General features: G+C 43.7%; 1 protein-coding gene across 2 annotated transcripts; it reads left to right on the top strand.

The window, feature by feature from the left end:
* The first annotated feature begins 25,979 nt into the window (after window positions 1–25,979).
* On the top strand, window positions 25,980–50,224 carry LRIG3 (leucine rich repeats and immunoglobulin like domains 3). Of its 2 annotated transcripts, XM_066633988.1 has the most exons (16): window positions 25,980–26,088; window positions 27,348–27,491; window positions 29,044–29,187; window positions 29,472–29,615; window positions 30,025–30,168; window positions 32,852–32,932; window positions 34,453–34,524; window positions 35,332–35,403; window positions 36,855–37,018; window positions 42,243–42,563; window positions 44,514–44,795; window positions 45,176–45,628; window positions 45,851–46,018; window positions 47,805–47,948; window positions 48,063–48,329; window positions 49,379–50,224. In XM_066633988.1, the coding sequence occupies exons 1-16, from the start codon at window positions 26,054–26,056 to the stop codon at window positions 49,609–49,611; spliced, it is 2,868 nt and encodes a 955-aa protein (XP_066490085.1). In that variant the 5' UTR covers window positions 25,980–26,053; the 3' UTR covers window positions 49,612–50,224. The 2 variants fall into 2 exon arrangements, with proteins under 2 accessions (XP_066490085.1, XP_066490086.1); XM_066633989.1 differs by lacking the exon at window positions 45,851–46,018.
* Window positions 50,225–72,089: the final 21,865 nt, after the last annotated feature.

Here is a 72,089-nt window from a genome sequence, read left to right as displayed (position 1 = left end):
TTTAGGTCAGCACACAGTATGGGTCCACTTTCAAGATGAGCAAAATGGGCAGTCAAGAGGCAGCTGAGTGGGTTAACCGAAGGCTGTTGGCTCTGGATTCTTCTACTATTCCCCAGGGATGTGCGGTGGGTGGGGAAGCAGTTGAGGTAAGTGAGGCAGAGCCTCCCCGCCGGAGTCCTTCGAGGAGTGCTGTGTGAGGTGCCCAAGCACCCACAGCCCATGCACTTTGCGCTTGGGGTGTGGGTGCTGGGCACCTCACAGGGCGGTTGCGCTTCTCGAAGGACTCCAGTGGGGAGGCCCTGCCTCACTTGCCTCACCTGCTTCCCCCACCCACCGCAGGTCCCTGCTACACCCTACCACAAAAGCGTCCAAATCAACCTTGTGGGCTGCCACAAGGAATGGATTTCTCCCTGAATTCATATTTGGTGAAAGTACTGAAAAGGATAGCTGAATCTGTCGATAACTGCCATTTTGATTTTTGTAGTAAATGCTTCTGTTTTGAGTCCAGTGAGTTGTCGCTGGGTTTAAGACTATTGTCTTTGGGAGAGGCCCATTATGATTCAATTTGGCAGGATTATGGCAATGCTTAGCCTTTTTGTAGAATGGCTTCACTTGAGGGCAGACCTTTAGGGTGCTTTCATGAAAAGCTTTCTGGCTATTCTTACCAGGAATTTTTTTTTTTTAACTCTCATAACGCATGCGCATGGGGGAAAAACTTCGCATGTGTATGGCTAATGGCATGACTATATAAGTAATTGGTGAGAGGAAAACGGAGACAAGGGCAAGAGTGCACAAAAGGGGAAAAAAGGCTGAAACTAGGCCTTTACCTAATATTTACAGGGCAATTTCACACAACAGTGGAGCCATGGGGGAAAGCAGTTAGAAGGAGAGGAGGATTTCCTTAGAAGGAGATGGGGCAGAGTGAAGAGGGCAATGGCATTCCCAGAGGGGGCCAAAACAGTAGGTTTTGCAGGTCCCTCAGTGCACTTTATCTTCCTTGCCCTACTCCTAGAAAAGCGAGAGAGAGCCGCGCTGCCACCACTGCTCATTCATCCTTCCTCCCAACCAGAGACTGCTGCATGAACTTGTTGAATTCTTACATAAATGGAAACTGCCTCAGACATTTTTATTGGAAAGGCAGTATGTAAATTATTCATTTATATTTCATATTTTTATACTGCCCTTCCTTCAAAGAGCTCATGGTGGTATACATGGTTCCATCCCTCCTTTTAGTCCTCACAACAACCTTGTGAGGTAGGTGAGGCAATGACTGACCCAAGGTCACCCAGGAAGCCTCATGGCTGAGCAAGGAATTGAACTGGATCTTCCAGGTTTCAGTCTGTCTTCCAAACTACTACCCCCGCTACTACTGCTAAGAATATTTATATACCACTTTTTAACAAAAAAAAAGTTCACAAAGCTGTTTACAGAGAAAATCAAATAACTAAATGGTTAAATGTCCCAAAAAGAGGTCACAATCTTAAAAAAAAAAAAGCTTATGATCTGGACCTTAGTTATGAATTTCGTCTGCCTTCAGACAGAGAAGCCTTTTCATTGACAAGCGTTTTAAAGTCATATACTGAAAAAAATCAACTGTTCCTCAAGCCAAGCGCACATGTGCTCAAGTGATCACCACATTCTCTTGCTTCTGTACTTTTAATAGAATGAATGAGGAAGCCCCCAAATTACAGATACTACACCCCTGCTAATTGGGTAAGAGGCACTTTTTCAAGTGGGTGCTCCTTTTTTTAGCAGGGGGCCCTCCTCACCCCAGCACTGTCTGTTCTAGTGGCTGTCTGCTAGTATTCATTTGCATCTTTTTAGATTGTGAGCCCTTTTGGGACTGGGAGCCATTTAGTTATTTGACTTTTCTCTGTAAACCGCTTTGTGAACTTTTAGTTGAAAAGCGGTATATAAATACTGTTAATAATAATAATAATAATACATGGTGCATGTATACATGGAATCTCTTCCAGGCCCGGCCGACGCAAACGCATCCAACAGATGGGAACATTTCAAGAATACCGTTTACAACACCGCCTTGTCCATATTCGGCAAGAAGACCAACAAGGCGGCAGACTGGTTTGAAGCCCACTCTGAGGAGTTGACACCAGTCATTGAGGAAAAGAGGAGAGCTCAAGCAGCATACAAGGCCTGTCCCAGTGAGCGCAACCTGCAGGTCCTCCGAACTGCTCGCAGCAAAGTCCAACAGACTGCCAGGAGATGTGCTAACGACTACTGGCTCCAGCTCTGTTCCGAGATACAGATAGCAGCTGACACGGGCAACATCAAGGGGATGTATGATGGTATCAAGCAGGCCCTAGGTCCAACACAGAAGAAAATTGCCCCTCTGAAGTCTGCCACAGGCGAGGTCATCCAGGATCGGGCGCAGCAGATGGAACGCTGGGTGCAGCACTACTCTGAGCTATATTCCAGAGAAAATGTAGTCACCGAAGAAGCACTGAACAACATTGAGTGCCTGCCTGTGCTGGAAGAGCTTGACAGTGAACCAACCCTAGAAGAACTTCACGTGGCCCTGGACTCCCTTGCCTTTGGCAAGGCACCTGGAAAAGACAGCATCCCTGCTGAAGTCCTAAAATGCTGCAAAGAGATCATCGTCACTGAGCTGCATGAAATCCTCTGTCTCTGCTGGAGAGAAGGTGGAGTACCTCAAGACATGAGGGATGCAAACATCATCACGCTGTACAAGAACAAAGGTGACAGGGGTGACTGCAACAACTACCGCGGCATCTCTCTACTTAGCGTTGTAGGAAAGCTGTTTGCCCGAGTTGTACTAAAGAGGCTCCAGGTACTTGCAGAGAGCGTCTATCCAGAATCGCAGTGTGGATTCCGAGCCAACAGGTCCACCACTGATATGGTATTCTCCCTTAGACAACTGCAGGAGAAATGCAGGGAACAACGACAGCCACTCTTTATAGCCTTCATAGATCTCACAAAGGCTTTTGACCTGGTCAGCAGAGACGGCCTCTTCAAGATTCTCCCCAAGATTGGATGTCCACCCAGGCTCCTCAGCATCATCAGATCTTTCCACAAGGACATGAAGGGCACTGTTGTCTTCGATGGCTCCACATCAGACCCTTTTGACATCCGAAGTGGAGTGAAGCAGGGCTGTGTTCTTGCACCAACCTTGTTTGGGATTTTCTTCGCTGTCCTGCTGAAGCAGGCCTTTGGAACTGCAACAGAAGGCATCTATCTCCGGACCAGATCAGACGGAAAGCTCTTCAACCTCTCCAGACTGAGAGCAAAATCCAAAGTCCAGCTGAAATGTCTGCGTGACTTCCTCTTTGCCGACGATGCAGCTGTCACTACCCACTCTGCCAAAGATCTCCAGCAGCTCATGGATCGTTTTAGCAAGGCCTGCCAAGATTTTGGACTGACAATCAGCCTGAAGAAAACACAGGTCATGGTTCAGGATGTGGACTCACCTCCCTGCATTACAATCTCTGAGCATGAACTGGAGGTTGTCCATGACTTTGTGTACCTTGGCTCAACGATCTCCGACACTCTTTCTCTCGATACCGAGCTAAACAAGCGCATCGGTAAAGCAGCTACCACGTTTTCCAGACTCACAAAGAGAGTCTGGACCAACAAGAAGCTGACGGAACATACCAAGATCCAGGTCTACAGAGCTTGCGTCCTGAGTACACTTCTGTACTGCAGCGAGTCATGGACTCTTCGCTCACAACAGGAGAGGAAACTGAGCGCTTTCCACATGCGCTGCCTCCGACGCATCCTCGGCATCACCTGGCAGGACAAAGTTCCAAACAACACAGTCCTGGAACGTGCTGGAATCCCTAGCATGTATTCACTGCTGAAACAGAGACGCCTGCGTTGGCTTGGTCATGTCGTGAGAATGGATGATGGCCGGATCCCAAAGGATCTCCTCTATGGAGAACTCGTGCAAGGAAAGCGCCCTACAGGTAGACCACAGCTGCGATACAAGGACATCTGCAAGAGGGATCTGAAGGCCTTAGGGATGGACCTCAACAAGTGGGAAACCCTGGCCTCTGAGCGGCCCGCTTGGAGGCAGGCTGTGCAGCATGGCCTTTCCCAGTTTGAAGAGACACTTTGCCAACAGTCTGAGGCTAAGAGGCAAAGAAGGAAGGCCCATAGCCAGGGAGACAGACCAGGGACAGACTGCACTTGCTCCCAGTGTGGAAGGGATTGTCACTCCCGGATTGGCCTTTTCAGCCACACTAGACGCTGTGCCAGAACCACCTTTCAGAGCGCGATACCATAGTCTTTCGAGACTGAAGGTTGCCAATACAAAATACATGGTGCAACAGAAACCACATGGCATCACTCCTCCTGGGATATAGAAAGAATCCTCACATCCCTACTAGGACAGCTGGTATAGGGTTGTGGCAAAGAGCCTGAGCTGAAAATCAGGATTACACACTGGTTCAAATCTCCCCTCTTCATGAACTAGTCAGGTAGCCTTAGGGAAGTTGCTCCTTCTTAGCCTCAGCTCCCCAGTAGGATACTACCTCCTCCCCTCAAAAGGTTTTTGTAGGATTACAGCAAGATAATACTAGTGAAGGGCTTTGCACACTCCCAAAAGTGCTATTCACATACTATCATAATTCCCAGAAAATGGCTAAAGAAGCAATACTCTCTGAATCAGCCACTTTCTGAGGAAGCAGCTCATCTCCAGCCCAATACACAAAGCTACAGAAGGGAGCATTCTGACACTAAGTTTAAACTTTTAAACTGAGGGGCTTCTTATTTCTACCCCCAGGACACACAGGATAAAAGAAAGTCGCCTTCTGCAGAAACCTGCATGTTCATTAGGATTTACTTCAGAGGCCTATCTTGAGGTGCCACCACCATCAGTGGTGGGTGGCAAACAGAGAAAGGGTCTTTTCAGTGGTGGCATCATGATTACAGAACTGTCTCCTAGAAGATCCTCCACTTGGTGCCTAGTCTCTTTAGGTCGAGGCAGCAGCCTAAGATTATTAATTTTTTTTCTATCCAGATCATTGACTGAGCCTTTTAAAATGCTGTCACCATAAGTTGTTTTACTCAACTTTATTGCAGAGGTCTTCAACAGGTGGACTGAGACCCAGAAGTAGGTCATAATCCAACCACAGATGTGTTGTGGTATTGCTGCTGACATCATTTTCTTCTGAGGATCAGGATTGCACAGTTTTAATGCTAGTCAAGGCTGAGAGGACTAGAGGACTCTCTGGCCCTCGAAAGGCCTTCTGAGACCACTGGAAGGACTTCTGGTTTTTCCAAAATACTGGAAGTACATTTATAAGGCCTTCCAGAGGCCTCAGAAGGCTTTCCAAAAGCTGGAGAAAGCCTTCTGAGAGCTGGAGAGGTCACATATGATCTCTCCAGCCCTCAGAACACAGCTGCACTGGGGGGAGGGGGTGCAGTCAGGTGAGGAAGAACCTCACCTGCCTCCAGTGATCATACATCCCTGTTTCCAATGGGCCTGGCAAGTAGCAACATGTGCTGATTGGCCACCACAGGACAGGTGAAGGAAGAGAACCATGCAGATGTGACGCCCCAGGCAGGGACAGTGTGACATCATGTAATGTCACTTCAGGAAGCAACAGGAGCAAGCACCCATGCTCACAGCTGTAGCTGGGGCAAAATCGCCCAAGCTGTGGCTGTGAGTACCCAGGCAGCAGGCACTCTCATTGCTTCTTGACTCAAAAAGCAACAGAAGTGAGTGCTTGCAGCCACAGCAAAATTGCCTGACCAGCTGCTCAGAGGATGTATATGTGCCAGTCGCTTCCTCATGCTCTCAGCAACCAGTCTAGCGATTTTTTCCCAGCCGCTGCTGCAAGGGAGTGTGCGCTCCAATCACTTCCAAACTGGAAAAGCAATTGGAGTGCACACGTTGGCGCCCTCCTCCAGTTGGCACCAAGGGCTCTTTGCCCTCTCTTGCCCCAGAGCAGACACGCCCCAGAGACCACGGCAGTGGTGCAATTCACATGCCCACATACCTTGCTTTCTGACTGGTTAGCCAACTGCTCAAACCAACAAGCCTGCCCATATATCACAGGCTGGTGCCGGTCGAGCTGCTTGGCAGCACCGTAAGTGAGCACAAGTTACCGCGTGTATTCTAGCATACTCTAAGAGTAGAGTATAACCTTTTAAAACTATAGCTGGAATTTGGAAAGACGAACTGCTTTAATAGGTACTGAACACTGTCCGTCACACGTAAAACTTCCAGACACAAGACAGTCTCTTAAAACATGATTTTAAAAAAGGGTCTGAAGGAGCTACTTTCTCAATTTTACAAGGAAAAACATGCCCAATACACACAGACAGATGGAAATTTGGCAGCCCTCACTCAGCCCCCCCAGCAAGAAAAGCAAAACATACCCACCCCCTTGTGCTACTTCCAGGAGACTGTGACGTATCCAATGCATATCCAATCTACAGGAACGACATGCAATAGGGATTTCTCCCTACTTCCATTCCTCGCTTGTCCTTTCCCAGCCATGCTTACTACAGAGCACTAGAAGCCTGGGAAACAGGAGTCCTGCTCGTGGACCACACAAGAATCTACCCTTGTCCCAGTCCCCAGATCTCTGGTTAAGCACAGAAGCCCAAACTTCCTATGGGGAGGCTCATTTTTCTGGTGCAGAGTAAGGTAAAAAAAAAAAAAAATACCCCTTGAGTTGGACATTATGCAATTGCTGTTCCTTAAGATGACCATGAGAAAGGAAAAGTTGGCCACAGGGATATTAGCCTGTAGTAGTGGTTGGCTGCTAAAAGAAGTTGACATGTTTTTCCACAGAAGTTTCAAAAAAAGACATCTCCTGTGAAGGATGCTTTTGATACAACAGTTCGTTATTCTAAAACTGGTTAAATACTATTAAGAGTATTTATATAGGATAGTACTTTTCACCAAAAAAAAAAAAAAATTCAAAAGTGCCATAGCATTAGTATTATATTACTTTTATTATTATGCAACTAATGTATGCTTTAAGAGAACTCTCTATTCACTGCCTGCAGTCTTTCAAACATTTAAGAAATGCAAATGAGAACTTTTTTTTAAAAACCCACATTTAGAGATACAGAACATAACTGTTGACAGCCAGCAAAAACATTTCAATCCAGAATTACCAGCGTTAGGAATAAAGTATTCACTCTGTTATAGCACATGGGTATTAGTTTTCAGCAAAATGGTTTTCAAAAAGGATGACCAAAAATAAAGCTTTAAATGCTCATGTGCCAATAGAAAAAGTATAAGAATGAATATGGCCCTGTCTCTGAAGGAAAAATCCATTATGGGTTACAAGCCATGATGTGTATGTGCAACCTCCTGATTTTAGAAATGGGCTATGCCAGATGCAAGGGAGGGCACCAGGATGAGGTCTCTTGTTATCTGGTGTGCTCCCTGGGGCATTTGGTGGGCTGCTGTGAGATACAGTAAACTGGACTAGATGGGCCTATGGCCTGATCCAGTGGGGCTGTTCTTATGTTCTTAAAAGTCTTTTTTGGGATTTTTTTTTTTGCTGAAAAAGGATATTGCAACATTTTGTTGGGGCCCCAATTCATTAGGTGGCATGATGAGCTCTATGCTTCGGTGTCACACAAACAAGAAGGTTTCCTTGTGAGTACGGGGAACTCAGTATAGAAGGGAACGGACACCTGAAGTGGGGATTGTTCTTGATGGACTGGAGCACATGCGTATAATCCGAGCCTACAGCAGAAAAGCCAAGTTCCAATTTTAGTCTTAGATCATGATCTTCTATAGCAGAACCAGAAACAACAGGCAAATCCCTTGTCACAAATTCCTTGTGTTCTTCATTTCTACCCTGCACATGCCTGATCTTGTCTGATCTTGGAAGCTAAGCAGGGTCAGGCCTGGTTAGTACCTGGATGGGAGACCGCCTGGGAATACTGGGTGCTGTAGGCTTATACCATAGTCTTTTGAGACGGAAGGTTGCCAACCATTATTTGTTATCACTCTTCCTGTCTTGCCATCCTTTTGGATCTTTAATCTGCTGGTACTACACCAAGTCACTCCCCCCCCCACTCCAGCCTCCATTTGAGAACAATTGAGCCTGCTGGCATCCAGGATTGGTATCACCTCATAACCTCCGTTCCTTTCCAGTCTTCTCAACCTCTGTTTCCTTGAGGGCTGCCAAAGCTGTTGAGCCAGTGCAGGCTGGTCAACTAACCTTGAGGACCACAACTCTTTTTTCTCAAGATCCCCATTCTTTCCCTTCCAAGAAAGGCAGCTTGGCTTCCCTGCCATGCTCCCCTTCAAGGCTACTGCCTCAAGTGCATGTGAGGGCCTGCTCCTTAGCGCTCACTGCAATCTCCATAACTTAAAGCTCTCAAGCCTAGCAAAAACAGGTTAGGTAACATTATACTGTGATGCAGCCTTGCCAAAAACCCACCAAACTGCCAGTATCTTCCTTGACCTTACATCATACTGACTGGACACTTCATCTCTCCCATGAACTTTCCCAGATTTTCCTTTCCCGGCACTCCAAAACCTTCTCCTTCCTTTTCCCAGGTTCCTCTGGGAAGCACAGCTAATTTCCCCACTTCCCTTCTCCCCCTATGTTTTCCTCCTCTTCCAGTGGCATTCCCAGAGGGGGGAACAAAATGCTAAGTTTTGCAGGGTGCTTCAACACGCCATGTAAGCAACCCCACTTCCTCACCTTCGAAGCCATTCTGGGTGGTGACAGCAATGTGGAAGAGACACCTCTATGTTACTGTTGTGACCCAGAACAGTTCCAAAGGCGAGGGGAAGGAATAATTTTGTTTGCTTGTTGATTTCTTTTTTCTTTCAACTTTTGAACATAGCTTTGTCAATCTTTCAGGCATGTATTTGCAACCATCAGGGCAAAAGATTGCACATTTTTAAGAAGAAAAATTGGCCTTGTCAAAACAGGATCCCATATTGGCAGTTCTAGAGAGAAAGTGATGAAGTGTGCTCTGCAAAGAACAGCCTTGGCAACATCAGTTGTGCACCTCCTAGCATCTTGTCCTGTCCTTGCTGCTTCAACTTGACTTAGAGGACATGAGCAAGAAAGTTTCAGGTCCATTCACCCTTCAGCTTTGACATGGCCAACCAATATCAAGAGTGATGGAAAATAACTGTTTTCCAATAGCCATTTGGGCTGTTGGTTTTCAAAAGTATTGGACTTTCAGATTGCATTGACTTTCCTTCTGAACGACGCTCTGTTTAAATGCATAATCTAGAAGTACATACAGTGGTGTAGCTAATGATCGTGTAGCCCAGTCCAAGCTCAAAATGTTGCCTGTCACAACCGAGTTTTTTTAAAAAGTGAAAATTGGGAGGAATCCACCTGCCCCCCCCAGCAGCTCACCACCCACTTGCCCAGCTGCCTCCCCCTTAGTCAGTGACATAGCTAAGACATCTATCTGCTATCTGTGGTCAAAGAAAATTTGTATCCCCTCCAACAAAATCAAATTTAATTAAGTAAATATATAAAAAGTGTGCCCCTGATTGGTTTGAGACACTGTACTAGGGTGAAGAGGACTGGTTATTCTCCCATTGCTAAATACCACTTTAAAAAGTGCCTTTTTACCCAGTTAGCAGGAGTAACTGTATTATGATATATGGAAATGAGTGCTGACTCATATTAACACCTTATTGGTTTCATGCTGTATCATGATTACATGCCAATAACATGTCAGTAACATAATAACATGTCATTGGCTCTCAGAATAATCAGTCTCATAGGTCAGTTTTGAGTTAAGAAAATCTTTTTGTTGTGTTTTCATGTTCTGGTTAATTGGTCATAACTTTTGATAGAATGCAGATATTCCAATGCTGTTTGCGTCACTGCAGTCAGCATTCAATTACCTTTGCAATGATATATAACATGATGGTATTATTCATACATATCAAGATTTTCACAATTTTGGTCACTAGTGTCTAGTTCAGCTTGTTGCCCCCCTAAAGCTTGATGCCAGGTGCGACTGCTACTCCTTGCACCCTCTTAGCTATGCCACTGAGTATATGATAGGGAATGACTTCCTTCTATCTGGCAGTTGTGTGTGTGGCCGAAGGCATTCAGTACTTATTAGAACAAATCCTACTTCCTACCTGATATCAGTTAGTGTTGAAAATGAGGCTGTTGGGCCATGTTTTCTGTTGATTGACCTTGGGCATGGTGATGGCACACACTGAGGAACTTCCGGTTGGTCTCCCCTATTCACAAGGAGGCAGACTCTGCATACACCACTGTTTGAGGGTATGGAGGGTCTCTGTTATTGAAATAAAAGTGCAAGCTCCTGCAGGTAGTTGAACTGCAGAGGTGCTGTACCTACAGGGGGCTGATAAATAAGGCTGACTTGGGGCGGGTTTGGTGGTGATACTTTTGCTTATTTTTAAGAAAATGCTGCTGAGTGGCAGACTGTAGAATCCCATGCAGGTTCACTTGGAAGCAGGTCCTACTGTGTTCAGTGGCGGTTTACTCCCCCATAAGTGTGCATCGCAGCAGGCTGTTTTTTAATTATATTTCTTTATCTGTTTTTCTGGAGAGTCATAAGGTCAGGGCTTTGATAGTATTGTCTACAGTAGATATCCTGTTTGACATCAAATTAAAACAAGCTTCTTTACAGAAAATGTTGTAAGGTTTTTCTTTGGATTTTTTTCAAAATCAGCAGTGTGTGCTGCGATATATAGTGATTTAGTTGAACATTGACCAGTTTTTACCAATTCCATTTTTTTGTTATTATCCAGAAAACAGCAAGATTGTCCCCAAACTTTGTTATATTAAATCAACAAGATAACTATAGATAGATGCAAAACAGGCAGAGCGTTCATTTTGCTATTTTTATGTTTGTATTTAGGGATGGATTCATTTATTTTGAGAAATTTATGTCCCACCTTTCCCATGCCAAAGCAAATGCCCAAGGTGGCTTATAAAGCTCCATAATAAAAGGAGGGCAGGAGGTCTGGTCTAGAGGGTAGAGCCTCCATTTGCCTGAAGATAACATCCACAAGGTCGCCAGTTCGAGGCCACCGGCACCGTGCGACCTTGAAGCAGCTGACAAGCTGAGCCGAGCTATTTCCATTTGCTCTGAGTATGGGAGAATGGAGGCCAGATCAGAGCGAAACATCTGAATTGTTGTGGCTCTTGAAAGATAGAGCCTTCTTTCAATTGTAAAAATCCCTACGGGGATTCAAATTAGCCTGCCTATGTAAACCGCCTTGAATAAAGACCAAGAAAGGTGGTATATAAATACCTGTGTTGTTGTTGTTGTTGGTGGTGGTGGTGGTGGTGGTGGTGGTGGTGGTAGTAGTACAAAATATCACAACAGGTTAAAAAAAAAGCAACAGCAAAGCATTATAAACATTAATTTTAACATTAGAAACATAAAACAAAGCAAAACCTAACACATTTCATTGAGCCATCAGGGGAGCAAAATTAATTCAGGGAAGCAGTCAATCCACAGTAGTGGTTCAGATGGCAAATATCCACTCAACAACCAAATGCCAGACGAAACAGGTATGTTTTGAGCCCTCGCTGAAAAGCCATGAGGGAGGGAGTAGTTCTCAGTTCCCCTGGAAGGGAATTCCATAGTTGTGGCACCACTACAGAGAAGGTTCGCCCCCGAGCTGCCACCCCTCTCACTTGGGACACCCCTCAGGTGACCTAAGAGAATGGCTGGAATGTATGGAATTTGGTGGTCTTTCAGATGGCCTGGACCCAGTTCATGGAAGTTCTTAAATGTTAGAACAAGCACCTTGAATTGGGAGCAGAAGCAACTGGGCTGTCGTATTGTGACTGAAGCAGTGGTCCAGCAGAGTCATATCATCTAGAACAGTGATTTTCAACCTTTTTCATCTCATGGCACACTGGCAAGGCACTAAAATGGTCAAGGCACACCATCAGTTTTTTGACAATTGACAAAAAATTTTAAGCAAAATTTTTTGCTTAAAATGGCTCCTGTATGAAGAATTTACAGATTGCCATGTTGAAGAGAGTGCTTGAAATCTATCACAACAGCTAGCTCTTCTTCTGTTTCAGTGTGTTTTTCTTATATGCTCTATATTCCTGTCCCTAGATGCTTTTGTAAATCCGGAACATAAATGTTCCATGTCAGGCTGTAAAGGTCCTTTAACGCACCTGCTTCCGCCTCCTTAGCCCCTTTGGTAGAGCGAGAAATGTGAGGTGAATGTATGTGGTGTTGTGCAGCTGGACATATTAAACTATATTCAGGCATGTACCCAAGTGACACTGCAGCAGCTCTGTGTTTAATAGAGTTTAAAATTACATTTCAGCCAACTTGTTTTTATGTCTAGTCATTGCAGGCCAGATGGAAATCTATGCAGTGAAGCGACACTCTTATCAGTGTCTTACAAAATTTACAAAGCACCTAATGGGGGAGAGAATAAAGCTTATGAGCAAAGCTTCCTCTGGAAAATGAGGGGTGACGTGTGAAGCCGAAACACCTATGAGACCAACTGTTGTGGGTTTACGTGTGCACATGTGTCTCTTCCTTTCCAAATCACCTCCTGCATACCTGGCAGTCGCATTGCTCCTGAGTGTACTTCACTGTCATCAATGTTACCTTGCAAAACCTGGTTTCTGTGGAGCTTACTTTTCCTAAGTACACCAACGGGAATAAACATACACTTTGGTAACGCCTAGAAAATGCCTGTAAACATGTGATTGTATTGCTGCTTACTGGGTGTCCTGGTATGTCGAGAAGGTGGAATGATGGCTACTTAAATTTACCATGTGGTGGTTCTGACTGTGCAGAGAGCCAGTTGCCTGAGCATCCTAGCCATGGGGAAAATTGATGTGCCATATTTATTTATTTATTTGATTTGTATTCCGCCTTTCTCCCCGAAGGGCGCACAAGGTGACATAGCCTTCCTACCCCACCACAGATTGCCTATGCAAAAACATCTGCTTAGATTTTCTGATCAATGTTGGCTCACTGTTACAGAAATACTGTACCTATGTAGTTAAATGTTACTGAGATGCAATATAGGCGTTCACTTAAAAAAGCTTCTGCTTAACAAGGGACCGCATTTAAGATGATAGTCAAAGCAAAACAAAGAGACTCTAATGAGGCAGTCAGGTCTCCCATAGCCTGCAGCAGAGTGTCTGTTTACACAACAAAGAGGCTCTTAATGCAGAGAAGAGGCAATCTGTCTTCAGTAGCAGGAAGTCTGGTCTAGAGGGTAGAGCCTCCATTTGCCTGAAGATAACAGCTGAAGGTCGCCAGTTCGAGGCCACCCGGCACCGTGAACCTTGAAGCAGACCTTGAAGCAGCTGACAAACCCAGGCGAGTTTTTCCATCTGCTCTTTGGCCACCCTTCAAGTGAGATATGAAGGATTATCAGCTTGCGTGGGAGGAAACTGGAGGCCAGAATGTGATACCAGATCATAAAAGGATCCATCTGAAATGTTGTAGTTCTTGAAAGACAGAACCTTCTTCAATTGTAAAAATCCTTATAGGGATTTAGTATAGCCTGCCTGTGTAAACTGCCTTGAAATAAACTCTGAGGAGAAATCTGAAGACCATGAAAGGCAGTATATAAATATCTGTATTATTATTATTATTATTATTATTATTATTATTAGCCTGTGCAGCCAGCTAGTGTCTGGCAGGGACTGTTTGTTTACACATCAAAGGCACTCAGTTGGGTTGAATGTTCACTTAATGACCTTATCGCATAACAACAGGGATAGGAGAGCGTATCCCAGTTGTTAAGTGACACATACCTGTATATCAAAAATGGTTGTGTTATTCAACACTAACTTTGCTTTCTTGGTGGGAAGAAATGCTTGATGGGACTGATTGACCATAGGTAGGTATCTGAGGACCCAATCCTTTCCAACTTTCCCATGCCGATTCAGCCATGCCAATGGGGTGTGCACTGCATCTTGTGTTTGGGGGGGGGAGGTAGTCACAGAGACCTCCTCAAGGTAAGGGAATATTTGTTCTCTTTACTTGGGGCTGCGTTGTGGCTGCATTGGCGCTGGAAAGTTGGATAGGATTGGGCTCTGATTAAATTCTTTTTCCACCCCGGCATGTTTTGGCCCTAGAAGAGTCTGTAGGAAATTGTGAAGAATCACTTACAATGTCAAAAGAGTCCCAGCTCTTTTGAACTATTGAATTGTCTGTTTCAGTTGACTGAGGAGTGACAGTCTCTGATTTTTTTCTTTCTTCACATTTTACATTTCAGTTGGGACCAAAAGAATTCAGGAAGCATTCCAATAGCTTGTTGTTTCTTCAGTCTGGGGTCTTAGGGATTTGCCACAACTGGAGATAGGATGTTGTCTGAGGTTGAGTTGTTACAGCGCCAACAAAAATGTGCTCTTGTAGCAGCTCGGTGGGTGCATTTTGCTTCATGGTGGAGATTTAACACATTTAGGACAGAAAATTGCGTATTTTCTCTCAGGTAAAACTGGACAAACAGTCCTGTGGGCTTACAAAATTATTATTTGTTTTGCCAGTGTAAACATTGGCTTACTTCAGAAATTTACACTGTTGGAATTATTCCTTGACTCATGTAGGCGCATCTCACATGGCACCTTGCTTGCATCTGCCTTCTGGTTTGTAAGAGATTAGGGGCATATTTCATATATGGGTATGGATTAAACAAGCTGGATGATTGTTTAGATGATTTTCATGGTCCTAAGCGCTGGCAGGATGGGAGTGCTCATTGTCACAAGAATGCCATAAGGCACATTTGTGGCATTGCGAAAGATTGTTGCACTGGTGGTAAGGCTAGTCTGCAGCCAGTTGAAGGACTGTGACCACCAGAACAGGTGTGTGCTGTGCTGTGCTGGCAGGTGGGGGAGGGCAAAATGCGGGTGGGGAGGCATTATGTAGCGGAGGAAGGGTGGATCAGGCTGAGGAACGGCAGCCGCTGCTACCACCATATTCTATCCCCTTTACCGGGTCTGGAAGCCCGACACAGGATAGCTCAGATTTATGCCAGCGATATCACTGGCACAAATACTGCAGCCGCTGGGACTTTACTTGGGGTAAGGGGGTCCTCCAGCAGCCACAATTCCCATGCTGGATGTAGCAGAGGCTTCACCGGCGCACTTCATCACAGCATGGTTCTTTTGTTAGGATTGGGTTGCCTGTTTCATAAAAAAGTCATTCAGTTCAGATTCATACATGTGCTCATGACCCTTGATTATATTCATCACTTGATGGTTCTGACCTAGATGTGTGATCTATCTTCATCAAAATGAGTTACTTGAAGTAATATTAGGCAGTGCAAAAGTTCTGTGATGGATATTCTACACATGCTAGTCTTGATGGCACAGTCTTCATGGGATGGACAGATGCATGTGAACTTGTCTTAGTTTTTTCCTCATGATCTGAGGTCTGATTCACATACATGTACTTGATTGCTTATCCATTTGTTATTTTATCTGTGATTCTCAACTATATGTTACTGATTGTATTGAAAAACCATTGCATTTGGGGAAGATCTATGATGACACCCCCATTTTGGCAGTCAGTAAGCAATCAGTGTACATGTGTGAATCAACCCTGAATGCTTTGGTTTTCTAATCTAATTGAAAAATAGGTGGTTTCTCAAATCCAGAGTAGATGGGAAAAGGCATTCTGTCTGAAACGAAAGAGAAACACTTTGATCAAATATTTAAATTACCTTCTACTAGTTACGGTTTATGGAAAGTTTTAAAAGATGTGAACCTTCTGCAAAGAAGACTTGTTGAAATCTGGAACTTGAGACAAAGGTGGGGGCATAGCATATTGAATTACAGGCAGAGTTTCATTCTTGGAATCCACTTGGAAGAAGGCCCAGAAATGAAAGCTGGTAAAATGTCACTTGGGGAGAGGCAGTGAACAAAAGGCTGGGATAAAGAGGCAGGAGCAGGTTCTGCAAGCTCTCAGACATGGTTCAAGATAAAGCTAGATCATTCATGCATATGTTAATGCTCTGGTTGGCTTCGGAGCAAGTTGAAGAAGTACTTGGAATAGAAAGCACAAGGTAACCTGGGATTACCTGGGACTTTAGTTTGATTGAAAAAGGTCAAGTATACAAAATGGGAGAAGAATACAGGGTTGCAAAGGAAATGAAAATAGAGACAATAGAAGAATGTTGCTACCCTAGAGCAGGGGTGTCCAAACTTTTTGGCAGGAGGGCCACATCATCTCTCTGACAGTGTGTCGGGGACCGGAGAAAAGAAGGAATTAATTTGCATTTCAAATTTGAATAAATTTACATAAATTTACACAAATGAATATATTAGAGATGGAACTTATATGAATGAATGAAGGTCTTCCAATAGCTCAAGGCCTGTAAAAGACCTTGCACAAAGCAAGACCGGCCTTTCCTTCACTGCCGCTACTGCATCACAGATACGAAACAGCAAGCAGTGGAGGAAGCCCTCGTCCCATAACTCATGCAAGAGGTCGAACAGTCGCCCTCATGCTGAGAGCAGTTGTGCCAGGCCAGCGTGGGCTCCAGCGAGTCTCTGGAGGTTCAGAGTCTCATTGGAGACTGAGGGCTCCCTGCGGACAGGATTGGGAGTCCTCGAAGACCGCAAGTGGCCCCCGGGCTGGGGTTTGGGCACCCCTGCCCTAGAGAATTAAGAAACCAAATAAAGTACAAGCGGTTTGAGGTTCCAGTTCTATTATTTAGTCACTATAAAACATGGCCCTCCAAAGCTGCAATCCTGGGCATGCTGTTTTGAGGGTATGCCATATTGAACATAGTGGAACTTACTTTCTAGTAAACATGTATAAAATTGCTCTACAAAACTGCAGTCCTATATTATTTACCAGGGAGTAAGTCTCATTGAACCTAGTAAGACTTATGGCCCAATCCTATCCCCTTCTGTGCTTGTGGAACGCATACTTCGCTCGTGTAACCAGTCGCAAATGTGCTGTAAGGCATGTTGAGACATTGCAGAAGTTAGTAGCGCCGGTGGGAAGGACAGTACCATCCTGCCAGCAACAGATTCTGATGGCGCACACACTGGAGGGCTGCTCTGAGCATCTCAAGGGCTGGGAAAGGTGGGGACGGGTGTAGCAAGATGGGGGAGGGTGGCAATGGGGTTGAGATTGGGTGGATCAGGCCTGGGAGGGGGATGGGATTGGCAGTAGCAGTGCACTCCATATCCTATCCCCCTTCCTGGGCCAGATATACCAACACAAGGTAACGTGGACTTGCACTGACGATTTAGGCTGCACAGGTCCAAGTTGCCCCTTTCCAGCAGCTTAGGCTTACACTGGTGTAAGGGAACACGTGTTCCCTTACCTCGAAGAGACCTCCAGTGATACAGCTTCCCTCGTAGGATGCAGCATAGCCTATACTGCAGATGCTGCATCAACATGGGGGAGGGTGGCTAGGAGCTATTCTTGAGTAGACTTGCACAGACTTGTGCTGCAAATGGACTGCTCAGATAGAGCTAAGATTGCTCCAACATCAAATCTGAATATCTGACTAGTGCAGTGGTTCTCACACGCTTAGCACTGGGACCCACTTTTTAGAATGAGAATCTGTCGGGACCCACCAGAAGTGATGTCATGACCGGAAGTTACATCATAAAGCAGGAAAATTTTTAACAAACCTAGCTGCAGTCCTACCTGGACTTACCCAGGAGTAAGTCCCATTTACTATCATTGTTAAAAGAATATACATAGTAGCTTGTTAAAAGTACAGGTCTGTAACATTTCCCCAAATGCAGTCACATACCATGGTAGCATCAAGTCATATATTAAAGAAAAAATATTGAAATGAATGGGGACCCACCTGAAATTGGCTCGCGACCCACTAGTGGGTCCCGACCCACAGTTTGAGAAACACTGGCCTAGCAAAACCATAAAAATCAGAGGAAGAAAAGGGACCATAAAGAAGGTTTATTTTGTCTTTTTTAATTAATATTTTTGCATTATATCAAAATTATATGCAAAATACAAATTGAAACATTTAAGCTAGGTATCAAAATTAAATAAAGGCAAGGCACCCCTTTCATTTGTGCATTTAAAGGGAAAATCTGAAGAAGAATGCAGCTTCTCTCACTGCTACTCAACAAAAATGAATTTTTTTGTATATTTATCTGTACATTGTCTTCTTCTCTTGTTTTTACATAAATCATTGTTGTAGGCATAATTTCATAAGCAACAACCTTTGTTTCCCAATCCTCTCTCTGTGACATAGCATAACAGATTCATGTCATAGTTACTCTATGGAATAATATTTCACTTGAATCCCGTGATACCTTTTTTTGAATACCTCAGTAGAAATAATAAAGGATAGAATTCTTCTGTGATACATAATGCTGCTTCTTGGTCTGTTTAATTTTCAGACAAAATTTCTATACCATGGTACATTCCTACCAAATATTTATCTATTATTTAGAGTGATAATTTTGCCTTTCTTAATAATTGATCGCAAAGTGGCTAACAAAAATGTACTAAACAATTCAGTAAAATAAACAGATCCAAATTAACAGCAGAGATAAAATAAATCATTGTATAATCACAGCAAGCAATAGCCAGTCTTCACTTAGAACGCAAATGCCAGGTGAAACAGACAAATTTTCAATAACCTCTTAATCTTAAAAATTAAGAGAGAGGGAGTGTACGTACCCCTCCCCCATGACAGGGGGTTCCACATTCAGGGGTGCCACAAAAGAGAAGGCCCTGCCCCACGTGTATATCTCCAGACTACTTCTCTGTTGGATTCATGTAGATATTAAGCAGCATAATGGACAAAATGGAACCCTGAAGAAACCCAGAGACTTTTGCCTTGGGACCGAGCAATAGTTCAACTTTCTGTACCTTCCTTTCAAGATATGACCTCATAAGGATATCATAATCCTTGAATTTATGGGATGCTACCGGGAGGTCCAGCAAGAACCAACAAGGATGCATTCCCCTTGCCTAGTTCCCTAACAAAAGTTGTGGAATTTGCCCCTCTCCCAGTCAAGTTCCACAGTTCTATCACTAGTTGACTGATCCAAAATTAATCTTTTGCAATTTTACAGGAGTCATATACCTCCCAACCGTTTGTGCACAGATTACTTGTACAGAAGAATGTACTGAAAGATTACTTGCTTAGGTCCACATAAGTTCCCTTACATCAGAAGATACATTATGACCAATACCTTAAACTCAGTTTATCATAACATTCAGTTTACGATAACATTCTTCTTCTGTTCCTTCTCACAATGAAAATTGAACAGTAGTTTTATATACCTTTCCTATCCTGTGATTTCTCTTCTTGTCTATATAACACTTTCAAATCTCTGCAGCTGCTATAAATCTCGAAATGTTATCGCATATGTAAGTACTCAAACCATGGCAGGGAGTCTGCATTCCCTCTCATTTTTGAGCACGTCATAGGTCTAGGAATGTTCTGTTACAATTACATCTCCATATATAATGTGCCTTAGAATTTCTCAGCTTTTATATGTTACCTTGCCTTGAAGCTCATGAGGAATGTATTAGTACCAAACCGAACACCTACACATTTAACCAGTAAGGCTTGAAATAAGCAAATGTGCTGCTTTGTCACTACGCTGTCAAATTTTAGTTTCATGTCTTACGATATGTGTGCATCCTTATTGGTTTTGGAGCCGTTGAATACAATGCTGTTGCAAATCTCTGTCTGTAGTCAGATTGATTTCCCACTTAGACTGATGGGGTATTAAAGATGAAGTTCATTGATTACAAGTCAAATAACTTAAGTGTTATGACTCATCATTTTACTCAGAACATTGACACCATTTTAAGCGCTGAATTGTTCTAGCACCTTTGATTATCCTCATGGTAGGAAGTACCAGGTAGAGATGAGTGAGCATATTAAGGATTGCCTTGGATATGCTCAGAAAGGAACTTAGGGTCCAATCCTATCCAACTTTCCAGCTGTGCTAACAGGGTGTGCACTGCATCTGTGTTGGGGGGGAGGCAGTCACAAAGCCCTTCTCACAGTAAAGGAACATTTGTTCCCTTACCTTGGGTCTAAATTGTGGCTACATCAGTGCTGGAAAGTCGGATGGGATTGGGCTCTAAGTTATTTCCCAGAACACTGGTAACAACTTGGATCTCATCTAAGGCGCTAAAACATCATTTTTCAACCACAGTACTATAGCACATTGGTGTGCCACAAATGGTCTGCAGGTGTGCCAGAGGGATTTGGAGGCGGGTCATATATTAGTAGGGCCATTGGGGGATGTGAACCCCTGGCCGGCAGTGCAGTTTGTCTTGTCAATTGTCAAAAAACCAATGATGTGCCTTGATAATTTTAGCGCCTTCTCAGTGTGCCATGAGATGGAAACGGTAGAGAATTGCTGATCTAAAACAAGTGCCCTGTCAAAGCAAAGGAGAAATGTCTTAACAAAGAGGCTTTGCAACTAGACTTTATTGAAGGACTGCCCCCAGAGGAGGGGAGAGTACTGGGAATTACAACTTTCTTGTGCTATCTTCTGATGCAAAGTGTCTCCTCTGGGGGGAATTCTTACCCCCTTCCATTGCCGGGGTCACCCTTTTAAAAAGAGTCTACCAGCCAAACAGTGGTGAATTTCTCCAGCTTTTGACTGGGAGCTTATTTTTAAAGTGGCGCCTCCTGAAAATCAAGTGAAAGGGTGGACAACTCCCTTTGGAGGGCCATCTTGTTAAATGTGTTCTCTGCAGGGAATTGATTTATCCACTCTTTGTCTGGGTAGCGCTTTTGAGGAAAATACTGGGAGCAGTGTTGGTCACCCTTCTCAAAAATGGTATTGCAGATTTGGCAAGATAGCAGAAAAAGGGTTCAAAAATGATCAGGGGTGCTAAAGTAGTTCTTTCAAGTCTAGAAGTAAGGCAAGTAAGAAGGGGCTATCATCCAAGTTTATAAAATTTTGCACAGTATTATGAGAGGGAGGAAAACATTTTATATTTTTTCCTGGTCATACTGGAATTTGAGATCACCCAATACAATTCATTGGCAAGAAATTCAGAACAGATAAAATTACCAGAATGTTATTCATTATCAGAATATATCTTGTTTCCCATTATGGGAAACTGAATACTCAGCTTGGCAGACCATTCATCTATTCCATTCTTATAAAGAAATACGCTAAATTCTAACTCACCATCTCTTAAACTTGAATCCATGACCCATTAACAAAGTGCATACAGTTTGAAACTTCTTTTCCTTATAAAAGAACAAGCCAGGGCAAAAATATAACACAGTAGCTCCTGTGCTACCAATACGCACTGAATATTTAGATCAAGCAGCCTGAACATTTTATCTTTAATGCTATACAGTAGTGGTTCCCAAACTGGTGGGTTGTGATCCATCAGCCTGGGAAGCACATGACTCTGGACCCTTAAGGAGTGGACCCTGGGATGGCAGTGACACAATCCCCAGGATTGCACTACTGCCGGGGACAGAGGGGAGGTTTCACTTACCTCTGCCTGCGCACCTCAAAAAAATGGACATAATTGCCATAGTAACTGGTTAACATGCACATTTCTTCAGGAAATACTTTATATGAACTGGGAAGTTGGACACTTGATTTGAAATCAGTTATTTAGATCAGGGGTGTCCAAAGTTTTTGGCGGGAGGGCCACATCATCTCTCTGACACTGTCGGGGGCCGGGGGGGGGGAAGAATTCATTTACATTTAAAATTTGAATAAATTTACATAAGTTTACATAAATGAATATATTAAAGATTAACTTATATGAATGAATGAAGGTCTTGCAATAGCTCAAGGCCTATAAAAGGCCTTGCACAAAGCAAGACTGGCCTTTGCTGCTGCTACTGCATCACAGACGTGAAACAGCAAGCAGTGGAGGGAGCCCTCATCCCACAGCTAACATGAGAGATCAAACAGTTGCCGTCACACTGAAAGTAGTTGCGTCGGGCCAGTGTGGGCCCCAGCAAGTCTCCAGAGGGCCAGAGGCTCATTGGAGGCTGGGAGCTCTCTGAGGGCTGCATTGGGAGTCCTCGAGGGCCGCAAGTGACCCCAGGGCCGGGGTTTGGGCACCCCTGATTTAGATCAACCTTTTTATGTGGTGATTGTTCCTGATTTAAATCAGTGCACCTTTCTGGCAACAGAAGAAACCCTTTCCATTTTTTTTCTCTAGTGTTTTCAACAGTGGTAATATCGAGTATCGTTTATGTAGTTTTCATATTAACATTTTTATGTTGATAACGTGCCAATTGTGATATTCGTGATCTGCATCAGTGGAAGTGCATCAGATTCCTTAGACAAACACAGATATGACATGCAACAAAGCCATTTCTTTAACCCCTTCCCCCAAACCCAAGAAAACTTTAGGTCAACATGCTGCAAATGTTCACAGTTGTTCATAAGCATTCTGAACTTGGACTCAGATAGAGTCCTGATTGCCAGATTCTTGTGTTTCAGAGATTGCACAAAGAATGCAAATAAAACAGCAAGTATCTGAGGGCTGGTGTCTACCATATAGGTTTGCCCAGACTTCTCCCCCTGTTCATTTCACATCTTGTTTCCCAGCAAGACCAGCACCCATCTAGAGATTCTTGAATCTGAAAAATCTGAGGACGAAATGTGGTGTTGGTAGTTTCTTCTTAATGGGATATATTGGGTTCTGATTTCATTCAGGTTCACTTACGTGTGAACTTGAATTTTGAGTCTGCTGTAACCAAAAACACAGCCATGATTGCAGACCTTCCTTGAAAGTTGAGAAAATGTGCGTTGAAAGGGCCAAAGACTGAGTCGCTGGAAGATTCTTGCAGACAAGACAAAATTGTATGTCGCTAGCACTTTTTTACATTGAGGAAAAAAACAGTCTTCCCTCTGCCAGACGAGATGTGCTGGCATTTGTTTGCCACCTACAGTCTTAATTATCTCTCCTGAGCCACAAGTGAAGAAAAGTAAACTAGTGCTAAATACTTGTCATGTAGGGAAAAATTTTAAATGGCCACACTTGAAATACTGTCACCAACCATTCTGTTACCACAACTTAAAAGTGATACAGTAGCACTGGAAAAGGTATAGAAGAAGGCAACCAAAATGATTGGGAGCATCGTTTATAAGAGGAAAGGTAGCAAAGTTTGGGGAGAAAAGGTAATTAACTGCCCAATCATATTCAGGCTGCCTGTGCCACAATATGGCGGCACTGAAACAACCACCGCTGTATCCCAGAGAGGCAGCCTCCTCAAGGTAAGGGAACAGTTCTTCCCTTAATCGTGGTTGAGCCTGGGCAACTTCCATGGGTCTACCAGCTCAGTTGCTGGCATAGAACTGAGCTGCCCTATGTAGGGCTTTCAGGTCTGAGGGGGGCGTTGGTATGTGGCAGAGGTATCCTTAGCTGTCCCCATTCCTGTCCAGGACCGGAACTGCCTTCTGCTGAACCCCAAACACCCACTCCCTGCCCCTGCTACTCCCTTCTTCTGCATCCATGCCATCCAGTGTTGCTTTGCCCAGTTTGGTGGGCGCTGCTCTGCCACTGGTGCAGGCACCGGCAGGTGCAGGCCTCTCTACCAGCAGCGCTAGCCTCAATGCTGTCGCAATGTGCTTTATGGTACATTTGTGACCATGCGTCACAAATTCCGGTGGCTGGAGCTGGTTTGGGATTGGGCTGCCCTGGGGGATATGAATGAGATTTTAAAATGATGCATGGTGTGAGGAGAGTGGATAGAGAGAAGATTTTCTTTCTCTCTCACAATGCTAGAATCAGAGACCATCCAATGAAACCGATTGGCTGATTCATGGAGGTTAGGTCTGCTTATGGTTGCTAGTCTGGCTACATGGGGCAGGAGGTCTGGTCTAGAGGGTTGAGCCTCCGTTTGCCTGAAGATAACATCTGAAGGTCGCCAGTTCAAGGCCACCGGCACCGTGAATGGCGAAACCTTGAAGCAGCTGACAAGCCCAGCTGAGTTATTCTACCTGTCAGCCTGCGTGGGAGGAATCTGGAGACCAGAAAGTGATAACAGACCATAAAAGATCCATCTGAAATGTTGTGGTTCTTGAAAGATAGAAACTTCCTTCAGTTGTAAAAATCCCTGTGGGGATTTAGAACGGCCTGCCCATGTAAACCGCCTTGAATTAAAGTCTGAGGAGAAATCTGACGACCAAGAAAGGCGGTATATAAATGCCTGTATTATTATTATTATTATTATTATTATTATTATTATTATTATTAGTCATGATGTTTATGTGCTGCCTCCAGGCTCAGTGGCAAAGTGCTTCTGAATGGCAGAGAAGCAATGGCAGGAGAGAAGCACGCCTTTCTCTCCTGCTTGTGGACTTTCCAGAGACAGCTGTTGGACAAATGTGGGGCAACAGAATGCTGGAGTAGATGAGCCTTTGGTCTGATCCAGCTAGACTTTTCTTATAGTCTTATAAGCAGTGGCATAGCTAGAGGGGGTACAAAGCACTAAGTTTTGCAGGGAGCCTCACCACAGCGTGCAAGCGGACCCTCTCCCTCCCCTTCGGACCTGTTTGCTGGGAGCAAAACGGAGGTGCATGCCTAGAATGACTCCGAAGGGGAGGGAGAGGGGCCGCTTGCACGCTGCGGTGAGGCTCCCTGCAAAACTTAGTGCTTTGTACCCCCGCTGGCTATGCCACTGCCTATAAGTGTACTTTCTTTCCCTCAGCCCCATAATAAAACAAAAAACCTCCATCTACTGTTATCTGTAAAGCAGGCTACCTCAAGTAATTTGCCAGTTACTTAATGCCTAATCTGAGGGTGGTATTATTTGGGTCCATTAGGAACAGCTAACATTCATGATACAAGGGCTGTTATCCTGCTAGTTGTGAGAAATGGTTGTTTTATGAAGCACTGGTGACACAAAGACCGCAGTGTGTGAGCTTGTTCTCTCTCTCTCTCTCTCTCTCTCTAACCCAACACTTTCACATTGCAGTTTAGGAGGCGTGCCGCTCAGGAAATTGCTGGCTTACGCTGAAGCTCAGTTTTACTACAAGGAAAATTTTATTTGTCACTCAAGTAATTGGCAGTTTTAGTACCTTGTCAGTAATTACCTTATGAACAAGCTGATGTCTAAACGAAAGGCTTTTAAACTTGTTATCTGTGTTTGCCAGTAAATCAGACATGTGGTTTATCTGTTGCTGTTGGGTAAAGTTAAATTTCATTGAAATAAGACTTCCAGCTAAGAGTTAAAATTGGAGGGCCTGCCCCAGACAGGTGGAGGGCTGAAATTTAATACTGAATGAGTACAACATCTGAGGTGTCACAACATATTGTTTCTTTTCTACACATCTGGTGTGAGGGCCAGCTAATCCACAACTGCTGGCTGCTTTTTTTTTTTTTTTTAGCCAATTTTGGAAGGTTTTAATGAGTGGAAATGAATCTCAGCCTTCCAACTTCCCATAAGTGCTTGCACGGGCTCTAGAGTTTCCAGATGTCCTGTTTTAAATAGAAGCAACCTATTTTGAAAGGAGAGTAGAAATATCGTTTCCCTCCTTATGTGCTCATTTATAACACTGTAGTCATTTTCGCTTAAACCTCCTCAGTTTCCCCAGTGTTCTGTCGTTGTCAGTCACCTGCTCTGACTTCTCTCCCTGTGCTTGGAACTCTCTGCTTTCTCAATATTCATTTTTCCTTTTCTTTTTCTCTTTGAAAAGTGTTTAAAAACCTGCTTATTCTGCATTACATCATCTTTTATCAACCTTTACGCTCTTATGCCTTTTCATTCAGAACTCATTTTTCCAGATTTCTTTAGACATGCTCCTTTGTTCTCTTTTTGAACAGAGTCCCTTTCCCTCCCCATTGTACAGGTTGATTTTAAATTGCAAACCTGCAGGCAGGGAATCATCTCTCTCTCTCTCTCTCTCTCTCTCTCTCTCTCTCTCTGTCCTTTTAAGGTATTGTTTTTAGGTGCTTTGTCAATAAAATGTGCTGATGATAATATGCACATCTTGTTTTCATACATCTCTCTGCTTCATGGCAGGCTCTTGCCTGTCTTTAATGAAGTTCTTAGGAAATGCAGTTATTTTGACTGGAGATGACTTTATATTTGACTACCAATTTCCATTTTAGGACAAGTAACAAGATTACTGTCATCCTGCCTGAACACGTGAAACCGTTTCAGTCTCTCGAAACCTTAGATCTGAGCAACAACAATATTTCTGTGCTCAAAATGGAATCATTTCCTCCTCTGCCTCTCAAGTACTTGTAAGTTAAAGTCTATTTAGGATAAGAACCATTTTATTAATCGATTAACTAAAGTAGTATATTTTAAAAATAGTAAGAAATAATCTACTTGGACATTGCACATAGAAAACAGTGGGGGATTGTAGTAGCACTGGGCAACCATGTGAACCCCTGCCACACACACAAGCACATGATTAATGTCCACATATTAATGTCCAGAACTAAGACATATGCAATGGGTGCTTTGTATTGTAGTATATAGATTGCACAGTTTAGATTTATGTGGATGAACCCTTATGCATATATGATGTCTAGCACTTGGACATCAGGGCTCTAGTGTGGGCAGGCAAATCAGTTACCCACTGTGCAAAGGGGGGAAAATGTTCTGTACATGGCAGCAGACATGTCAGTTTAATCAAGGAATGTAGGTAGCTGTTGACTGGGAAAAAGTCATTTTAAAATGCAATAACATCAAATGTTTTGTAGTGGTGCCAATTAATTGATAAGTGTTCTCAGTTCTAATTCCCAGTGTTTTCTGCTAGCTGGCACTGTGCCTTGAAATTCTGTTGTGAAAGATTAACATCTCACCTTTCCAGTTTAGCCTCTTGTGTGTTTCTATACGTCACAGTGAATGTTGCAGTATGTTTTTAGGTTGCTACAGATAACCCATCCAATGTTTAAAATACAAAATGATAAATTCTGGGAACTGCTATAGAGAATTTTTTTCACTGTAGGGTTTTGAAGTTAATACTTGATCTATTAGGCCAGTGATTCTCAAACTTACCCTGGTCACGGCGCCCTTCTTTCACAGTGCCCGGTCACAGCTGGGCTGCAGGAGGATGAGGTGACTGGCAGCACTGCCCTAAGATAGTGCGAGATCTCAGCCTGGCCAAGATGGCGGTACCCAGGAGAGCCTGGAAAAGAGGCCACTGGGGACATCCCACAATGCTTCTGTGAGTTCTTCACAGTCCTCCGGTGCGCCATGGTGCATTGTTTGAGAACCACTGTATTAGGCTACCCTTTAATACTTGAAATATTATTTGCGAGTTTATTTAAGCTGTACTAAGCTGACATTGTTGGTTTCCTGTCTTCTGATTCCATTTGATGGAATGGAACCAAACTGCCTTCAAAGTTCCACTTAATCACTGATGGGCTGTTAAAGTGATGATTAAATTGTTAAGTTGATGTTTGTCGTAACCAGATAGTGGGTAACGAGGTCTTGATTTTAAATGCCTGTAAAAGTTTCCAGAGATGCTAATGCTGTGTTGCTGTTTTCAAAGGTATATTAACAACAATAGGATAAGCTCCCTGGAACCTGGCACTTTTGACAACTTGTCTAACACACTTCAGATATTGAAGTTAAACCGGAACCGAATTTCAGCCATCCCGCAAAAGATGTTTAAACTCCCCCATCTCCATTATCTGTAAGTGCAGTCTACAGCTACTTAATTTGTTTTAGATTAGTCTTGCAGGGCTCTGACAGTGCTTGGGCAGCCACCCCTCCAGCAACTATATAAAGACAGGAACGCTCTAGACAGAGTAAACCTGTATCAATGTTTGTCTAAGTTTTCTTATATCAATTTTCTACTCCTGGAGTCTCTTCCGTTGAGTGCCATTTAATCACTCAGTGTTGTCTGGGTGCACAGAAAGATGTGCGTGTGGGTTTTGGTTTTTTTGCGGTGGCAGTAGTGTAACCAGAGAGGAGGCGGTAAGTACAAGAGGCACCACAATACGCCATGTAAGCCGTCGGAATCATTCAGGGCAGCGTCTGCAACAAGCAGCTGTGCCTCTGTGTTCTAGTCACTGCCCCAATGGCTCTGATGGTGAGTGGGAGGGGCCACTTGCATAGTACATTGTGTCTCCTCCATGCCACGCCCCTCTGGTTACTGGTGGTCTAATTTAGTAATGAGCACTTTGATAGTCCATGTCAGGGAGGTCCAGTTGCATTGAGGACAGAAGCCATTCTCCTTTCCCTTGTGTGACCTGGCCTAGCCCTTTGCAGTTGACTTGATTCTTGGACTGGCTTTCTTTTTGCTAAGTGAACTTTGGTGGAACTAAATAAGGGAACCTGCCAACAGTGTGCTGACCCATGGGGGTAAAAGAGACTCAGGGCTCTATCCTAACCAACTTTCCAGCACTGACCTAGCTGCAATGGAACCCTAAGCTATGGCAACAAACATGCCCTTACTTTGAGGCAGCCCCATTGACTGCCTCCCCACTGCAGGATGCAGTGCACACCACATTGGCATAGCTGTGTCAGTGCTGGAAAGTTGGTTAGGATTGCACTCTCAATAGTAGAGCAGCAGGTAAGCCGAGGCTTGTAGAGATGGGGAAACTGTTGAGAGATCATCCTGACTTTGCTCGGAAGTTTTCTGACTTCTTCCCCCTCCTCTACCAAAATTGGAAAGAACTTGGATAACTCAACAATCCAATCCCAGATGGTGCAGATAAATTCTCTACCATCCTCTCTGCCAGCCATCCATTCTCTTCTTACCTGTTTCATCAGCAGTAGGGAGTAGAAAATCTGCAGCAGCAGAGTCCTTGTGGAAATGAGAGAGGATTTCTTAGTTCCCTCTTTCTCTCTCCTATTGCTGCCTTGGCATCTCTTTATCCTTCCTTCCTTCCCCTCATGGCTTCATTGTTTTGCTGAGATTAAAGTTACCGTTGTCCTTGGGATGTGAAGTCCTCTCTCAGGGCTGTTGCTAAGATATTACTTTGGTACTGGTTTTACAGTATGGGAGAGAGCAAAAAGCTCTATGAAAACACACAAACCAGCCAGGAGTTTCTAGAAGATTCTAGAATTATGGAAATTGGTATCCATAGAGTTGACTGTTGTCTTAGAGGTCAGTACACAGACAAAAATGATGAGACTTAGTGGTGTTGGATACAGAAGGACTGGATGACAATTAGGAGTTTCGATGTCCAAAATATTTATGCCTCATGGTTTGTGCTTAATTGTTGCTGTTTTTCCTACAGAGAAATGAGCCGCAACAAAATTAAAAAAATAGATGGGCTAACTTTCCAAGGACTTCCTTCTTTGAAATCTTTAAGAATACAGAGAAATGGACTAACAAGGCTCATGGATGGAGCTTTCTGGGGTTTAAGTAACATGGAAATTCTGTAAGTGTATGCTTCTGTACTCTTTAAGAAAAATTGTCAAAAAAATGCGATAGTCAATCGCTTGTTTTTCAACCTGTGAAAATCAGGTGATGTTAACCATGTCTAAAATTTTAAACCCTTGCAGTATAAAATTGTTTTGGCTTCTAGTTTCAGTAGAAAAAACCCTGGTGTCTGTATTATGCGAAAGATCAGTGTCTTTTATTTGAAAAAAATGGATAAAGCTTGCATATAAAATCTGAATTTTTATTTTTGTTGTTGTTGTTGGTGTGTATGTGTATATGTAGGCAGCTGGATCATAACAACCTCACGGAGATTACCAAAGGCTGGCTTTATGGCTTGCTGATGTTACAGCAGCTACATCTTAGCCAAAATGCGATCAGCAGAATCAGCCCCGATGCCTGGGAATTTTGCCAAAAACTCAGTGAGCTGTGAGTAGGGTTTTCTTTTTTTAATTCGATTCCCATTTTAAGAACAGAGTACCAGCCAAAGCATGAACTGCTTACCAGTGATCTGTGAATTTTTCATAACAGAGTTTCCAGGGGGACAGGAGTGTGTGTACGTGTTGAATACAGTGATATTTTATTGTGAAAAATTGGAGCCAACTTGTGTTTGCTTCTGTACCAGTTATGCTTGGCCTTTTGTCATTACACTTTTGAATGAATGCAGCCCATTCTGCAATAATATTATGAGTAGCTGGAAATTATGCACAACTTTCTATTAAAAATAATTACACTGAAAATATTTGTAGGTTGAGTTTCTATTTGTTTGTATTTTATTTTGAATGCTTTGTTAATATAGATTTAAACAAACATTTCGTTTCCTTTCTCACACGTGCAGAGACTTAACTCATAATCACTTGGCCCGGTTAGAGGATTCAAGCTTTGTTGGTTTAAGCCTGTTGGTGAGATTGGACATTGGTAACAACAAAGTGAGCTACATAGCTGATTGTGCTTTCCGGGGACTATCTAGTTTGCAGACGTTGTAAGTTTCATTGTGGTTTCTTTTTAAAGGTCAAAAAATCAATGCTGCCTTATTATAATACCTCTCATTTAGAATAGCAAAAAGAAAATTTGGATGAGAATTGCATCTTGCTCAGTTTGAATTCTTTTTAGATTGCTGCTCAGAACTGCCTTCTCTGTGAATTCCAGTCCTGTCCAGCAGTCTCCTATTTTCAAGGGTATACACTTGATGGTGAGAGACAATGGGCGCAATCCAAACCCACGCTGGAGCAGGCAAGCCAGGAGACTTGCGCTGCATCCAACAATAGACCTGCATCCAACATGGGTTTCTGGCCAGCAGCGGCTCAGCCAGAGGCAAGGAGAAGCTCTTCCCCTTACCCCTGGGTAAGGGCTACTGGCCCCAATGGATCTCCTCGGACCTGCACCACCTCTAGAGTTGGCGCAAGTCCGAGGAGAGCGGAGAGACTTGAAGCGGCTCTGTTCTCCCCGGGCCGGGGATTGGGATCGGGCATAACTGCCGGGTCCCAGCCCCACCCCCTGCTCCCTGCTTGCCTGCCCCTGGGGCTGCCCATCACCCATCGTCCTTCCGCCTAGAAACGCCCCCCTCCAGCCTCCTTCCCGCCCCCATGCCTACCTTCGCCACTTGTGTCAGCGCGGGTGCGCTGGCACATGTGGTGGGGAGGAAGCTGCCACAGAGGCTTCTGCTGGCCTCTGTGCATCGGTGCATCTAGATGCACCAACACAGCTTCCTCTCACGGAGGCGCAAAAGTGCTTTACGGCACGTTTGCGACCCTCCCAACGCTCCTATGCCGGCATAAATGCCAGTTAGGATTGCACCCTATGACAAATTAGGGGTTCTTTTTTATGTACTGCCCAGTCTAGTGGTCTCCCTGTCTGAACTGATGGAGGTGGTCTCACGGGTGGAGTTGACTTTCCCCAGATTGATTGCCGTGAGGGATTTCAACTTTCATATGAACATAAGAAGAGCCCCGCTGGATTGGGCCAAAGTCCTAAATTGGTGGCGCAAATTTGAGCAGCCCAGGACTGCCCCGGGCCACCCAGGAACATGGCTTCCGGTTGCCTGCCCCCAGGAATATTCACCACCCACCCTCCCCCTGCCCCAAACTGCCTCCCTCCTGCCTCCTCCCCTCCTCCTGACACCTGTGCCAGCCGAGTTCAGCCAATACAAACTCATCCCCTCCTGGGGCCCGTGTCAACATAGGGAGGCCAGTGCACAAATGCTCCGGCCTTGCTCCACTTATGTACTCCACTTGTGTCAATGTTGGGCCAGCGCATGGGACTTGTGTCAGCCCAAGGGTGCCTTTGGATTGCACCCTATGTATGTAAATCTCAGGTCTATTGTTTAGCTGTGGTTTATAAACCACAGTTAAATCAGGAAGTGAAACTAGAGTTTAATCTTAGATTCACATATTGTTTTAACTATGCTTTGTAAACCACATCTAGAAAATAACTCTAGATTAAAATGAAGCAGCGATGATGTTTGAAAGAACCAGGATGTTGACATTTTGTATCAGAGTTGAGAGTGACCACGCCATCATGACCCAACTATCCATGATTTATTGGGCCATGTGAATGAGGCCTTTGGTATTCTTGGTGACCAGGAGACATATGGCACCTAAACTTTTGTATTTGAACTAGCTACCTTTTTCCTAGGAAACTCACATCACAAAAGCAGGCTTAGATTGTGCATGAGTGACCAGGTACATTGGCTCACTTAACAAATTATCTGGTAGCTTTCTTTTTTCCAAAATAGCGTTCAACCACTCCCCTCCACCCTCACCTATCTCCAGTTCTATCCTGTAATTTTTTATACATCACAAAAGTCCTTTCAGAGCTTCTGTGCTGAACTTGTATTGTAAAATGTAAATTTCAGGCAAGTGTCCTCCTTCCTTGAACCCTGCTCTTTCTGTACCTGGAACCCTGTTTTGATAGATAGATAGATAGATAGATAGATAGATAGATAGATAGATAGATAGATAGATAGATAGATAGATAGATAGATAGATAGAGCGAGCGAGCGAGCGAGCGAGCGAGCGAGCGAGCGAGCGAGCGAGCGAGCGAGCTCCTCTTTCAGCTTTTGTATACAAGTTGTATACAGCTGTATACATTCCATTCCCAGCAGGGGTTCCATTCCCAGATGCCCCACAGATACTGAAAATCACAGATAATCAAATCACATCCAGAGCCTCAGAATGCCACCCAGAGTCTTTTTAACATGACTTCCAGTTTTCAGCAAAAACCAGAAGTCACATGAAAATGGCTCCAGGCAGCATTCTGAACCTTGGTTCTGGTCGCGTTTGGGATGTCTGCAGTGGGGACGGGGGGGGGGGTACAATCCCAGGGAGTTCAGCATCCACAGTAAGGCAAATTTGTGAATGCCGAAGCTGCAGATAAACGAGGCCCACCTACATTAGGTGTCAGTCACCATCGATGTGCCATAACGCAACTATGAAGCCATTTTTACAGTTCTCATATTTCGTTATGACAGGCACCTTTTGAAAGTTGTGTTTGAGAGAATGTTTCTGAGCATTGCCAGCTGGGAAGAGGAAATGATCTATTGGGTGAAACATTGAAATGAGGCATTCACATGCTGTTAGGCTCTGATGCTTTCTTGAAATCAGCTGTCTCTTATGATTTTTAAAATATATGCACCATTCTCAATCTTTTCTCCTTTTCATAAACAGGGATCTTAAAAATAATGAAATCTCTTGGACGATTGAAGATATGAATGGTGCTTTTTCTGGACTTGACAAACTGAGATGGCTGTAAGTATGGCTTGTTGCTGCTGCTTCAAATGAACCTTCTGGAATGTTTGTTAGAGGCGAAGTTAGAGAAGTTAGAGGCGAATGTTTGTTAGAGGCGAAGTCAACCATGAGTGAAGTGATTAGGATGTCTCCTCTAGTTCTTTCACTTCTTCCCACAAAAGAACACAGATTTGGAGGGAGGGATGAAAGAGAGAGGCAGACAGGTCACTGGCATTGCTGGCCCCTTTGGCACCTGGGGCCATGATGTTCGAAGTCACATCTCCTCAGTCACTACTTGAACTGTGGGACTTAAATTATTTTTGCAAAGATGAATTTTTTTCGCTGTTATTCACTGCAGTCACTGTTTTTCACTGCAGTTCTTATTAGCAGATATTTGTGGTTTCCTATCAGAATGTGGAGTGACATTTTAGGACTTAACTTCATACACTTACATAATGTATACAAAGAGAAAGATCAGTGGTTTGTGGTGGCAGATGTTTATGCTATGATGTTCAAAGTCACATCCCCCCCAGAAGTGGTTGACCAGGAAGTAACTGTGATGATGTAATGATGTCACTGCTAGTTACTTCCAGGTCAGAGCAACTTGGAGCAACTGCTCACCATTCTAAGCAGCTGACCACTTTTTAATGGGAAAAAAGTGAAAAATTTGGTTGGCCGCTCAGAGCAGCTCGCAACTGTTCTGAATGCCCGCAGGAGTGGGGGGTGGGGTTCAGGAGAAGGTACCTTGATACCCCTCAGGGCATTGTACATGAGGCCCTGTGCTTCTCAGTCCCTCTTAGCTATGCCACTGACACAGGTCAAAATAAAGATGAGCCAGGCAGGTCAAGTTCAGGAGGATTGGTGACTTTTCTTGTTGATGGGCCAATTGGCAGCCATTAGTAATGCAGATTTGACTTATAGGCTAACTGGCCACGACCTGTTCTGTGTTAATTTTTAACACTCTTTTCCTTGTGATCACTGTGAATCATAATAGTGCAAGGTCAGTTGAAGCTCTCAAATGCATTTGCTTTTTTAGAATTTACTGTGGATGGAGAGGATGATTGGAAAAATGAATGCAAGCTGAGGTAGAAGCCATAGCAGATGCACAGTTTCATACACTTCAGCCCTTAGAAGCCTTTGATATAGGACCAAACCTTCGTATTGGGAGTTGTGTTATTGAAAAGTATAACCTCAGTCCCCAAGGGCAGTCGGTGTTTGATGAGGCAATCCAGTGGAAACGGCTCAGTTAGAATGCAAAGATGTGGAAATAAGAGATGGCTTCAATTTATTCCTAAAATAATGTCTTTCCCAGATTATACACATTTAACAACATGCCTTCATCTATCTAGTTGTTGAAGCAGAATGAATGCATTCATTTATTGGATGAAATAACTTGTGCCAGTGAAAGACTTAAAAAGGCAAACAAGTTGTGGGCTAGTAAAATGTGCCTAAAGCAATTGCCAAGGGAGTCCCTTCGAGGTTCCAGAAATACAGCCCCTGTTTTATTGCATCTGCTACACATTATGCATTTGTGTTTCCAGGTTACTTCAAGGAAACAGGATTAGGTCAATTACCAAGAAGGCATTTTCTGGTCTGGATGCACTCGAACACCTGTAAGTAGTTGAAAATAATATTTAACGAAACAATTCCTAAATTGAACTACACCTTTTGATTCAATATGAGCTGCAGCGCTTGGTCTGTAGATGGAAATTCCCTGGCAAATACTTTCTATCTTGGAAATATGTCCTAACTGCTATGTTTTAAGTGAGCATCAATGTGCTGGTGCTTATTAAACATGACCTGCTTTTTTTCCCTCCTTGCCTTGTTTGGAAGCAAGTTTAAACTACAGGAGGAGTCTTGGCATCTGTGAAGGTTCCGTTCCCAGAACCCCCACAGATGTAAAAAATTGTGTTAAATGAAAACCGTTTAAAAAAAATGTCCCTTTGCTCAGCTGTTTAAAAATAGCTTCACTTACCATTGTAATGTTGGAGAACAGCAGAAGGCAGGCAATCAATCAATCAATCTCCAGGCGCTTAGAAAGTCTTCACTGCCAGGCAGTGACTGCTCCCTTCACCAGGAGCTGAGGGAAAGAATGCAAAGAGAATGCAAAGTGGAGGTGATAATCACTTCCACCTTGCATTCTTTCACATGCACCAGGGGAAGGGAGGGGTCACTTGCCTTGGAGACAACTGAAAAGCTGTTCTAAGCACCTGGAGAGAGAGTGACTGATTGCCTGCCTGTCACTCTCCCTCATTACAATGGTAAGTGAAGCTATTGTTAAAGGACGTTTTATTTAAAGGGAACTTCTCATCATGTTGAGATAAAGCCATGGGTGAAAAATCCGTGGATAATTAGGTTACACCTGTAACTTTATTTGCATTAATAAATCTGACTGTGGTTTTATTCTTGTTTTTCCCCAGAGACCTAAGTAACAATGCAATCATGTCAGTACAAGGAAACACATTTTCACAAATGAAGAAGCTTAAAGAACTGTGAGTATCTCTCTCTTGGCTCCGCATGGCTTTGTATGTTTAAAATCCCAAATAACAGTATTGATAGATGTCAGTAGTGTAGCTCTACATTTATTCTGAAGCTGTTCTGCAAAGCTGTGTCTGTAACAGTTCTCTCTGTATAGTTTAAAAACACAGAGACAGTTAATGGTGTTCATTTACTCTTTAAAATGCCCAATGCATCAGAGAAAAGAAACTGTTATAAGGGTGTAATAAAAGCAATGACGGCCTTTAAGAACTTAATTATCAACAAACAAAAATACACTATCTTCTTCCTTTAACAAACACTTTCTGGTTCTCATGAAACCTCTTCACATGTGCCTAAAGCAAGTACATGCTGTAGGTCAGGGGAACTGTGCTCTCACCCCCTTGCCTAATTTGCCAGTCCAAGAAGGACAGAACAAAGAAGTGCCACATAGACTGTAACATGTTACAGTCCATGTAACATGTTACAGTCCAACATGGGTACTTCTGGTGGCCTGTGATTCTCCATTATTCCAGGTAAGAATTGCAAGGCATTGGGCCCATATGTGCAAACATGTGTGCCACTTACATCCGATGCAGAGATCTGTGTCAGACATAAAAGCAAGGGTAATATCACTGAACCCGTTGTGTTTTGAGTGTATGTACATGAGTAGGATTGACAGGAAGCCAAATTCAATGCAGATCCCAACGCAGTAATGCAGTAGTGGGGGCTATACTGCATCCTGTGTGGGAATTGCAGCTGCTGGAGGTCTCCACAAAGTAAGGGGACATTTGTCCCCTTGCCCAAGGGTAAGCCCCAGTAGCCGCAATGGAGCAACTCGGACTTGCACGAGCTACATAGGTGGAGCACATCTATGTTGCCCATGTCAGTGGGTTGGGCTTGGGAATGGGGGGATGGGATACAGTGCGTACCAGTGCCGCCGATCCTGCCCCCCTCCTGGGCCCAGTCTGCTCTCTCCCGATCCCATTCCGCCTCCACACTGCTCCGTGCGGAACCTACCTTCTATGGCGCATGCTGCTTTTTTGTGCCGGGGCACATGGTCCGGCACAAGCACTCACACCAAGTGCTTTACAGCACTTCTGTGCTCCCTGGGGCATTTGGTGGGCCGCTGTGAGATACAGGAAGCTGGATTAGATGGGCCTATGGCCTGATCCAGTGGGGCTGTTCTTATGTTTATGTAAGCACTGGTGCAGCAAGCACTGGCAAGAAGATGGAGAAGCACTGATGGAAATAGAAGGGTAGTCAGTTGAGGGGGCTGGTAGGTTCAAAAAGGATCTCTCCCAACAGCAGAGACCCTCGTTGTCCATGGTGCTCATTCCCACCTTGATACTTCTTAAGCTGTGGCGTCCATTTTTGTGCTTGATTAAAGATCAGAAAGTTTCCATTAAAGATCAGAAAGGTCAATTTCTTGTGAAATTGTTTCACTTTGATTTTGTTTGTGTTCTAGGTACCTAAACACATCATGTCTTTTGTGTGATTGTCAGCTGAAATGGCTACCAGAGTGGCTGGTGGACAATAACTTCCAAACTTTTGTAAATGCTACTTGTGCTCATCCTCAAATACTAAAAGGGAGAAATATTTTTGCTGTCAGCCTAGAAGGTTTTGTGTGTGGTAAGTTCTTTCTTTTTTAAAAAAAGATCTTTTTGTCATTTTTAAACTGTTAACGTTGAAGATTATTCTAGAAAAGGTTTTACAAGCGTAATCTTTACTACTTGAACTGAGGGGCTTAAATTGTTTTTGTAAAGATGAGCTTTTTCTTTTAAGTCCTTATCTGCAGATATTTAGAATTTGTGGTTTCGTGTCAGATGAGGAGTGACATTTTATGACTTAACTTCATGGACTGCACGCTTACACAGTGTATACAAAGGGAAAAATCAGTGGTTTGTGGTGGCAAATGTTTATGCTTAGGCTTTAAATGTGGATACCACACTCTTCTAAACATGTCATAGTTTGATATGTTTAGACTGATGCATTCTTTGTGCTCTTCATAAAATGCAGAAGTTCTTCATATATAAACTATATTAATTATGGAAAGATCAGAAAGTTTTGTAGCAAATGCAGATCAAAAATGAGATGGCCATCTTTAAAACAGTGTTACTTCTTTGTGGTCTTGGTTCTGTCTTACATCTCCGGAATGCTGAGAGTTCTATACAAGAAGTAGCTATGCCTGCCTGCTTTTTGGCATCTGTGCATGCCACACTGAACAGAGCAAGCACCTTTCCATTTACAATGAGCCCCCATATCCATGGATCCTGTATCCACAGATTGGGTCCTTCCCCCCATGCATGCACACCTCCATGTGCATCTCCTTCAGAGGCAAGAAGACTTCCACCCCCAACCTCTGCTGGGCTCAGACTGAGCTCTACGATACAAAAAAAAAATGCAACTTCCAATTTCACGGAGGAACCAGAAGTGACATTTTTAATGCCTTATAATTCCTCGGGCTTTTGAACTCACTCTCCTCTTTAGGAGAGGGGACTGAGCTCCCCTCACCTTCCCGGGGGGGGGACAGCCCCCCCTGAATGCGGGAATGGACGTTCGCCTATTTTCATGGTTTCAGGTATCTACAGGGGGTTCCAGAATGGAACCCCCGCAGATAAGGGAGCACTCCTATATTCCTCTTTTGACTGCCATAGTATCAGCAGCTCATGAAGCATGAAGAATTATCTCCTTGGCTCTCTTTTTGAAAAAAAAAAGTTTACTGTGCTTTTTATCTAGTTTGGGAGCCTCTTCTATCTTTGTTTCATCTTCAGTTAGCTGAGCATGGCCTTACATTTTTAGTTCATCCATGTTAGCTTTAGTTCTCCCACACATATAGTGTAACAGATGTCATTTAAACGTTGATATAGCTGCGGGTACAGACACAATCATTTGTTTAAGCTAATCCTTAATCAGTGTTAAGTGGATTCTTGTTCACATCCTCAGACATTTACTAAGCAGGCCAGATGTAACTACAAGACTCAACGCTTCATTTTGTGGTTGCTAACACTGGGCTGTCACAGACCATAAGTATCACTAACCCCACCATCAGTGACATCTGTTTTGGTTTTGATACCTTCCATAGTTCTGACCTCCCCCATCCACCCTAGCTGCCAAACAGGCTTCCAAGACTACTCCTGTGTTTCCTGAGGATCAGCGAGGACACTGCACTTAAACCACCACAAAATGGTGATTGGCTATGGGCTGTGCATAGAACTCTACTGCCCTTTCTTTCTCTGTTCCAAGGCACAGAGAAAAAGGCAAAATGGGCACAGATACACAGGCAAAATGGCAGAATTTCACATCATCAGATAAGATGGAACAGTTTTCAAAACTGTTGCCCAGTTTTGTGAGTTTGAGTTTGTAGATTTGGTGCCTCCACAGTATCTTCATATGGCCATACACTTATCAGGCCCCCAAACCGTAATAGCAGATTCCCTGAATAGGGTGGGTGAGGTGGCCAGTGAATTAACTCCTGCAAGTTCTCCTGCATTTTCAGCTTCCGGGGCTATCCTGAAATAGGTTATGCCATAATATCTATAAATACCAAGTGCACCATTTTCCATACAAGCTGGCTATAATGGTGTCTGGACATCTCAGAAAGATACTTTTCAGCGGACTGCACTCCTCCTGTGTTAGTTTCCTCCACTGACTCCCATGGTAGTCCATAAACTTTTCCCAGAACTACACAACCAAAAGACTGTTCACTAGACCTACAGATGGCAAACTACAAATTATTTTGTTTCCCTGAAAAACCAGACCAGTCATCACACCCAAGGGCCTTGGCCACAGTGTTCACAAGCTACACCTAATGGCCACAGACTGGGGTCTCTGACTCGTTCCAGCAGATGCTTCTCTAGGTTAGGGAGCCTTTTAATGGGTATCCTGTACTAGTAAATGGACTTCCTTTGTCCCCACAGTGGGAACATATAATGTTAGGTAACTGGGAGGTTCAAATCTAGAATGTTAGTTATAATTGTGTCCCTGTTCATGAATTTCTTTCTTGCTGAATCACTGTCAATACTACACTTTTGTGGTCACAGTTCATGACTATGGTTGGCAGCCATGAGCAAAGGAGGGCTGCAGTTTTGTACACGGTTACATTCACACATTCAAACAAATTAGTTTATATAGCCAAAACAAGGAGCAGAAATGAAGTTTTTGTTTGAAGTATGCTTTGCCTTGGAAAGCTCTAAAATCCAGCTAATGGTAGCAGTAGGTCAAAAAGCATAATTGATCTTATTTTTAGGTACATGAAACTGAGCCACAAAAGAAAGTCATGCCTTCAGTTGAATGGAAGTCAGAGACATTCATCTGTTGAGACCCCATTTGCAGTCTGTCACTGCTTCCATAATATGATATCCACTATAGCATCTGCACAGTCTGGCGTCTTGGTAATTTTAAAAATAAATTCTTAACGTCTAATTGAGAGAGCTCTTCTTAGAATTAATCTTATTGCACAGCATCTCCAGGACTAAGACAAAATTCAGCTTGCTTTAGTGAGCTGAACAAATTTACTGAATCGAGTAAACACTTTTTGATCTTCATATCCTAGTTATCATTTTAATGTTTCAGTGGGAAGTGTCGCTTGAAGATATATTTGCAGTCTAGAAATAGTTTGCTACTTAATTCTCAGGACATTGCATCTGAATGACCATAATTCAAATACCCATCCTTGCATTCATTATAATGCTCAGCAAGAGAAAAAAAAAACCACATGCCTTTATAAATTTAATGAAAACAACTCTCTCTCTCTCTCTCTCTCTCTCTCTCTCTCTCTCTCTCTCTCTCTCTGTGTGTGTGTGGTTTTGAGAAGCTAATTCAACATGCCAGGTTAAGGTTCTGGAAAGGAAAGAAGCTCAGAAAAGAGTATTTTAACAAAGATAAAAGTGTGCGCTTACACGTTTCCTTGTCTTTATAATTCAAAATTGATGTAATTTGTACTTCTCAAAGCTATCAAAAGATGATGAATTTATGTCCCAGAGGCAATTTTTCAAAAATATTACAAACGCGAAATCAGTGTTGGATGTGCCATATCATCTAAATAGAAAATATTCTCATTGATCTGCAAATGAACTTTCCTATCATGGACTGCCACATTATGTACAGACACATCAAAGGACCATAATCCCCTGGACCATAGTCTCCACTCCTCTCTCTTGCTACCCCAGAGGTGAAAAAACAATATCAGCATAGCAAGGCGGGGGCACAACGGTATGTATTGAAGGCACCACAGTGCACTGTGCAAGCAGCCCCTCTTACTCACCGTCAAAGCCTTTCTGGGCAGCTGTCCAGAACGGCTCCAATGGCGAGTGGGAGGGGCCGCTTAGTGACATGATGTGTTGCAGCGCCTGTAATACTTACCACACCGCCCTCTTGTAGCTATGCTACTGAAAAGCAATATGGACATAGCAGTGCTTGTCACCGTGAAACTTGCCAGTGGGCCTGTTTGGGAAGGATAGTCGTGGCCTTTGGCACACAACCTGTCGGATTGGCCCTCTAGCAAAGCTGGTTAATAAAAAGTAGTAAACAACATGACTAGAGAGCAATTCTTTTGCTGCCACTTTGAGAAATGCTCGAGTTATTTGAGCAAATGGCAGCCTAACTGCTGACAGTGTTTCCTCAATCTGTCTAGTGGGATTGCGACTGGAGTGGCAGGGTTCACCTGGAGGACTCCAGATGTAGGCCAGTCAACTCCAGCAAGCTACTTGCCTGAAGCAGGAAGAAAAAGCTGGTCCCTTCTGACTTGGGACCCCCAGTGCTTCTAGGTGGGGTCTCCTAAAGGGAAGGAAGGGTAGAGGGGGTTCTGTCCCTACCGCCTCAACCATTATGCCAACCCCAGTGCCCCACATCTAGCACTGGAACATGTTAGTTACGAACAAACAGTGAAACATGACACAGAAAACCAGGATTCAGTGCTTTGAGGTGTTAAAAAATCATGTTCCCTTGGGTAAGGTGTCCCCAGACTGCAGCCTGTTTTGGATGGCCACATTTGGCCCACTGTGAACACATTTGGCCTGTTGTGAACGTTCCTAGAGTTCTGCACAAATTTATTTATTAGTTTCTATAATTGACCTACTTGGATTCATCATAAGAGCAAGGCTTTCTGAAATTTCTTCCTAGTTCCATTATATATATTAGTTTCTATAATTGACCTACTTGGATCCATCATAAGAGCAAGGCTTGCTGAAATTTCTTCCTAGTTCCATTAACCAGCAGCTGATACAGTCCATAACAAGGAAGTCAATAACAAATCAACAGGATCAAAGGGAGAGAGGGTGATTAGGCCACAAGCGTGGTGGCCAAGCACTTAGAGGCCTGGCCTCTTAACAATGGAAAAATGTCCAGCCCCTTGGCCATTCTGATTGACCAGGAATGCCCCAGGTCTCACAGCCTGCCTGAACACGCAATCTCAGCCCCCCCTCCCGCCGCCACCGTGATCAATGCAAGCACAATCTGGTGACTCCATGTTGCGTAGGGGGAGGGGCTGTTGATGTAAATGCTTTAATTTTTTTTAAAAAGTAGCAAGTCAGGAAGAAATATAGGTGAGACCCTTCTCTATGATGTTTTCTGTATGCAGTGTTTTGTTCCTGTTTTCCCAAGGCTGAACATGCCACTTTACAGTCACCTGCTCTGAATGGAGCAATGGTGAACTGTTTTTTAGAGAGTGAAATTACTCTGCTTGTGGTTATTTTGCCTTCTTCCTTTTTAGAAATTTGATTTTTACTCTTTCAAAGATATAATAAAAGGCTAACAATTCTGGTCTCTCACTGTCCTCTCCTTCCCCCCCCCCCGAAAAGAAATCACGTGACCTTTATTCTTGCAATTCACTTTTTATTCTTTCTCATATTTACAGATGATTTTCCAAAACCACAGATAACTGTCCAGCCTGAAACCCAGTCGGCAATCAAAGGTTCCAATTTAAGTTTTATCTGTTCAGCTGCCAGCAGCAGCGATTCCCCAATGACTTTTGCATGGAAGAAGGACAATGAATTACTCCATGATGCCGAAATGGAGAATTATGCACATCTCAGGGCACAGGGTGGTGAAGTGATGGAATACACCACCATTCTTAGGCTGCGCAATGTTGAATTCAGCAATGAAGGGAAATACCAGTGTGTTATTTCAAATCACTTTGGATCATCCTACTCCATCAAAGCTAAACTTACAGTGAACAGTAAGCATTCTAGATTTACCTATAGGCGACACAAAAATACGCAGTACAAAATTTCATCCGAAAGGCGTCACTAGAATATCTCCATAATGTACACATGCTGTTGGGTAACTGTTGGCTCCTGGAGGATGCCTCTGATTTAACATGCCCAACTATATGCAAGGGAATATAAAAGATTTATGCAGGCCTGACTTTCGTTACGAAGTTTCAGCCTTAAAACTGCAAAGCTTAAAATGTAGAGGGCTGTGGGCTGGCATAGAAAAATATTAATTGTGCTTATGGAGATGGGATGTTTGAGTGCAAAAAAAAAATTCATTAAGAGAGGAATTGGAGATCACAGAGTAAAACCCAGCATCAACAACAAGAACACGTGTGAACATATGCAGCCCTTTTCTAAGATAACGCTGTTTTGTACGTGTGTTTTCCCCAGGTCAGTACATCAGAATATTTTGTATTCAATTTGTCTTTATGTGGTTTGGTTCCTCAGAATTCTTATGTCCAAGTGACTACTCTTGAACTACTGCAGTTCAAGATATATCCAGATAGCAAATAGAGAAAAAGCAATAAATAATCAAATAAAATTGCATTACAGGGTGGTATATTGCTGACAAATGTCAAGACACTGCAATGTAGTCATGATGTTATCACTTGGGGCAAGGTGAGTTAGAAGAGAGTATCCCTGTTGCAGTGGAGTGTCCCGAGTCTAACTTCTCTTAGAATCAGACCCTTCTTCAAAAGCTACTTGCACATGCTTATGGTTGCATTTGGCGTAGTCTAGACCAGGAGTCTCCAAACTATGGCCTGGGACCCACATGCAGCCTGCCACAAGATTTTATCCTGCCCATAGCAACTTAAAATATATTTTTTTCCCCAACCACATGGTGAGATACTTAATGTGTAGTTCTGTCTGCCGCACGTCTTTCTGTATGGCCAGAGCGGTGTCAGCTTTGCTAGCCCTCATTTCAGTCACCTGGACCATATGCTTTGTGACCCTCAAACCATAATTATTCAATGTTAACTGATAAAACAAATCAGGTCTCTACATGTTGACTTTACGGCAACGCCGTAAAACAGTTGCAGTGAGGAAATAGCATCATTTTTGCACGTGCATAAACAAATCGTAACAAACAGAGTTTCCTCAATGGGTCAGGCAGAGACTGTGTGCCATACATTGCTTGCCACTGCCCTATATAAGTGGCTCATGTCGAGCCCTGCTTCTGATATCATCTCTGTGAGTAACTATTGTCTTTGCACAAATCCTAATCATTAGAATCTTCAAAGATCTTTTCATTGTTCTGATACACCCTTCATTTAAATTTCATTCATTTATAAAACAGATTTTTTTTTTTTTCCGGCTTGCGAAAATGTGTAAAATATTCAATGTGGCCCTTGTACGGAAATGTTTGGAGACCCGTCTCTAGACTGAAATGAGTTGACAACCCTGGGAAAATAATGGACAACTATCCATGAATTGTTTATGTTGTAGACCAGGGGTCTCTAAGCTTTTAGGTCAAACGGCCACATCAAATTTCTGCCACAGTGTCAAAGGCCGGGGAAAAACATTAATATCAAATTTAAATAAATACATATGAGATGGAACTTGAATGAATGAATGAATGAATGGGCTCAAATGTCCATGATTTCTCCAAGCACCAACACAGCCCAAGAAATAAAGCACACACTTTAATCGACCCCCACCCCCACCCCCCAAGTACAACTCTCGTTGTGTTTGGTCAACTGGGCCAGATCTCAGGGGATCAGAGGCTGGCCGTGGGCTGGATAGAGGCTCTCTGCAGGCCGCATCTGGCCCCCGGGCCAGGGTTTGGAGACCCCTATTGTAGACCCTGCTTGCAGTGTGTAAGCATTATGCAAACAACTGCCCCTATACTGACTAAGCTGATGGTGGTTTATGGAATCAGTTGCATTTTTGTGCATTTCTCATGTTCTCTCTAGTGCTTCCTTCATTCACCAAAATGCCCATGGACCTGACTATTCGCGCAGGAGCAATGGCACGACTAGAATGTGCTGCAGTTGGCCACCCAGTGCCGCAGATTGCTTGGCAGAAGGATGGTGGCACTGACTTCCCGGCGGCACGCAAGAGGCGCATGCATGTGATGCCCGAGGACGATGTGTTCTTTATCGTGGATGTCAAAATCGAGGACACCGGTGTTTACAGCTGCACGGCTCAGAATACCGCAGGGAGCATTTCAGCTAATGCAACATTAACGGTATTAGGTGAGTTAAAATGTGACTGACCTGTGAAAACTGGTGGGTCGGTGTTTTGTTATTCAGTGATCAATGAATATTGGCTGATTCAGAGTATTCAGGTGGGGCAGTGGCGTTGCTAGAGGGGGTGGAAAGCACTAAGTTTTGCGGGAGTCTCACTGCGGTGTGCAAGCATACCCCCTCCTCTTTGGAGTCATTCTGGGCAGGGGAGCAAAACGGAGGCGTACGCCTGCCCAGAATGACTCCAAAGGGGAGAGGGTCTGCTTGCACACCACAGTGAGGCTCCCTCAAAACTTAGTGCTTTCCACCCCCTCTAGCGACGCCACTGAGGTGGGGCATCTCTTTCTCATTTCATGTTGCTAGCAATAATAGTTTTGCTTCCTTTTCAGAAACGCCCTCATTTCTGCGACCGTTGCTGGACCGGACGGTGACTAAAGGCGAAACAGCAGTTTTGCAGTGCATTGCTGGCGGGAGCCCTCCACCTCGACTTAACTGGACCAAAGATGACAGCACTTTAGTAGTGACAGAGAGGCATTTCTTTGCCGCTGGGAACCAGTTGCTTATCATTGTGGACGCAGACTTTGAAGATGCCGGGAAGTACACCTGCGAAATGTCCAATACTCTTGGAACGGAGAGAGGCAACATCCGCCTGAACGTCATTCCCACTCCGACCTGTGATTCTCCCCCCAATGCTGCCCCGTCTTTGGATGACGACGGATGGGCCACAGTGGGCGTTGTGATCATAGCTGTGGTCTGCTGTGTGGTGGGCACTTCCCTTGTGTGGGTGGTCATCATATACCACACAAGGAGAAGAAATGAAGATTGTAGCATCACAAACACAGGTGTGTAAACTGAAGCTTGGCACCGGCAAAGCATATGCAAGCATGTTTGTGGTTACCCTACAGAATGTTTTTCCTCCAGAAATATTTGTGTCTCTTGACTCGGTTTCAAAAGAGCAAACGGCTTTTCAAAACTGGCCCTGTGGAAGTCACTAGCTTAAAAATATTGCATAACACCTTGATGCACAGCATGACCTGTGTGTGCGTGTGTTTGCTTCATCACAGATGAGACCAACCTGCCTGCTGATATTCCAAGCTATCTGTCATCCCAAGGCACTCTTGCTGAAAGGCAGGAGGGATATGGGTCATCAGAGAATGGAAGTCAGCATCATTTTGTGTCATCCTCATCCTCATCCATGGGAGGATATTTCTTACCACAAAGAGATAGCAATGGTGAGCATTTAAATTTAAGCGTACTGTACTTGACATCTGGGATGCAACCATTGTTGTCTATTATTCATAGAGAGAGGTAGCACAGAGGCAGGTTTGTTGCTGCTTGAGTTTTGGGAGATGGGGGAAATATCACGTTTTTGGTACATTCTGGTACATTTGTCGTGAATGTTTTTTTTGTATGTTTTTCATTTTATTTTCAAGCCAGAGCCATGTTTTTTAGCCACTGGTCAGTGAAAGTAATAATGTGCATGTCACTGCCAAGTGTCTTGGGCAAGAGAGCAAAATTAGGGCCCAATCTGAGCCAGTGCGCACTGGCTCACTGCTGGCACGTACTGTTGGGGCATTTGGTGGGCCGCTGTGAGATACAGGAAGCTGGACTAGATGGGCCTATGGCCTGATCCAATGGGGCTGTTCTTATGTTCTTATGTTGCAAACATGCCGTAAGGCAGAGGTTAGCACCAGCTCAGCACCGGAGCTGGCCCAGCGCAAGCCGGTCAGAGGCTGGCAATCTGCTGTCAGGCGCTCCAGGCGAAGTGCCTGGCGACAGAGAGGGATAAGGGGACAGAGAGGGCAACATAAGGGGATGAATGTCCCCTTCCCCTGAGGAGCCACTGGTGGCTGCCCAGTTGCACTCAGGATGTTGGCTCCGCAGTAGCCCCACGTGTCGGGCAGCTCAAAATTGGGCTCCTGGGCCCCTTGCTATGGACAGAGAAGTTCTGTTCTTCCCTTTTTCAAACCATTTCCAAAGGTTTCTCTTCCAAGTTAACATCCTCTCAAGTTTCACATTTTAAAAAAATTAAGCATGTCTTCACTGTTCTCCGTGACTGGTGCTGTGAGACACATGCCCCTTTCCTACAGCGGAAAGATTGTTTTTGGCAGGTGGGTCTTCTAAAAGCAAATAACAGATTGTGTTTTGCCTAATCCTACTCTAGGACAGCGGTCTCAAAGCTGGAGATTGCTGTGCAATGGAAACTCCCTCCCCATCCTAAGCAGCACTTAACGGTTCCACTGCTCTGCCACTTCATTCTTCACCCATGTGGGCACAGGGATGTTCTGGACCGTCACGTCTATGACCTGGGCATCCTGGCCATAAGCCATGCCCACCCTTCTAAGAAGTGGACCATAGATGTGACTGCCCAGGATTTCCCTATGCCAATGGTTCCCAAGCCATGAGCTGTGGCTCCCCAGAGAGCCATGGAAACCAGCCAGAGGAGCCATGGAATCTTTACAAAAAAATCTGCTGCCCTATATAAAGTATAGAGGTATTGCCCTAATGGGGAGTTGTGGCCAATGGCTCAGTAGATCAAGGGAGCCACCAGTCAAAAAATTTGGGGAACCACTGCCCTATGCCCACACAGAGCAGTGGAACAGTAAGTGCTGCTGAAAGAGGGGAGGAATTTGGGCAAGCATTTTTTCTTCCTTAAAAGCTCCTGCACGCTTTTAACAACCTGTTTTTGAAACTTGGGGAGTTTTTTCCAGAAGGGTAAGAAGTTCCACTGCCTATTCAATTCTACAAACACACCTAAGGAGACTCTCTGGCCAATCTCTGTAACTGGACGGACGGTCTCCACAATTAAAAGGTTGGGAAGCTCTAAGATTGGAAATTCTCACAGCCAGGATTCCTTGAACCCATAAGTATAATTGGTAATATTGATTTCCTCAGAATAGGTATTGCTTTCAATGAGCTGAATTTGTCTTTGTATGAACACATAGCACATATTTTTTAAAAACATACAACTACAATAAAAGGATATATTAAATTACATCTTTCATCTCCATTTTAAAGGAATTTGTCACATAGATAATTGCAGTGAAAATGACCTTGAAGCAGTGACGGATCCATTTTTATGTCATTATCTGGGAACATCAGGAAGTCTGTATTTGAAAGGGAATATATGTGGCCCAGATGTGTTTGAGGTATACCACTCAGGTAATCTATGTATACATCTACCTATATCTGTTTTTATTCATTTTTTTAAGCTTATGAGAGCATTGCTCCTTGAGGCTAATCTAATTGTGTTGTGTTGCATTTCGTGTGTTTAAGGCTGCAACCCAGAGCACAGAGCAGTGTGTTTGGACCTCTACGATTCTAGCTGCTTAAAAAAAAAGGAATATTACCCATATTCCCACCCATCTGAAGATCCTTATATGAGCATTTCTGGAATGTACACTCCAAGCAGCAAATTGCTTCCCTCCATTTACACTCAAAGTGAAGAGAGTGGAACAAGAAGTTCACATCGAAACATGGATCCATGTGATTTTAATAGAAGCCAGGAGCTGCCTTCTATTAATCCAAGTAACACGTTCATGGGTATGTTTTAACTATTGACTAAAAGCTGCATGTGATGCTTGTGATTAGCAAACCAATAAGATGGGTGTTGTTTTGGTTCTAAAAACCGTCATTACTAGTGGTCTGTTGTGCTTTCATAACATGCCGTACTTCCTTTGGTTGAAAGGAAATGACGTAAGCAGAACTGAGATGATGATGATGATGATGATTACTAATAAATATTTCTATTCCACTTTTTAATAAAAAGTAATTCACAAAGCGGTTTGCATCACAACAGGTCAATAAATGGCTCCCTATTCCCAAAGGGCTCACAGTTTAAAGAGAGATGGTGAAGAGACACCAGCAACAGCCACTGGAAAGACACCATGTTAGGGTGAAGAGAATTGCTATTCCCCTGAAAAATATAAGAGAACATCAGTTTAAAAAGTGCCTCTTTGCCTGATTAGCAGGGGATAGAAAATTCTGGCCTAGTCTGTCATAGTACCAGGAAGATTCTGTGGGGGTTGAGATAAACCAGCAGCTGTGCAGATCACTAGAAATGTTCATGATGGAATGGCAGTATCCTTCCTCTGTGAGGCTCTTGACCTCAATGCAACAAAGCATGCCAGAGCATCTAGGGCTGCACAGAAGACCCTGGAAAACCACTTATCTGTACATTAGTAGAGACAGTACTGAACCCAGCATCCTTCTCCTGAAGCCGGGCCCATCTTCTTGTTCTTAGCTATTGCACACAGCCCTGGTTGCAGGATCCGGTTTTGGAATAACACATACAGTATCCATTTGCTCATGCAGTTCCCATAAAACCTAGCAATACCAGTGTAGATGCATGCTATATAGCTCTTGGCTGGGCCAAGACAGTTGACTATTTTGAAATATGTCAGTTATGCTCAACGCATTTCAGCAGGAACTTTGTCAAGAGGTGAAGGTATAAAGGTAAATCAAATATAAGAATATTTCATAGGTCTTGTTTTTGTGAACTTTTCCAGTTTTTTGTTTGGGGCTTTTTTTCTGATTTATAATTTATAGAGAAGTTAATTAAAAAATATGTGTTCTGTGCTTTTCATTCCCAGGAACATTTGGAAAACCTATATGGAGACATCAGTTTGATTCCTTTCCAAGCTGCAGGCAGCCGAAAGCCTCCCAAAATTATCCTCATGAATCATTAGACTTGGACTTGGACTCTGAGGACGATAGTGGAAAGGGCAGGACATTTCCTGAAGAGGACAAGAGCAATTGTATTAACAGACAGGCCACTGAAAACTTTAGGACTCCTACTTTTCAGTTTACTGACTTGGATACATAGCTGCTTTTTCTTCAGCTGATTTATGAACCAAAGAACTATACTACCTCAAAGCGGACATTAATTTAAAAAAGGGGAAAAAAACATTTAAAAGGTTGGGTTTAAAAAAAAAATAGAGTTATGATTCAGGAACAAAGGAAATACATTTTTATACAGATAACAGTTTTATTGCCGAAACATTATACAGTTTTATGCAGATTATACATTCCTTATAGAATATATTTCTAATTATTTTTAGCTTTGTTTTAACCAAATGGTACCTTTTTGTAAATTAATGGTGTGAATAATAACTATGCATTTGTTACTAAGGCTCAGATCCTAACCAGCTTTCCAGCACTGACACAGCTGTGCCAGTGGGGCATGAGTTGCATCCTGCAGTTGGGTGGTAGCCACAGACGCCTCCACAAGGTAAGGGAATGCTTGTTCCCTTTCCTTGGATCTGCATTGCCCTTACATCGGTGTTCGAAGCTTGGTTAGAATTGTCTCTGTCTCTTATTGAAATGGGTGCTAAAGCATTCTGAACTAATGTCAAGACATGTACAGTTTTTGTTTGTAATGTTTGTGTTGTTTTTTTTAAAATTGACATTCCATGTTATAGGGAGGTAACATGATCGTATTTGCACATCACTTTTTAATAAATTGGGTTGCCTTGTGCATTTGAAGCACTGTAATAAATCAGAAATACAGCAGGTTCTTGTTCAGAGAAATGAAAATGTTGATTTAAAAAAGAAATTGACCAGTTTGTCTGCAGTACAGTCCATAAGGCAGTGGGTCCCAAACTCTCAGGGAGCGCTTGAGCAGCAGTGAGTGTGGGGGCAGGGGGAAGGCAGGGATGCGATCTGCTGGATCGCACCACTTTGAAAAGGCGCAGGGGCTTGCAACCACTTACCAGAACCTGCAGCAGCCTCTTCAGGGTGCGGGGAGCCCCTGTGCCAGACTTCCCAGGCTGGAGAACCAGTAAGAATCACAATCATGACTACTTCTGGTTTCACGAACACAAAACCAGAAATGGTCGTAGTCACGATGTCGAGGGTCTCCGCAGCATGGAGAGCCCTGCAGAGGCTGATGCGGGGATCACGTCGCTGCCTTCCCCCTGTCCCCACTGCCATCCCCACTCCCCTGCACACACTTAGAGTGGTTTTCAACCTCTGCCTTTCCTCAAGATCTCCAGCTGTCAAAATTCACCCGTGGGATGCAGTGGAAACCACGCCAGTGCCCCTGCACCTACATGGGGGAACTTAGGTAGTATTGGACGCCCATCAGGTTGGATAATCCATTTCAGGCTTTGCGGATCAAGTTTAAACTGGGAGCCCTCAAACATAATCACCATTCCAATCAAAGTTGGATTTTTCTCTTCTGGGGTGAAAAAAAAAATCCAAGCTTAGTATTTAAACATAATTGCTAAATTAATTTTTAATTAATTAATTTCCTTGGTTTTCCTTGGTTCTCCAGGCCTCCTGAAAGCTGTGAACTCACAGTGTCAGCGATGAGCCTGAGACCCGCACGCCTCTTTCTTGGCTAATCCTACAGAACTCTTATTTTTTTCTTCAAAATTCATTCACTTTGAAGGTGCAAATTTATATAGTTGTCAGACTTTTAAGCTAAATTGAAAGCAGCTGTTGGAACAGAACGGTAGAGCAGCATCTATCAGAGGATAAGTTTGGAGCAAAGGTTTCCCTTGCCTAATGAAGTCAAATCCAGGTCTCGCCGCCACCCCCTCCTCTCCCCACACAGGAACCTGGTATCCAGATTGCAATGTAATTTCCCTCTTTAATTTAGACCCTACTATTGGAGACAGGAAGTTAATCCATCTTCAGTCACTGGTGGTCTCCCTGTTCAGAATGGATTTTTCATGCTTTTGTTTATCGAATGGCCAGGTTTTCTGAGCCTTACTGTTAATTTGTCTTCATTGTTGCCAGATGTGATTATGCGGTGACAGACATTGATATCAGCATTTGGGGATAATTAACAGTGTTTTGAAAGAAATTAATTTTTCCTGGGTTAGCCATCAAGCTCTGAGTCAACGATGTCGGAAATCCTAAATGCGATTTGCTCACTCAATCACAGCGGTGTCTGGTTCTTCTCGAGTGCACTCACCTAGGCTTCATACCAGTTGTGACTTTGCAAGTATCAGAAAGAAATCAAAGTAAAATGATGCAGAAACCAGGTTAGAACCCACTGGAGAAATGAGTATGGGAAATCATTTGATGCCTCCATGTTGCAGTTGTCAATACATGTAAAACAGTATTTAACATCAATCATTCTTTTCCACCTCTTGCTTTCCTGCAAGGTCTTTTGCTAAGATCTTTAAAAGTGATTTGATTTGAACATTCACAGGAAAGGACTTTGACTAAAGATCACGTTCTGAGTGAAAGCTGAAATAACGTGTGCACCCCATTCCTAAACACACCCACTAGAAATAAGCTTTAATTTGCATGTCACTTTATTTTTATGCAAAGGCCCTTCAAAAAGCTGCAATGCTATTGCATTTCCTGGTCAGCTGAACCCTGTTTGTGCTTTTATCCCCAATGTTCATTGAACATGGGAAGGGGGAGATGAGGCTGTTGGTATCTATCCTGTGCCTACTGTCAGCACGACTGCCAGCTCTTATATCAACCTCTCTGCTTTTGTTCCATAGTGGTCTGAATAGTGGCACCTGTGTGTGTAGGCTCTCCACACATTTGTGGAGCTAACAGGACCTTTGTGTCCTGAACAACAGTGTCCCAGTCAAATGCGTTCTGGCATTGGACATTTGTTCCTTTCTTTTTGCATCCCAGATATTTGTGTCCCAATATATGTGTGCTTAGATGTAAGAACATAAGAAGAGCCCCACTGGATCAAGCCATAGGCCTATCTAGTCCCGCTTCCTGCTTCTCACAGTGGCCCACCAAATGCCTCAGGGAGCATACAGGACGACAAGAGGCCTGTGTCCTGTTGCCCTCCTTACATCTGGCATTCTGAAGTAGCCTACCTCTAAAATTAGGAGGTTGCACATACCCATCATGGCTTGCAACCCGTGATGTACTTTTCCTCCAGAAATTTGTTCAATCCCCTTTTAAAGGCATCTATATCAGGTGCCATAACCACATCTTGTGGCAAGGAGTTCCGCAGACTAACTACATGCTGAGTAAAGAAGTATTTTCATGTGTCTGTCCTATCTCTCCTAACACTCAATTTGTTTTTAAAACTCAAAGGTAGGGTTAGAGCTGGGATAAGACGCTTAGCATATGTAAGATGGGCTATAAGCTAACTGTACAAGCTAAGATGAAGTTTGTTACCCAGTTCTAGTGGGATGCAAAAAAAATGAGACGTGAATGTCCAGGGACACCAATGACCATGTCACATTTGATCAGGATGCAAATACCTAGTACGCAAATACCATTTGTGGACCCCAGTTATACAGATTCCTGCTTGTATGAGAAAACACAAAGACATTGTCAGGTCTGCTGCCAAATACTCTGAGGTTAGGAGGTGAAACAAGGGCCGGCAAATGTATGCAAAGGGGTAAAAAGGGTTGAAGTCCATTCATGCGTTACTAAGGCTCCCAGGCCTCCACCTGATGTCAGGCAGTTCTTGCAAGAATGTGAGAACGGACTTTCTGTGCACATGATGTGTTGTAGTTTCCTCATAGTGTGTTGTAGTAACAACTGCTCTTTAGGAAGCTCCTGCCATCTCCAACATCCTAATGGCTTTATCTTCAGTGTCAGTACTGAGGCACATCTCATACTGGCCAAACCTCCATGGGTAGGCAGCCCAATCTTGAGCTTCCTGGCGCCAGCTGGAGCAATGGCGCCAAAGTGGCTATCGCTGTATCCAGTGGGTGCCAGGAAGCAGCCAAAGGTCTCTGGGGAAAGCCCCAAGCCCTGCAATGGGGCTTCTCTAGTCTGTGCTATTTTACTCTTACTCTGATTAGTCCCCTTAGTTTGAGGAGACCTCCAGCCTGCTCAAATCCAGCACAGGATACAGTGGGCATCTTTTGGGCACCGCTGCTCCTGTGCTGGATAGATCTGGGCCCTAAATGTTTAATCTCAACACTATGCTTATATACAAAGAGTTCTGTGCTTGTTTTCCCTTGCGATGCAAAAAGTTTAAGCTGGTTGCTTTGAGAGTCATGCAGGTATTGCATAGTAGGGGATAGAAACTGAATGTAGAACTTGTATGATATTGGATCTAGAATGCCTTCAGGTTGCACAGAGACATACAACAATTGCAAGAAGCACTGGTCTGTCTTATTTCTAACAGTGCTTTATAGTCTTGGATTGCTCAATATTATGGGCTGAGTTTTCTTGATAAGTTGAAGAACAAAGTGTTCTGCCAATTGATTATTAGCAAAGGGGTCAAAGAGGTCCAGCTTGTGCAAAACTGAATGGCAATGAAGCTATAGTGACAACCAGGTTGCTGGCATACTGTCTTCAACAGGGTCTGAGTAGCTGAAAATATCTACGCCAGGAGATGTCACATTTCCCCCTTCTAAGGTTTCTGGGAGGAATGAACTGCTTTATTTCAAGACTATTGCCAATTAGAGATGTTTCACTGATTATTGATTTTACTATAATATTGAATTTATCCTGCTTTTCTTTGTGGAGCTCAAGGGGGTACAGATGGGCTTTTCAGATGGTCCTGGCCAAGCATAGTTCAGACCTAAACATGCTAGACCTGCTTAGCTTTTGCAAGATTGTGGTATCATGTGTCATCAGACCCCTAATTTATGAAAGAAAAAATAAAACTTCAATAATATAGAATCACAGCGTTGGAAGAAGTCTTTGAAACCATCTAGTCCATCCTCCTGTCTGAAGCAGAAAGAATCCTCTCTAGAGCAGTGGTTCCAAACTTTTCAGTGCTGTGACCCACCTCGCCCTCTGTGAGTGGGTCTCAATGCGATGTTCCTGGGTAGTCCTGCAAGGCCTTAATAGGAGGCCCCGGAGGCCTCTTCTGAGTCAGGCCGGGCCCATGACCCACTCTATTGACCTCTGCAGGCCTCAGACTGGCCCTTAAATTTTAAGTTACTACTGCAAGGAAAAATCATTGTGGATCCAATCCTATCCAATGTTCCAGCACTGATGCAGCTGCAATGCAGCTCTGAATTAAGGGAACAAATGTTGGCACAACTGCCAGCCATTGGCACAGCTTTTGGCACAGCTGTATCAGTGCTGGAAAGTCCCTCTTGGCACAGCTGTTTGGCACTGTTGACATGGCTGCATCAGTGCTGGGAAATCAGATTGGATTGGGCCCTCTGAGTGTTTCTGGTTTTCAATTGCTATACTGGGCTATACAAATGAAGATAATTAAATCATGGGATGCCATGATTGGCTGAGAACTTATGCACATCTGAACATAGAACTAACCAGGCTGACCTCTGCATTCCCAGTATCATTGGCAGGAGGTGTGAAACTTGACTGAGTCCATTCTAACCTGCCCTGGAGCAATATGACTGGGTGGCTTGCCCCTCATCTAGATCAGGGTTGGGGCCATTTGCGGGTCAGCCAGGGGCAAGGGGAATTCCTTCCCCTTAGGGGAAGCCTGGCAAGGGGAAGGTTTCAATTCCTTCCCCTTACTCCTGGCAAAGCTGCAGCAGCCCCATGGGATCTGCACCACCTAAAGGCATGGTGCAGATCTGAGCAGCCCAGAGCTTCCCCGAGCTGCCCAGGACTGGGGTTAGGATTCAGCATAAGTGCCAGATCCTGGTCCCGCCCCCTATCTCCCACAGCCTGCCCACCCTCCCCTGCTGTGGAACACCTCCTTCCTACCCTCCCACACCCCTGCATCACTCTGACTTAGCCGGCATGAACTTAACCGTTCCCACTGATGCGGAGACCAGATTGGGCCTCCATGAACTGATGCATAGCCACGCGCAGACATGCTTTACAGCAAGGGACTTACACCAGCCCAGCACAATCTTGGGATTGTGCTCTGCGAACCTTATGGTGCCGTGATGCTGAGAAATTGAAGCATTTCTCAGAGGCCCCTGTGTTATGGCAGGGAATCTAAGGGATGCTTCTTAGAAAAGGGTGGGATGAGCCATTTATCACCTGGGGGGCACAGAGCTAAATAAGCCATGTGGCAGGGGTTTGCCAGAAGGTCTCCAGCAACCTGATGCCAGACTGATGGTGTCCACTCAATGGTGCAACTAACCTTTTTGAAATCACTCTCAACATTCTTTCCTCTCTCTTAGAAATTGTTCTTTTCTACAACTAAGGTGAGAGGTGGCTAAAAGAGGAGGTCCAAGTTGTGCTTTCCTGGTAGTATTTGTCTTTTATGGATGTGCAAGTATGGTACTTTTTCTAGTTCTGGCTGTTTATAAATGATATGTGGCAGTATAAGCCTCTGAAACAGTAGAGTCCAAAGTGAAGAGAGTTTCCCGTCCCTTCCCCCGCTCTGATTTTTACAGATGTTGCAGTAAATCAGCTGCAGAACTGACACAGCATTTGGCGACATGACAAATGTTCCATCATAATGCAGCCCGGGAAAATGTGGAATATCTGAGGTTACTCCTTGTAATGCTTTTGGTACAGTTGTAAATTCCCCGTCATGTCAGCGTAGGTGGAAAGTAAGCCGTAAATAAAATGTGTGCAGAGATCTGTTGCTGCGGGGCCAATTCCATGACTTCATACAACCCACCTTAACAGAGAAACCCTGATAAAGTAGTGGGGTGCGGAGGATGCTGGCCACACTGGGTGAAGCACAAAGGGGGGGGTGACACCACAAGTGACCAAAATTGCTATAATTGCGTTTTCTAGGAATAGTGCCATCATGTTATATACCATTTGATGTGTTATTTACAGTGGAATACAATGAAAATAAACAGAGTGAAATATATCAATTCTAGCAAAAGTTATGGTCAAAAAACCAGAAATCAAAAATGCAACTGTCTCACGTAACAAAAAAAGTACATTTCCTTAATTTGAAACAGACTGAGACTGATCGTTCGAAGAGCCAATGAGATGTTGTTCATTCCTACAAACCATTCCTACAAACCATGATTTTAGCAATATTGGTCACTAGCGGTGTCACCCCACCAAGGGGGTCACCTTACTAACACCTTATTGGTTCCATGCTGTGTCATAAGAACATAAGAACAGCCCCACTGGATCAGGCCGTTGGCCCATCTAGTCCAGCTTCCTGTATCTCACAGCGGCCCCCCAAATGCCCCAGGGAACACACCAGATAACAAGAGACCTGGGGCATTTGGTGGGCCGCTGTGAGATACAGGAAGCTGGACTAGATGGGCCTATGGCCTGATCCAGTGGGGCTGTTCTTATGTTCTTATGACACAGCATGGAACCAATAAGGTGTTAGTAAGGTGACCCCCTTGGGGAGGTGACACCGCTAGTGACCAATATCGCTAAAATCATGGTTTGTAGGAATAATATAATTGTGCTATGTATCAATTGATCTGTAATATCATGCAGAAAGCAGTGAAACAAACCAAGTTGAAATATCTGTGTTCTATCAAAAAGGAGAGCCAAAAAACCAGTGGAGATGGGGCAATGCTACATCGCCATGCCCCCACCCAGGGTTTTGCCCCAACAACTGCAAACCCTAGTGACGCCAATGTGATGAAGTAATTACACAGGCCTACAAAATTGAGGGTCAGAAAAGTTTTTCCCAAACTTTATGGTGGTTTGATATGAATTTGGGGTGCCGATTCCAAAAATGGCATCCGTTTTGCCCTATCATGTCTAGTTTTGGTGATATAGTATAGCCTCTTTACTATACTATAAATGTATAGTATAGCCATGCTGTAGGCTTCCTCATGAGGAAGCTGCTTGAACCATTCACTAAAGAGGCTATGCCGTGTCTCCAAAACTAAACTTGATAGGGCAAAATGGATGCCATTTTTGCAATCAGCACCCCAAATATACCCAGGAATTGGTGTAACGTTTAAGGAAGCAAAATGTGTGTTAGCCTGTGTTATCTTTGCCATAAGTTCATAATGGAAATTATCTACAAACAGGCTTCAGACATGCACTCCAGCCTTCTTCAGACATTGCTCGGACTATGTAAAGCATAGCATAGAGGGCCCCCAGTGATTTTGTCTGTCCACACCAATGACACACTGCGAAATTATTGGAGCACTCCCTTTCAGAGACATTGTGTGAATTCTCTGAATGGAAGAGGTTCCATTCTTTAAAAGATTAGGTAAGCACAAATGTAAACATACTTGTCAGCTTCACGATTCACCAACAATCAGGTGGATCACAACCCTCCATTGCAGAAACACTGAATTAGTCTATAAGAGAGAAGAAGATCTAGGGTTACGTAGTGGGTGGAAACTGAACCTGGGTCATCATCTTCATAGTCCCTCACTACAACTACTATTCAATTATCAGAGCACAGTTAGGTGCTTCAGAGATGCTACAGAGTTTTAGAGAGGCAAGATATTTTTCTGAACTTGGGTGGGCAGGCAGATGAGAAAGGAGAACTTTTGTTTTGCCCTAGGAAAAAACTGTATACTTACCCAGAAGGTGCAAGATGCATTTAATATCTTTCTTGGCATTGGAATATAAGGAGAATGTGATATTGTCAAATTGAATTTACTCTTTTGTTAAACGGCAAATGCTCTATTATGTAAGCATTTATTTAGTATGGCTGGGTGGAATAATTACATAAATTTAGCCTGTCATTCAGAGATGTTTATAACGTATATAATGAATAGTGACTGGCAAATGTTCTACTCCCAAAACACTGCTCTCTGAAAATGAAACACCCACTATTGTAAAATGTAACATGTTAAGCTACAGGAGCGACAGTAAGTGGGCTAAAAGAAAGAAGACAGTATTGAATTGGGATTTAACAAAACAAAACTTATGGACCTTTACTGTAACCTGTGTGGTATTTTGCATGGCAGATGTGGGGGGCAAGAAATTTAATCAGCTTCAGGGTCCAATCCTATTGGCCTTGAGGGCTGGCACTTTTCTCCAGCGCTGGCACTAGGTGATCTAATGTGCTGTAAAGCATGTTTTTGGCACTGTGGGAGGAGGGAGTGTTTGCGCCAGCCCTGGAAGGACAACTAGTGGACATGGAGGTTGTCTCAACATGGAACCTGACATAGAGGTTCTCTCTGTTTTGCACCTGCAAAACAGCCAGCGTAGACGTGAGAAGCCCCATTGCAGAGCCTGGAGCTATCCTCAGGGGAAGGAGACAAAAGTTCCCTTCCCCTGAAGAGATCTCCAGTGGCCTTGCCAGAGCCATAGGATATAGCAGCTGCATTATGGTGCTGCTGCACCCAGCGGGATAGGATTGGTTGCCCATCCCCTCCTCTAATCAGCAATATTAACTGTGGACTGCACCTCAGTTGTTGTTGTTGCTGTTGTTGTTGTTGTTGTTGTTTTATTAATTTATACCCCGCCTTTTTGTCCAATGGGCACACAAGGCAGCTTACACAGACTTTAAAAAATACAACATTAAAAACAATCATTAAAAATAATTTACAATAATTAAAAAATCTAAAAACAAACAAACCCCGTGGATTTTCATATAAAAAGCAAGAACGCCAGCCAGCCTGTCAACAATTAAAAGCTTTTTGAATAAAAAGGTCTTCAGTCCACGCCGAAACGTTAGCAATGAGGGAGCAGTTCTCAGTTCTAAGGGGAGGGTATTCCACAGTTTGGGGGCCACCACCGAGAAGGCCCTCTTCCTGGCCACCACCCCTCTCACATCTCTTAGTGGCGGCACAGTCAAAAGGGCCCCCCCAGATGATCTAAGAGCACGGGCAGAATTGTAGGGAAGGAGTTCTATTGTCACAGTTCTCCCACCTGTAAAAAATCCTGAGAGCCAGGATGGTGTGGTACTTCGGGAGTTGGATTTAGATCTGGAAGATCCAAGTTCAAATCACTGCTTAGCCATGATGCTTCATGAATGACCTTGGGCATGTCAGTATCTCTCATCCTCACCTACCTCGCAGGACTGTTGTAAGGACAAAAGGAAGGGTGGGACTATGTGCATCACCCTGAGCTCCTTGGAGGAAGGGTGGTATAAAAATGGGAATTAATAAATAAAAATGGGAATGATGGCCAATTCTGACCATGGTGGGGCACATTTTGTTTAAAAAAATTTTTTTAAATCACATTTTTCACATGTAAGGAGACCTGAGTTGGGTAGTTATTGCTACCTTATGTTTAGGGGTGGGGCATGCTGCTACCCAAGCACAGGGCTGTATTGTATGATATTTACCTTGGGGAGGCTTCTGGGGGTTCAAACCTGCCCCAACGGATGCAACTTGCACCCTGTTTGCATTGCTGCTTTGGCACCAGGGAAGTTAGGTTGGACTGGGCTGTTGTTTTTATTCCTTTCAAAATGTCTATCCTGCTTTTCTACCAAAACTAGGACTTCATATAAGGTACAACAATAAACATAAAATGGCAAAAGAAGCACTAAAACCTATTAATAACTGTGGTGGCTGTATAATTTGTACCAGAAATGTTACTGAGTTTAACTAGTCACATTCTGGTAATACCTTTATTAGGCTCAATCGAAATGCCATAAAACCCCGATCAACTGGTTTTCAAGTTAAGAAGATTTTGTTAGGTTGGACATCAGAAAAAGCAAAAAGGGACAAAGAAAACTATGGTGAAACAGTCCAGAAAGGTCTGCTTTTTATAAAAGTCTTTAGACAGAGTCAAGAGGATTTTATGCAAACTCATACTGATCTTCTTCACTAGATGCTAGACATGATCTCAGGCTAGTTCCCAGGGTTTTGAGGATAAGAAGTGTCAGTTAAGGCTGCATTCCCCCCCCACCCTCATTTTTAGAAAATATAAAGTTGAGCAATTAACTCTTTTTTTTTCAGTGCTAACTGAAGGACATGAGTGGAAAACAGAAGGAAAAGAGAGAGATGGTTGTAATTTTATGTTTACAAAGGCAAGAGATTAATCTATGTCAGCATTTCTCAACCAGTGGTGGTACTTGAAGCAGTATCTGGAGGTATGTGTTGGACGCCCAGATTCCCACCACCTGGCAATGTGACAACTCAATGCAACAAGCACTGGTAGGAGGCTTAGAAGGCAGAACTCCAGCTTGTGGTTTTTGCGCTCTCGAAAAACCGAGAGGGCTTTGAGTCTCTGCTGTATGCCATCTGCCGTGAGCCTCATACCAGTGTTTGTTGCACTGTTTCTAGCCGCCCAATCCAGAAGTAACTAGTGACGACATCATTGCCAGTTACTTCCAGTGGCACATCCAATAGGTGAACCATACAGAGTGTTCTAGCGGGGGACAAACATTGGGAAATGCTGTTCCAGGTGTTCCAAATGGTAGAAAGTCAGTAGAGCCAAAGTGTGTAGTATTACACAGTGTGTAATTACTACACACATTACAAAGTGTGTAGTATTCACAGTTGGAGAGCATTCCATCCTTTAAAAAAAGCAATGTCCTGTCTTCAGATGACAGAAGGTTCCAGATTCAACTCCCTTTGCTGGACAGCGAAATGAGGTATTTTTTTTTAAGTCCATCAAAAATGTAGGTTGCCATGTTGGACCATAAGAAAGAAGCAATAAAAAGATAAAGGTCAGTGAAAAGATTGTGGAAAGGGGGAGGGGGTGGAAATCATTATCTGATCATGACTGACTTTAAAAGGTGCAAGAATCAAAAAATGCACTTGTCCAATAATAGAAAATAATTCTACTTATGTTAAAAATGGAAATAGAAAATAATTCTATTTTACAGGTAGTCTTGCTAATTTGAGAAAAGTGGCAGAGAGTTTCTTTAGTCCTTTTTTTTTTTTTAAAGGAAAACAGATAACTTTTATTGGTAGCAATTTGGTTTCAGTGGATCACCAACAATTTATTACCAAGTTCAGGCTTTATTGCTTTTTCCAGCCTGAAAACTTATTTCCTTCATGCATAACCCTTTTTAATTTATCACCTCTACTGAACACTTTAAGCCACTGCAATTCAATTAAACCCATGTTCAATGGGTGTGCCTGTGTTTCACACTTGGCTGATAAAAGAAAGAAAAAAAGATGAGATGTGCTGAAATTATTGATCAACTCTGGTGTATTTACGATGCTAACCAAATTCTTTAATGAGCACTTTCAACTCTTGCGATATGCAGATGGGATACAAAGCTGATGGGAAAGCTTGAGTTACAATCCATATTGACTCAAGGCTTCACAATGTACCACTTTGCTTTAATGTTTCAGTTTATCTGCACTCAGGAATGTCTAAATGTGGATTTTTTCTGAAAGTACAGTTATTACAGCTGAAATTAATATTTACAATGTGATCTTTCAGATATCAAATAATACTTAGTATTTGCACAGTTCTTTTGAGCACTCAAAGCACTTCACATTTATTATCTTGATGTCACCCTTCCACAACCCTATGAAGTAAGTATTATTCATTCCATATTGCAGCTGGGGCAGAGAGAGAGTGACTTGCTTGAGGTCACCTAGACTACAGTCCTGTAACATTCTCCTGGGAGTAAGCCCCACTGAGCGCAACGGGACTTCTGAATATACATGCATAGGCTTGCACTGCTAGTGACTTCATGTCAGGGCCAGATTCAAGCCAGGCAAGACTCTAAACCAGTGTTTCTCAACTAGTAGTATGGGTATCACCAGTGGTACTTGAGATGGTGTCTGGTGGTACTTGTGGAACCCCCGGACCCCTGCTGCCCAGCAGTGAGACCAGGAATGCAACACAACAAACAGCAATAGGAGGCTTCAAAGCATGCTTTTTTGTGCTCCTAAAAGCCCTCCCGTCCACTCTGAGCCTCATACTGAAGTTTACCATGTTGCAGCTGGCCTTCTAACCCAGAAGTAATTGGCAATGATGTCATCGCTGTGTACTTCTGGTTGTACTTCAAATAGGTGAACCATGTGAAGTGGTATGGTGGGGGACAAACACTGCTCTAAACCAGTACACTACACCTGCTCTCTACCATCCCATAACTAAAAAGGCACATTAGTGCTATGTCAGCTCTCCTAGTGAAAACAGTGAAGTGGCATTGGATGTCAAAACAGATATCAAAAGTGCAATGAATATTATATTCAGGAGGTCTGGTCTGGGCAGGAGGTCTGGTCTAGAGGGTAGAGCCCCCGTTAGCCCGAAGATAACATCAGAAGGTCGCCAATTCGAGGACACCGGCAGCTCCCTGAACAGCTGAGAATGGCGAGACCTTGAAGCAGCTGACAAGCTGAGCTGAGTGATTTCACCTGCTCACCTCTCAGTGTAAGCAAGAAGCTGCCCTCCACGTGAGAGATGGAGCTGCTTGTCAGCCTGCGTGGGAGAACTGGAGGCCAGAAATGAGACCAAACCAGGAAGATTCATTCTGAAATGTTGTTGGTTCTTGAAAGAGAGAACCTCTATGATTGTAAAAATCCCCTTGAGGGATTTAGAAACGACTGCCTATGTAAACTGCCTTGAATAAAGTCAGAGGAGTAATCCGATGACCAGAAAAGCAGTATATAAATAGCTAGTTATTATTATTATTATTATGAGAGAAGGAAAACTCTGATTCCAAACCTCCACTGCCTTGTGGCTACATCCAGTTATGGAAAAGGCTTCAGGAGTCAACCTCTAGGCAAAATCCGGAGCCGGAGTCCCTGAGGCAGTTCATGGCTGAACACAGTCACGTTCTGGCAACTCCTGCGACACCGCTGGAACCAACCGTATTGGCCTCTGCCTTTCCATTGGACCATTTCAGCGATGTGGAGAGGGGGGATTTGCTGCATGGGTAACAGCCTATCCTCCATACCTACTTTACCCAGGCTTCGCGCATTGGAGAGGACACTGTTCCAGAACCACCATTCAGAGCGTGACACCATAGTTTTCCGAGACTGAAGGATGCCAACAAACCTATTATTATTATATAGCTGGAGACTATTTCACACTAAAATTTCCAAAGGGAGAATTGGGGAGCATGTTCTGTGACAAAATTCACTTGAACGCTAACCTTTATGCACAGCTGAGCATCAAGATGCACAACAGAAGAATATAAGAAGATGAGTCCTGCTAGACTGGACAATTGTCCACCTATCTAGACCTGTATTTACTTTCTCATAATAATTAGCCAATTCTTCTGTGAAGCAAAAAGGGGGGGGCATGAAAGCAATTGCCCTTCCATTGTTTTTGTTCACATTAACTGCTATTCAGAGGTATGTGGTCTCTACATATCTTTAAGGCAGCATTTTCCAAACTGTGGGTCACAACTCGCTCATGGGTTGTGACCGGGTACTCATTACTTTGCCTGCAAAGCCTTTCTGGAAGCCCCTATGGACTGCTTCTGGATCTGCTTCCATCGGCCTCCATGGGCCCCAGAATGCCTCCCAGAAGTGATTTTCGGTTTACTTCCAGTTTGCACCTCCCACTTCTGGTCACTTCTGGGAGGCATACTGGGCCCACAGGGACCAAGGGATTGGGATGTGCACCCAGCATGACCCAGAAGCAGAATCCAGGGACTCCCCAAAAAAGCTTTGTGGATCTTGGGAGGGGGGGAATCTTTGTGGGTCTTGTTCTCAAAGCATTGAGTCTTGGGTCACAACCCACCACAGAGGACGAGGTGGGTTGCTGATCTCAAAGGTTTGGGAACCACAATTTTAAGGTGTAACCCTCTTTTCCACAGCTGCATGAGGTCTCTTGTTATCTGGTGTGCTCCCTGGGGCATTTGGTGGGCCGTTGTGAGATACGGGAAGCTGGACTAGATGGGCCTATGGCCTGATCCAGTGGGGCTGTTCTGATGTTCTTATGTTCTCAGAATATAAGCTCAGACCCTCTCACAGAAAAGGTCATACAGTGCCTGGAGACCTTCAGCATAACACCCAAGTCCTCTTTCCCACTTTTAGCTCAATCAGCCCCAAATCCCATCTGCTGAAGAAAAAGCAAGTAAGCAGCCCTATAATGGGCTTAAAGTTACACGTAGTTCAGGCTATGTTCTGAAAAGAAGCGAATCAAGACTCAACGCCAGAATCTGATTTCAAATATTCAGTGTCAGAGTCCTTTCTAGCTATAATAAAATGTGCTTCAGCAGAATACTGTCCTGTGCCTGTGAGTAATTTTCATTTTCCACGTGGAAAGCAGAGCAGAGGACGATGGGAACCAAAGGAAATTGGCACAATGTCACACAGACTGAGCCCTTGCCATAACTTCATATCACTTATGAAGAGATCTGAACACTGAAGTATAAATTCTTTCTTTTGGCTTATGTAGCACTTTTTCAGTCACTTTGGTTATGAAATATTTCATATTGACATATCTGTATTCCGTAAGATAGTGTTTTATTTAAATTTATGTATCTTTCCTTGTTATAGTGCTGCAGGAGTTTTATTTTTCAGAGCATGAAGTCCTATGTTATCATTTGAATTCTCTTGATATTTTCAGCTGTGTCTTTGTATATTTTACATGTTGTATATAATTAACAAAAACTGTGTGTGTGTGTGTGTGTGTGTGTGTGTGTGTGTGTGTGTGTGTATTGGTGGCGGTGGAAGATTCTATTATCTTTCAAATCTCTCCCTACATTTCTAGTTGATAATATGCATAAAGATTGGTTTTGGTACCAAATATGGCCATAGCCTGAGCATACAATCTTTTGGAATGGTAATTCTTTTATGCTCTGTTCTTTTGCTTTTGCTTTTATCTGACTGAAGCTGGAAATCAGAAAAAGATCAAGGAATAGGTACTCACAATGAACTTCTGACAAATTAAGTGCAAACTCAAAGCACACTGTTGAGCATTGGGATTATACATTTTGAGCTGGCAATTGTCTCTTTGTGGCCATAAATTTCAGTATCTTTCAGTCTTGTTACTTGCCAGCTGGTTGAGAAGAGTTTTTTGTTTAATTATTTTCCTTGGCCTTCTGTAAGCTTAGAATATGGAATAGCCCATAGGGAAAGGGCTAAGTTTAGGCAGCAAGTTCATGGCAGTTCTCTTAGGTGTGTATACATGCAGACAGAGCAAAAATGGTGGAGTGTGATGCAACGGTGTCAGTGTGTATTTTACTAGAGCACTTTCAGAGGAAAGGGAAGTAAGTTGGAGATATTATAATGTGAAAGCACCAGAGATAAAGTAGGTCTAGAATTCTTAAGTGAATCAGGATGCAGTCCTAAGCCACTTTCCAGTACCGACATAAGGGCAATGTAGCTTCGAGATAAGGGAACAAACATTCCCTTACTTTGAGGAGGCCTCCATGAGTGCCACCCAACTACAGGATGCAGCACATGCCCCATTGGCACAGCTATGCCAGTGCTGGAAAGTTGGTTAGAATTTGGGCCTCAGTGAGAAAACTGAGATTATGTCATTCAGTACACAAAGCACGTTAAACCCAGACTCACAGATGGTGTCCCTTGCTGCGTTCATTTTTCAGAGGATGATGCAACTCTGAAGGGCAATTTTTGCTTTTCATACCTATGCTTTTCATACTTTCATACCCATATCTACATATATTTTAGGAAAAGTCATTTCAGCAAGTTGATGAGCAGTTAGGACAAGAATTAGCACTCTCAGTCATGTGTCCCAGACATATGGCTGAGAGCTTTATTTATTACTGTAGTCTCCAGGTGGTTTACATAGGCAGGCTGACCATAAACCTCTTTTTTTCCAAATTGGGTTTTCACAAGTGTGATTTGATGAGAGAAACTCATAGCAGAACCCTCTATTCCTCTAGATCAGGGGTGCCCAAACCCCAACCCAGGCACCACTTGTGGATCTCAGGGGCTCCCAATCCAGCCCACAGGGAGCCCCCAGTCTCCAATGAACTTCTGGCCCTCCAGAGACTTGCTGGAGCCCGTGCTGGCCTGACGCAACTGCTCTCAGCGTGAGGACGACTGTTCAACCTCTCACTTGAGCCATGGGACAAGGGCTCCCTCTACTACTTGCTGTTTCACTTCAGTGATGCAGTAGTTGCAGCGAAAGAAAGGCTGGCCTTGCTTTGTGCAAGGCCTTTTATAGGACTTGAGTTACTGCAAGACCGTCATTTATTCATGTATGTTACATCTCTAATACGTAAATTCATTTATGTAAATTTATTCAAATTTAAAATGTAAATCCTCCCCCCCATACAGTGTCAGAGAGATGATATGGTCCTTCTGCTAGAATGTTTGGACACCCCTGCTCTAGATTAGCGTTTCTCAACATTTGTCCCCTGCTGTACCACTTCACGCTGTCCACCTATTGGATGTAGCACCAGAAGCAGCTGGCAAAAACATCACAACCAGTTACTTCCAGGTTGGGAGGCCAGGCACAGCACAATGCAACAAATCCTAGTAAGAGGCCCAGGGTGAAAAGGAGAGCTTTTTCCAGCATGCAAAAAAGTGTACTCTGGAACTCTGCCCGCCGAGCCGAGCCTCCTACTGCTGTTTGTTGAGTAGTGTTGCAGACCTCACTGCCGAGTGGCAGGGGTCTAGGAGTCCTGCGTGTACCACCAGACACCACCTCAAATGCCACTCTTGGTACACATACTTCTGGTTGAGAAATTCTGCTCTAGATGTTTCCACTTCATAGTACACTTGTGTTCTGGCTGCATAGCTCTTGTGCTTTCCAAGCATCTGCAGGCACCTGCAAAAAACCTCAGGTGGGTTCTCAGGATGTTATATACACTACCCATTTCAAGCCAGTTGACTACTCCACATTCTTTGGTCGTTTGCCAGCAGCTTCCGGTCACCCTGACAAGGTGAGACCCCAGCTGATCCTTCTTAGTTTTTCCAGACAAGTTGATAGCTCAACCTCCAGACCACACCTCCTAATTAAAGAGATAAGAATGGAAACATGCAGCAAAATATTGGAAAGAACAAAAAAGAGAGAGAGAATGCATGTGATCCAAACCAAATTTATGTGTCTTTTGTCCATGAGTAATGCTAGAAATATATTAGGCCCAAATTTGCTTCAAAATTTGTTTTACCCCATTTTATAGGGTTAGAGCCCAATCCTATGCATGTCTACTCAGAAGTAAGTCCCATTATAGTCAAAGGGGCTTCCTCCCAGGTAAGTGTGGATAGCACTGCAGCCTTGTATCCCTGCTTCTTCTGTGTTTAGTCACTGAATTTCTGTCAGCCATACTCAACCTTATTTTCTTTTCTTTTTTTCCCTCCCCTTAGGAGCTCTTTTCAGCTTCTAGTTCCCACTTCCCCATCAAATAAGGATACAACACAAACCAATACAAACAGACAAAGACTTGGTGAGATCCAAAGCCTTCCTCAAATTGCCTTGTAACGCTCCTTGGCAAGTCATTATCCCTTTAGGTATTCTCTCTGTTGCACAGAACTTGCTTATCCTCAAGCAGCTCCCGTGCGGCTGAGATAAGTGATCACGTGTACCAAAGCTGATGGCAGGGAGAAGACCTACATTATCAACACCCTTCCATGCGGTTGACACATTAAATTGTCTTCCACCCATGTGGGAACTGTTCACAGATAAACAGTGCCCATGTGATTGGTTGAACACCTAAGGAAATCCTCAGTCGGCACGTGATGATCAAAATTCCGATATAAGTGCCATTGCAAACAAGGCTTTGTTCTTTGTATGTTCTTATAAGTAACTATACCATTGTACAGTCCATTGTTTAAAATGCTATCTGTATTGGACCTCTGTTCTTAAAAGGCTGAAGCTTTTATCTGGGTCCACAAGGGCTGATCATTCTGTTACTCCCCTCAAGCTAGCGTCTCTGATCAAAGCCCAAAAAATGGGACTGAGACTGAGATGAAGTGACTTGGTAATGCCATGCCTCATGCATCCAACTCCAATCTTCCTTTTCCTATTCCTAGAGGGTATGCTAAGGCAACAAGCATGTGGTGCTTGAATCTCAAATGCTTGAGTCTCAAACCTCCTATGGCTAATTGACCAATGAGATGCCTTGAGTGCCTGCAGAAAGGCTTAAAAATTAGGGTTGGCAACCAAATTTTGAAGAAAAAAAACAAAACTGAAGTTATTTTCATCATTTCTTACATCTGTTGTAAGGGAAGCCAACCAAGTTGCTATAAGACAAGTCATACTTTTTGGGGGTAATTCACATCTACGAAAGGTTGGACCTTACTAGGCGCCTGAGGGGGGACATGATTGAGACCTACAAAATGATGCAGGGGATGGACAGAGTGGATAGGGAGATGCTCTTTACACTCTCACATAACACCAGAACCAGGGGACATCCACTAAAACTGAGTGTTGGCAGAGTTAGAACAGACAAAAGAAAATATTTCTTTACTCAGCATGTGGTTGGTCTGTGGAACTCCTTGCCACAGGATGTGGTGATGGCGTCTAGCCTGGACACCTTTAAAAGGGGATTGGACAAGTTTCTGGAGGAAAAATCCATTACGGGGTACAAGCCATGATGTGTATGCGCAACCTCCTGATTTTAGAAATGGGTTATGTCAGAATGCCAGATGCAAGGGGGGGCACCAGGATGAGGTCTCTTGTTATCTGGTGTGCTCCCTGGGATTTGGTGGGCCGCTGTGAGATACAGGAAGCTGGACTAGATGGGCCTATGGCCTGATCCAGTGGGGCTGTTCTTATGTTCTTATGTTCTTATGCTATGATCAGCACAGCAGGCTAACCAGTGTTCCTGAAAGTGAATCTTCTTGCCAGAAACAACACAGCTTGGTAGCTTTATTGTTCCTGTCACTCCACAGCCAGGCATGGAGCATAGTCGACTGAACTGTTTCTTCGCATTTGGTATATGGGTTTGCCTATACATGAACATGCATGAGCAGTGATCTCTGGTAAATTAAAAAAAAAAAAATCCTGTCTCTAAAACATAGTGGTTCTCATCTTCTCATCTTATCAGCCATTATTTTCGCACATTATCTTAATTTTGAATTTAATTCCCTGAATGTTCATGTGGTTTTATAAATGCTGAAGGAGGCTGGAGTAAAGCATATGCTTTTGTTATTGGCACATCAGCCTAATTTGCAAGAGAGGATGAAGATTTCAAGTAAAACGCTGGAGTGCAAGAGCCTGTCGGGGAGACCTCTGCAACACGATTATTAGACAAAACGTACTCCAGTTTGGAAATTATATTTCCTCTCTGGCTTGTACAAAAGTACTGTCTTTTGTGCAGCAACATGTTGGAACCATGTGTGATTACCAGCCTCCTTTTAGTAAGTTAGTTTTTAAATTATGGTCAGTCCTTCACTGGATGCTGATATATGTGATGCATTATGTCTGCTTACTTGCAAATTAGTTTGTTCTGGGCTTTTGCAGACATCTGTATTTGCTATTAACAGATCTATTTCTACCATGTCAGTGTACAAGTCCTCTTAGTTTGTTAGGATTAGTTAGGACTGGGCCACTAGACAATCTTTTCCCCCAGCATATGGTATTTTTCCCCACATGTGCTCCTGCGGAACTCCATCATCTCAAGGGATTCATTGTGATGGATCTCATGACTTCCAAGCTTTGGCAAGGAAAGCCATAGAAATATGGTGCCTGGGGAGTTCATCTAACACAGGACTCCTTGAAATTGGCCAAATTCAATTTCCCAGTGCCTGCACAATGAGAAAAAATTAGGCAGCAGAATTTCCCCTTGATTTTCAAAATAATGTGCTCATAGTGTATCGAGAAAAGGTGTCCCACTCCCCCCCCAATAGTGGCACCCTGTATTTCAAAGCAACAGAACGACCTTTCAGCTGGCAGAGAGGAGGAAAAGAATGGGCAGAATCTTGAATTATGGGCTTTACTTTTGCAAATTATACTGTCATCTTCAAATCCTCTATTCTCTCAGCTTTTGACCCAGATATCTCTCCTGTCAGGCTGCAATCTATTCAGCCTTGGCATCTCTACACAACTTTGTTGTTGTTAGGGCAACAGCATCATTATGGAGCAACTAATGGTCTAGGACTGGTTAAGCTTTTAAAATGCCATTAGCTGTTCAAAGAAGAAGTGGCCCCACGTAGTGATAAAAAAATCCCGGGGAACAAAGGCTACCAAATTTGTCTGAGGTTTAAATGAAGACAAACATGATTAAGGGCACAATCCTGAACAGTGCGTGCCAGCTTACCGCTGGCATGCACTGTCACAAACATCTCTGTTTACGAGCCCTTACCGCAGGCCCAGCGCTGGAGATAGCCCAGTGCAAGCCCATGCTGGGCCAGCTCAGGTGCTGGGCCCACGTTCCGCCGCCCGGTGGTCGCCCTGACCTCCAGGTGGCGGAGAGGTGAGTGGGGGTGTGGGGGGGAGGCAGGAAGGAGGTGTTCCAAGGTGGGGGGAGGTGGATGGAGGGCGGTGAGAGGGCAGGGAAAGACGTGGCGGGGGAGGGAGCAGGGCGAGACGGATGGAGTTTGGTTCCATTGGATCCTGAGCCCCATGTTGGACCGCACAGCCCAACACAGGACTCTCCAATTCTGCCCCAGCTCCAGAGTCACCACAGAATCGAGTAGCCCCATTGCAGGGGTACTTCCCTTACCTGGGGAGCCGCCTTTCATCCCCTTCCCCTGAGGAGCTGCTGCAGACTGCCCGGTTGTGCATTGGATGCCATGACATTTATAGGTATAGATATTTATAGCTCCATTCTCCCACTTCACCTACTGAGTAACTCTGGGAGCATCTTCTGGTGGAGTTTTAATACTCTGCCGCCTTGGGTGCCCTTCGGGGAGAAAGGCGGAATACAAATCCAATAAATAAATAAATAAATAAATAAATAAATAAATAATGCACTTTATGTAGGGTAAAAGATCAATCCTGCATCCACACACACCTGTAAAGATCCATTGTAGTAGTTGTTTTAAATCAATTTTCCACTAGGGAATTCTTATGCATAGTGCTATACAAATAAATTATTAAATAAATAAAACTAGCATTTACAAAATTGTCTAGAATAACCCGCAATCAATGGATTCACAGATTCAATCTCAATTTTCCTAGCATACATGAAGAACTAGGCAGGTTACCATGTTTTCTGCAATGTGGGAAGTGTTGTTTTTTTTGTTTTGTTTTGCACACATGATGTTTGAATGGTTCTAATTTCTCTCTTCCTTTGTTTTTGGAGTTGCAAGGACACACCAATGATTAATTCCGAATGCAAAGCCACATGCCAGCTGCTTTGTAATTTTTGCATGCCAGATTTAACAGATTCTTTCCTCATTTGCTACAAGAAACCAGATGTGATTTTTCCCCCTCCCTTCCCCCTTCCTGTCCAGTACAGGAAAAACACATATGTCTTCATCATGTATGAAGTATGGCAAACGAGTTTATTTCACTGTACAAATATAACTGAAGATTCAGCAGGAGGCACATTCATTCATTCCCACAGGCTCTTCACATACAACAGGTTAGTTCACCAGACTCACCAGTTCCTGCCCTGACTAACAGTGTCAATGAATTCCATATTTCCTGGCTCAAAATACACATCTTTGTGGTTCACCTCAAATATGAACTGAGCACTATAGTAATGACAATTCTGGATTTTAATCTGAAGAGGAGGAGAAGAATCTGTCCTTCTTATGTCTCTCTCATCCATCCAACTTGTTATTGATGATGAGGATGATGGTTGGTTGGTTGTTTTTGCATTTTTATATCACCCTTCCAGCAAGGAGCACAAGGTGGTGTACATAGTTCCTCCTT

This window comes from Tiliqua scincoides, chromosome 7 (assembly GCF_035046505.1).
Source record: "Tiliqua scincoides isolate rTilSci1 chromosome 7, rTilSci1.hap2, whole genome shotgun sequence".
In the NCBI taxonomy this organism is placed as follows: domain Eukaryota; kingdom Metazoa; phylum Chordata; class Lepidosauria; order Squamata; family Scincidae; genus Tiliqua; species Tiliqua scincoides.
The sequence above is the reverse complement of the archived record's forward strand: the minus strand, read 5'-3'. Positions and strand labels throughout refer to the sequence as shown.

What these genes read in the sequence shown, in the direction of transcription:
- LRIG3 (XM_066633988.1), top strand. Translation starts at nt 26,054, where the DNA reads ATGGAATCATTTCCTCCTCTGCCTCTCAAGTACTT. An exon ending in TTAAGTAACATGGAAATTCT is followed by an intron (nt 29,188 to 29,471) that starts GTAAGTGTATGC and finishes GTGTATATGTAG; the next exon opens with GCAGCTGGATCATAACAACC. An exon ending in GTTTGAGGTATACCACTCAG is followed by an intron (nt 47,949 to 48,062) that starts GTAATCTATGTA and finishes CGTGTGTTTAAG; the next exon opens with GCTGCAACCCAGAGCACAGA.